The 71,655-nt window shown below is 46.7% G+C and overlaps 2 protein-coding genes across 2 annotated transcripts; both read left to right on the forward strand.

Annotated features, from left to right (window-relative positions):
• The first annotated feature begins 2,240 nt into the window (after nt 1-2,240).
• Nucleotides 2,241-27,124, forward strand: LOC149359102 (gastric triacylglycerol lipase-like). The gene is made up of 9 exons (XM_089567612.1): nt 2,241-2,285; nt 4,439-4,646; nt 8,164-8,275; nt 8,969-9,119; nt 11,335-11,427; nt 12,618-12,776; nt 14,242-14,313; nt 24,980-25,048; nt 26,852-27,124. Exons 1-9 carry the CDS (start codon nt 2,241-2,243, stop codon nt 27,122-27,124), a joined length of 1,182 nt encoding a protein of 393 aa, XP_089423738.1.
• Nucleotides 27,125-30,505: 3,381 nt separating this feature from the next.
• LOC149359103 (gastric triacylglycerol lipase-like) lies at nt 30,506-46,778 on the forward strand. Its single transcript, XM_089567613.1, has 10 exons — nt 30,506-30,750; nt 33,135-33,177; nt 34,123-34,330; nt 35,518-35,629; nt 36,421-36,571; nt 40,119-40,211; nt 42,502-42,657; nt 43,934-44,005; nt 44,253-44,321; nt 46,482-46,778. Exons 1-10 carry the CDS (start codon nt 30,506-30,508, stop codon nt 46,776-46,778), a joined length of 1,446 nt encoding a protein of 481 aa, XP_089423739.1.
• Nucleotides 46,779-71,655: the final 24,877 nt, after the last annotated feature.

The raw sequence follows: 71,655 nt of genomic DNA on the forward strand, positions 1-71,655 counted from the left end.
GTTTGGTTCACATCACTGTTTCTATTTGCATGTGGTAGCATTGGAAGCTCCACGGGGCCTAAACGCGTCGCTGGTCTCAAAAATTCGCCCCATGGCTGCAGGAAAGTGACGCCACCAAATCAAATCACCTTTATTTTCAACATTTTTACAATGTTGACGGTCTCCCAGGCAAAAAGCTGTAGTAACAGCTTGACGAGGCCTGGAAGCCGGCGGCAGACAGCAGTGACAGCGCTACAAAAAAAAATTACACACAAGATATCGATTGCTATTACACACGGTCAAACACATTTTATCACGGTCACATTTTATCACAGATTTACAAAAATAAGAGGTGAAGTAAATTAATCAAAAAAAGATATTGAGATGTTATACAAAAGCCAGGGTTAACATGCACATAAAACGGCAAAAAAAAGCGATAATTGCACATATGAGAGGTTAAACTACCATGTGTATGTTTTTATTGAGCAAGTTACCATTTTACGCCAGAAACAGCAAACACGGGTCACTCCAGAAACATTGAACGCAAAATCCTACGGGTTATTCGAGCGTTATTAAAACTAGATAGACTGATCTGATTTAGTAACACTGGCACTGTATAGCTTAATGACTGGAGTTCGGTGGTGTGGAATCAACCATTCCCATTGGCTGAAAGGAAGTTACGACACCAGATTGAAAGTGACACCCAGTAGAAACAACAGCTGCTAATGCTACTACACTGCCAACACGTGATGGAATTAGGTGCCTCTGAGTTTTTTCTTGTACTCAATGTGCGACGTGAGCAAACGTGCTTGGATCAGGCTAGGTCGTTTTTCAACTCTAAGGCTCCGGCGAAGAATCATTGGCACTTGCAAATGGAAGGCTTTTCCCAAAACTGCCCCTTTTGCTCTTCTACATACTGAGAATGCACGAGCAGTGGACAAAGTGCCTGGAGAAATCAGCAAACATTGTGTCGCAGACAGCTCATGCAAGGGCAGCACGATAAAAGCCGCAGCTGTACGGGGCCTAGTAAACGAATATCACACACACGCGCAGCACTCCTTGTCCCTTACGGAGCTATAAATGCCTATGTGAAGTCGCAGTGTATCTATAAATCATCTTTTACTGTTTCCGAATATACCCGCACTTACCCAAAGCATATATTTCTGGAGCAAGCGATAAAAAACGTCAAGATCTCTTCGCCATCTACTAACCCCACGCTTTCCCCCCTCACGAAGTATCAGATTCTTTGACGACTAAGAGGGTTAGCTCAGTCTCTTGAAATTTATATAGCACCTCTGAAGTGAAAAAACAAGATATTTTGTGCTTCGAAGTAGCTTTGTTTCACCAAAAAGCACAGAAGGCATGAAAACGACTGGAAAGAAGCCCTCACAGATGGCCGGCACAATTCATTTTTTTTTTACGACTAGAAACGGACTGGAATGCCCTTTCCCACCATATCTCGCTATAAAATGCCCACCAACATTTGCAACCATTGTGAATGCATGCACTCCGTAAGCCCATCCTTTATAATCTCCCCATTAGGGGTCTTCAAGGAAAATAAAGTGATGTTCTGTGATCATCAACATCAGATTAATAACATCTTATGCTGGCCAAAATCCTCTCTCACTAATCTCCAATTACCCTCTCCTACACCAGCTGCGGCCTCCTTGTCTCTGGAGACTTCGTAATCTCATCCGCCCACCTGAATCATCTGACGCCCCCTGCTACATTCGCATTCTCTTGGAATCCACTCGGTTGCTCGAAGAAACCATCGGTCGTCTTCCCTTCGCATTTCATGTCCAGCCCATGCTCATTTCTTCTTGATCACATCTGTATAATCAAATCGCGCTTGTTCCGTGACACAATCTCCTCTCTTCTGGTCGCTTAACGTTACATATATCATAATCGTCTTCATAGCTAGCAGCACTGTCATTATTTTAATTTCAAGCCTTTTGGTTAGCCTAAAAGTTTATGCCCCATATTTGAGTAGTGACAAGATGAAACTTCTCACGCAGAAATGAGCACTCTTGAAGTCAGATTTCAAACGTGACGCGTCTGAATTGCGCAGTGCGCAGTGCAATACGTCCCTTTAACTTCGAGTTCCTCTTATCACGTTCCCATTGCTTTTGTTCACAGGGCGCCTTGAAGGTGGAACGTTTAAAAGCTTCTGGAAAAGACACTAGTTTTTCATGGCCAAACCAGAATTAAGGCCTTGGTACCAGAAAACCCTGCACCAGTACCTGTCACAGGTCCCATGACTCATGCCAATGCTTAACAGGGATGCTGTACTGGGCAAGTTGGAGAGGGTACATGTTTGGAAAAAGCAGCACGGAAGAACAGGACGGAACCAAGGTAGCATGGACAAGCGCTTGTCCGTGTTACCTTTTTTCCGTCCCGTTCTTAACCATTTTTTAACAGTCTTCTTTCGCGCTGGTTTTTTCCAAGCATGCCAATGCTTCCAACGCTACTGTTCAAATATGAAAAGCTGCTTAAGTTTCAGACAAAACAAGGAACACAGCACCTCTGCGGGTGGCAGCCTAATAGTAGGGAAAATAAAACATCATTAAGGCAAGCAGCATTTGTGTCATGTCCTAGGGCATAGACGGAGTTAACTATGGAGCATAAATAGCAAGATGTCCGCACTTCGTTATCGGTAGCAGTTAATTTCCTGCCATTCAGAATCCAGAGAGACAGAGGAGCTCAGTCGTTCACAAAGGCTGGACTCATTTGAGAAACAGGTATAATATGCCGTGCTCAATTGCGCACAACCGCCACAACGAGCACAGCAAATCGTCTCAAACGCTCGGGCCTTTTGTTCGCGAACGCTATTACTGGTCCCACGAAGCTCGACATTCGAAGGTACTCTTTCATGCGACAACAAGGCCTCGGCTAACGAAGGAAGAGGAATTGTCAGCACCTGTCCCAAATGTTGTTTAACCTACGTTGCCTCAGCAGCTGCTTTTCCTTGGCGTGCGTTGTCCCATCTTTTGCGGCACAAAAACAGAAGACCGTCTGGGTCAATTGCAGTGCGGCTGCCTTTGAACTCTGGTTGCTAGACTGGTTTATTGCCGAAATATTTCCAGGAAAGTCTCCTTTGCGATCGCTTCACCGTTAGTCCTATGTGTATATATTCGGAGAAGGGAACAGCCCACAAAAGTGTCTGAACCTGGCTGTGATACCAGACAGCCATCGCCGACAAAGCCTCCTGCTGGTATGCTGAAAGTAAAATTTCTGTGTTTGCTAGTGCAATGTTTAGCATTTATTTCGTCGTCAGGCACTACTTTTCTAGCGGCAGACGAAGACACGAAGAGGAACACGGTAAGATAATATATTCACAACCCATTTCACAACGGCTGGACGTCCTGCGTGAACGCGCTGACTCCTGTTATCGTAGCGAAGAGAAATTGTAAATATATATAGTGTAATAGGCCTTAATGTTCCACTTTTATCGTCGTCTCAGGACGTCTTAGTACACAGTGGATACTTGCCTGTAACATCTTTTCTGATAATCAGCAGCTGCTAAAAAGTGAAATGCCTGTATAGAAAGAGCATAAAACGAGTTACTAAGACATTCGCGACGAATTTCATTCAAATCATATTTTATGCAGCGTCCCTTGTAGCTCATTTCAGCAAAAATATGGTGTTAGGCTAGTCTTTTTTTTAATTCCTGTTTGAAAAAGAGGAGAGCGTGCAATATAACGCGATTTAAGTGGACGAACTTGAATCGCGTTCTACTCTTTTTTTTTTCCGGGTAGTTCACATAGTAATCAATCATAGAAATAATAACGATTATGATTTTCTCTAAGTGTCAGAAGCCTGAGATTTATTAACACAGTATCTTCACAATAAAGTGAAATATTGGAATCGTCATTGCGATAGAAATAACAGTAAAGCACAGTCAAAACGTTATAAATGGAAAGATACTGTGATTGCGGGTTGATTGAACTTAATGGATATGTAACAGCAATATAACGAGGAAAAAGGCAGCGATTAATCAATGGATTAGAATCACAAAATTAACCCTCGGCGGCCGTTCAGCGCCAATCAGGCTTGGATGTTAGACGTAAATGCGCGACTGCAATGCTTAGCGGCAGCGACCACATTTTTATGAATGCAGAATGCATAAACGCTCGCGTACCGAGGTTTCAGTGAGCAATAAGTGAACGGTTTACCGGGGAAGCGATTCGCAAAAAGCTTAATTTCTTTAAAGGCGTTGCTTGTCATCTGAAATGCGCCCTGTGCCTTAGAGCAGGAACACGGCCGACTGTCTGTTATTTTCAAGCTGTCGACGAGACTAAACAGAAACACTTTTTTCAGCGACTCACGTGCCCGCAAACTTTTGACGCCGGCTGTACGTCAAAGAACTTCAGCTGGTGGCGAATATTCTGCACACGAAAATATCACTCCCCACTCAGGCATTTCTCAAATGCATTTCTTTTGTCGCGGAAAATTATTCCAGTCAGAGTTAATAGCAAGCAAGGGGTATCCCGTGGAAGAGCACACGGTAACAACCAAAGACTCCTACGTCATCTGGATCCAAAGAATACCGACGGGACGGGCAGGAGCAGGATCACCGCGCGGACAAGTCAAACCCGTCGTCTTCTTGATGACCGGTCTCCATGGCACCAGTGCGGACTACGTGGCAAATATGCCCGACCAAAGCCCCGGTAAGCCTGCGGCTCCCCTAGTGACGCACCAATTTAAAACACAGATCGATTTAATTCAGTGCGTAGTTTTAAGTTCATAACCGCATATAAAAGCATAATTCCTGTTTCGTGTAGCGAGCAAAATAGAAGGATGAGAGCAAATGGTTGTGCGCCTCCGGAGAGTTAAGGAGTTAGTGCTAAGAAACTGTCCGTGCATTAAAGTGTAAAAACAGAACAGAATTGGGCCTAAAATACGACCGCATATTTTTCGCTCTTTCGTAACCAAAGACTTTTCTGCAGTATTGCAATGTCGACTGTGTTCACGACAGGTCTGATTGTGTCGCTACGAAAAGAGATTGCGCAATAGTACAGAAAACTTTGTTTTTATTACAAGGCCGGGCTCGAAAAGAATACAAGTTTGCTCTGATGACAAAATTCCCCGTTCTGTATTTCGACAGGGCACTAATCCCCGAACCCTGCGCGCTTCGCAGTAACACTAATCTTACTATTGCCAACCTTGCGAGTAAATTTTAACCTCAATGGTTCTCGCAAGGCAAACTTGAAAGTGGTTATGACTGCAGAAAAGTCACAAGAAATCCGCTGTGAGAAGTCGTCGGTATGAATCGCTGTTGCGGTTTCTTTGCACATTTATTTGTGCTCCGCGGAACTTTTCCAAGCCGCGAGATTCCAAGCCGCGAGATGTGACCTTCAGAAAGACAACTGAGCAACGCTGAGGCCGGCTCCTTACGTTTCTCAAAAACTGTATTCTCTGTCGACTTCTCCACCCGTTTCAATCTCAGTGCTGCTGGGAATTTCTGTCCGCCGACCTGAGAAGAAAACATGTTACCTTGAAGTCCACTTTGGTTTCACTATCCTCACCATGTAGAATGAATATTCTATCTTTCGTTAAGTACCTGTGTTAATCTGAAACCATGTTTTGTGTGACATATGCTGTAGCTCACATGCACTGGCGTGGTGCATAAATATGTTAGTATGGTAAACTGTGCTCGGTTGGTCACCACGAGTTAACGACTTCGATTCCGGCTGCAGTAGTCAGATTTCAGTAGCGACAAAAAGCAAGAAAAAGCTCGCGTATCATGATATATTTGCATGCTAATGAACTTCAGGCGCTCGAAATAAATCTGAAGTCTTCCGCTGCGGCATGCCTCATTCTTAAGACTGTTGCTTCCGTACGTAAAAAAAGGAAGGTAACAGTCATTGAAACCCAGGAATGCATGAGGAAATGTTTTTGTCCTTTATTTTCGTTTTTAGTTTCATTAGAAGAAAATTAATGGTCAATCCATTTTTTAGCAGAATGATCAATGAATGAAACTAGAAGAGAGGGCGACCACATGCCGCCGATGGCATCCAAACCCTTGACTTCCGCTAACTGCATACGGTGTTCGACCAATTTGGCTACAACAGCGGCTGTACAACTTTCCGCTTTCTACTGAATTTGTTCCCCTTGAAACCTCACTCTTAGAATGTTCACCCGTGCCACCATCGTCTCTAGCGGCACGCGTGGAACGCTCTGTAAGTGCCACACAGTTACAGGAAGTGGTTTACTTACATTGTGGTTGGGACCAGTCGAAACGTCGGTGAACCCCTATGTCATGTTTTGCAGCGACAATCAGTCTAGCCTAGTGTCAGTCAGTCTAGTCTAAGCGTGCGTCAGGATGCTTTATAAGTATATATAAGCCACTATGAACCGGAAGGAATATGCTTAAAAACTGGACTGACACTCGCTGCAAACCTTAACGCAGGGGTTCACTGACGTTTCGACCGGTACCAGTTGCAACGTAAGTAAACCACGCCCTGCAACTGTGTGGCACTTACAGGCCGTTCCACGTCTGCCGCTAAAGACGACGGTGGCACGGGTGAAGACGCTTAAAAACATAGGAGTGTACTGACGTTTCGACTGGGGAGTAAACACATGCTTTTAAGCGTGTGTCAGTCTGCTTTTTAATCCCAGAACTTCTGGTTCATTTCTTGGCAGCTGATTAATGAATATAAAAATAAATTAAAAAAATCGTCAGGCTTTGATTGGTTGCCTAGCCAAAATTTGGTGTAATAAACGCCATTATGTTTATTCGATTTTTGGGCGGTTCATGCACATATACAGGGCGTCTCAGCGAATACTTTAAAAAATTCTTTAAATAGACATATAGAAAAAAAAAAGAAAACCTCTACAGGAGGAAACTCATCTGGGGAGGCAGCATCGAGGCTCCCTACTCGGAGAAATTACTACAGGCGCTGCGAGTAGGACGCTGCAGTCCGTGCTACACGTCACCAGTGGACGTTGCGTTTGCGCTAGATTTCAAGCGCTCCTCATGCGCTGAGTTCGGTTTGGTGCGGAAAAAGCACGGGATTTTCCCGCGCTGCAAAGCTTTAGAAACTTACCTTTGCTTCTCTCTAAAGACTAATAGGCACCGTCTTCCCCGTGACTACAAACCCGTCATTGGCAATAACTGCGAAGCTTCGTTAATTAATACATTTAATTAGTGAGGTTCAGTAATTCAGAACGTCGTTTACTATTACTGATATCCGCCGCAGCTGAGTTTGCTCCTGTAGAGGGTTGTTTGTTCTTTAAAAATGTACTTTAAGAATTTTTTGAAGTGTTCGCTGAAGCACCCGGAATATACCAGGTGTTTCAGGGAAACACGTCACTAATTAAAAAAATATGTTTTTTGGGGCAAAGAAAAGCTTTTTGCGGCATAGTACTACGAGTGTTGCGGACGTCAAAAACAGGCGAGTTATGTTAACTAGTAAAGTGGCTGACTAAATTCTCATAGCTGACTTTTCAACTATTACCGATGGGTGCCTGACTGCAATTAAATATTTGTATCTGGCCGTTAGTTATAGCCGTACCAGTTTTTAGGATTTCGAAAGCATGATTACCCTCGCCGCTCTGGCTCAACAAATTCACACTACATCCAAGAAGATACAATGGTGGCCCGCCGGTGTCCAAAAATGCCCAGCAATTGGGGCTGCGAAAACCGCTGCCGCGGTGAACGAATTAATGGACAGAATTATGTGGCACTTTTCACTTTGAAAGAACGTTGCGCAAGGCTGAGCCAACTTACTCGTTCAGCTTTCTTTCTTGATCTTTTCCTCAGGACATATAGCCAAACCCAGCTTCTGCAGTCGACCTATTATATTAACATTGCAGCGGTCACTCTACGCCGTATTGCTCAAGGTACAACTTATACATGGAGTATAACAGTTGGTTTTTATCCTCAAATAGCCGCCTATCTTCCCGTATGAAATATTAACGATCTACACGATGTATACAACTTAAATACAAAGTTTCGGAATTTGTTTAGGTTACTATTTCCTGGTCGATTTCGTTAACGTTTCAAGTTAGGGGCCCGCTTCTTCAAACTTCCCCCTGTAATCCTCTACGTTATTGCATACATTTTTACTGATATATTTGTACCAGCCCACATCGGCAAAACCTCCACAGAAATGAAACATCGCGATTGATGTCTCACAAGGTGAGTGCTTTAATAGATTCCTTTTATATGACTCTCTCGTTCAGGCTTCGTCCTAGCAGACCATGGCTTTGACGTCTGGTTAGGCAATGTGCGAGGCACCAAGTACTCTAGCCATCTCCGCCTAAGTAAAAAGGACAAATCATTTTGGGATTTCAGGTAAATAAGAGCAACGACATTTCGAAACTTCTTTTTCTTGAGGAAAATTATAGTGATTCATTCGATTCGCAATGAGAACAAACTAGAGACAAACTACAGGTCAGTCAGTACTTGTGAGCTGCGATGGTTAGTTCCGCATCTTATGCAGCATCCCCAAAACGAAAGGAATAAGTGTTCGTGGTTTCCAGCATGGTAATAAATTTAGACGCCCTCTCTTTCTAATGCAAAAGTTGCGGTGTTTGATTCCACAGTGCGCATTCGATGCATATAACAACTATGTGATTTCTCCAGGAATCAATAAAATTACCCTTCTATGGCTACTTTATATATAAACGAAGGTTCCATAAGAATTCGTGAAAACTGCGAAGATAGATGTATGGACTAACACAAATGTAAGCAGCCTGCTCGACTGTAACTGTACTCTGAAGAACTGCCAACCAAACCGCTAGCTTGTAGGAATCGAAATATGAATCAAATTTTTGCACGAAAATCGCATCACCTTATCCTAGATTTTGTCATTGTTCTACATTATTCAGTGCCCTTCGTGTTTTAAGCAAACTGACAACCAGGATCTTTGACGATATCCCCTAGGCCAGCGAAACTGTGTTTAACTCCGGATACGCTTTGCGTAGCATAGAATGCTCAAGTTTATCTGAGGGTTCTCCGCTGGCACTGGTTTTTTTTTTCATGCAGTTTTGATGAAATGATCGAGAGCGATCTTCCGGCACAAATAGATGCCATCTTGCTCAAAACCCAGCAGAAAGCACTGCTGTATGTTGGATGGTCTCAGGGAACCTTGATAATGTTTGGCTTGCTCGCTTCAAAACCGGAATATAACAAGAAGGTAAGCAGAACGCTGAGCAGTAAAAAGCGGTAAAGGGTTCAAGTTAGATCGCGAAGTTACCATTGGCGGTCGACCTCATGACCGATAGTAAATCTATTCCGGTCAGAGGAGGCAAAACGCAGTCTTGCGCGCAACAGGGCAGACATTCCTTGCGGTAGCATCGGCAGCAGTTACAACTGGGACATCAGCTGAGCGCCTTAACCAATGAGCGAGCCAGAGTACCCTGGTTCGAACCCGACCTCACAGGCCGCGTTTCGATGGAGGCGAAACGCAAAAAGCTGCTGTGCGATGGCAGTGCACGTTAAAGATCCCCAGGTGGTCCGGAGACCTCCTCTGCGGCACCTCTTTCTCTCCTTTTTTCTTTCACTCCCTTCCCTTACGGCGCGGTTCAGGCGTCCACCGAGATATGTGAAACAGTTACTACGTCAGTCCCCCCCTTTGTTGCTACAATCGAAAGTTCTGCGTGCGCGTACGCGTAGCATGCGCTGGAGCATGTTTGATTTGAAGTTTCAAGCTGTTTTTAAGCTTCGAAATTAAAAAGAACTCGTGCAGAGCTACACAATTAATAATAAAAGAATGAAATCAGTGGAAATCTGTACTTCAATCTGAAGCTTCCTGCAACAGAGTCAGCAGCAGGCATGACAGCAGTACTGTGATGTGGCGTCCTCTCGCGGCGCAAAACTGAAGAATTGAACTTTTGTTTTCCCTGAAAGCCGTGAGGTGGTGGTACACTCCATCTTTGCGCGCTCAAACACGCGGTTTCGGGCAATAGTGCTGTCCGAGTCCGAGTGGTCAAATAACGTTGAAAAAAAAAAAACTGCATTTTTCTTCTTAAATCACGAGACGGTAACAAATTCCGACATAGTACTTCCAACCACTGTTGATGCAGAGTTAAGACTCGGCCTCGCAAGGCGGTGCCTCAGCCGTAAAGCAACTCACGAATATTTTCGAAAATTTTGTTTTCACTGTCGCGTTGTACTTTTTTGACCTGCTTGTATTAGTTCCAACGAGTAGTTTTTGAAAATGATGAGAAATTAACTATAAAACAGAAAAAACAAGGAAACCACTGCCGAAACTTGGTACGGACCACAGTTTAACGTCACGAAAGGCCAAGCATGACGCCACGGATACTGTTAATAAAACCTGCTGTGTGACCGTTAATTAGCTAAACTGGTCATGGCGACTACTACGGCTATTATTTGTCTGAAATGACCGAAAGCAAGCTGGCGAGTTTTATCCCAGCAAATCCAGAGCGAGTATGGACAATCGGGCAGCCTGTAACGTCACACACAGAAGGTCGCCCGTAGAAACCGCCCCGACTCAAGCCACGAAACGGGAAAATTTGAAATTTATGTCCCCCGAAACAAAACATTGCCCGGCTGTCAAATTGAGCACAAAGAATCAGAATGTTTCAGAGAACTTACTGTGAAAATTTTAGTGAAACGCGCGAAGGCCTAAGAAAAACCTAGAGTCTTTAAAGGTAGAAAGGTAGCACTGTTGAAACTTTCAGGAATTCTTTGTTTAAAGAGAAAGCCCCGGAATATCAAAAAATTCATCTTCAAAATACATAGTTCTTACACGATCTGTGAAAACGAACGGTTCCTGACATCCATAAGGGACAAATTTTAACTTACAGTCTGCAACTAACATCCGTGTACCATTTCTTTTGGACTGAAGATCCTTTTCCTGTCCACTCTATCTTCTTTTTCTGCCGCGGTGGCTCAGCGGTTATGGTGCTCGGCTCCTCACTCGAAAAACACCGGTTCGATCCCGGCTGCGGCGGTCGTATTTCGAAAGAGGCGAAATGCTAGAGGTCATGTAATGTGCGATGTCAGTGCACGTGAAAGAACCCCAGGTGCTCGCAATTTTCTGGAGCCCTCCACTAAGGCGTCCCTCATAGCCTAAGTCACTCTGCGACGTTAAACCACATAAAACAAACCGTCGAATAGTCAATTTGTGCACCTTCTACCGAAGACATGCAGACTGCCGCAGTCAAAAGCAGTGCTCAGGTATGGGATAAAGCCGGAACTCGAGTTTGTGTCAGCGTGCATTTTTTACCGCTAAAAAAATTGAATGAGTTCATGATGACGATAAATTAGCTGTAGCTGTGACACCGCCTTTGTAAATCGAGTACGCACTCATGACTTCCCAAGGTACACGTCGTTGTAAAGTTACAAACATCAATGAACTTTCTTCTTTCTGCTTCTGTCCCAAGGTTTTGCTCTTCAACGCCCTTGCACCAGTAGCCTTTCTAGGCCACATGACAGCAAAGATCAGGAACGCGTTTCCGTTTGCCGACTCGCTTGAAGTAAGTACTTAATATTTCTGTCAAGTATACACGCGCTTAGCTGACGTTAGAATTGATGGTGTCAGCCCGTTTCATTCACTGCAGTCTTGTTTATGTTACCTCTTAGTGCTTCTACTGGCGTCTCTATGGTCAATATGTGTTGCTTTGGGACTAACCGCACATACCATAGGTCGAGAACCTGATTTCGGAAAATTGATAAAATAAAACTGAGTTCGGAATGTCGCGTAGGTTGCCCACAGGAAGTTCTGAGCCGTCAACATGCCATTAAGCCTGCACAAGCGAATTCGGAAACTTGTCACCGCAGGCAACGCTGTATTTGCATCCAGTGCATATGACCGTGAATGCATGTGGGAGAAGACGCGAGGTGAAACCGTCTTTTCATGCTATAAATGTTTGTAGGGAAACCTAGTCCGCAGCATTAGTGACGTTGTACATTCACAACAGTATTTATCGACACAGTTTGCAATATCTCTGGCCCAAAAATTTCGCCCGTTAAAGTCTCAGAGTTATCTAAACGCTCGAGAAGATTTTACTTTGGCCCTATTTTAGACAGAAAATTGCTAGAAAAAGGGAAAATTCTCCGAATGGAACATCACTGCCTAAGGACACTACAGCTATATACAGTTATCTGCGAATCGAATGACGGACCCCCCCCCCCCCCCCCCCCTCACTTCATTATGAAGGCAACATATGGAGGTTTGGTGGCCTTTCATAAAAATCACTGAGCTGTCCTGGTGGACGGTTTCCCAGGGCTAAGATGATAGCGAAACTCTTTGTAGCATACTAACGAGCGAATAATTCAACAACTGGAGTAGGGAGCAGTTTCTATGTTCAGCCATAGTTGCCTATCAGAGTAAATGCCGTCACTCGTTCGAATTGGTTATTCATACATAAGTGAAGAAATTACAGCGAAACATTTCAGCTTTTCTCCTTTATTTTCAGAAGAAGGAGCCGTAATTGTCAGTTACAGCGGAAGGCTGAAAGTCCCAATCGATGTCTACTCCCACAAAGTGCTCAAGCTGCGTCGGAGCTCCGAACTCTGTCCTGTCGTTTATTTGTCCTCTCGTACAAGTTTAAGAAAAACAAAAGAAAGAAAGAGGAGGTCTGGAGCAGCAGTGCTTTGCGGGGTTAAAGCCAATTCAAGATGAATTTAAAGGATGTAACCGTATTTTCGTTTCAATTTCTTCCAGAAAATGCTGCAGTTTTTACTCAGGGGAGCTGCTTTTGGCAAGAAGAATGTCGCCATCGACGCAATGAAAAAGCTATCGTGCGGACGAATCCGAAGCGGCAACTTGTGCCGCGCAGGCTTCTACTTTCTGAATGGAGGCTTTCCCATAGAAATGAACCAGGTACCTAATGATGGAGTCGTACAGTAATTAGCTGGCCACTTACAAGCATAATTTTCAGTGAACAAATACTACTCCTTTGGTTCCTTCAAGAAAAAAAAAACAAATCAGTGCAGTGTAACCTACAAAAATTACGCTTATTGCTGACATTTGCTATTACGCCCACCTCTGCAAAGCTTGTAGCCTTATAGCACGATAAGCGTCCAAAATATGGGTGTCTCTCTTGCTTGATGATTATTTGTGATCTGGCCAGATTCGCAAGTTTTTTAAGCAACCAAAGATAACGGTTATAAGTCAAATGCATTCTTCATATTGGCAAAAGAAATAACATATTTTATAGAACAAAATCCCTCCTTCTGTAAAGAAATATATTTAAAGTAATTGCCGTAAAGAAATCGCTCATTATTTTATACCAATTCCATGTACTTACAGCAGTAGAAGCCCCATGCTTTTCAAAGTTCGAGAAGAGCCTATGCTGAATGTTTCATTGTTTGCGCATACCGACTGATAACTTGTGATCAGGGTGTTTTCATTTATCGTCTATCAACCGCCGCGGTGGCTCAGTGGTTATGGCGCTCGGCTGCTGACCCGAAAGACGCGGGTTCGATCCCGGCCGCGGCGGTTGAATTTCTTTGGAGGAGAAATTCTAGAGGCCCGTGTACTGTGCGATGTCAGTGCACGTTAAATAACCCCAGGTGGTCGAAATTTCCGGAGCCCTTCAATACGCCGTCTCTCATAGCCAGAGTCGCTTTGGGACGTTAAATCCCATAAACCAAACCAAACATATCTATCTTCTTTCTAGCGCATACAGCTTTGAGAAACCATCGCGCAATATTTCTCGTTTAGAAGTCTCTGCATTGCATTTTTAAGACACCATGTTGCGTAATAGAAACTGTTGCAGTGTAAACACGTGGTTAGTGATTTTCAGCGTAGATCATAACTGATATCTTGAGAAATTACCGTCTCCCTATAGGCGAAAATGAAGAAATTACAAATATTCAACCACCCCAATGAAAATAGAACCAGCAACGTTGTTTCGCACGTGTGCTTTGTACACTGCACCCACTGAGTGGATTAATATTCAGGCGAAGTAAGGAAGGTGCTGAGATGAATGGAATGACATTCACGTGAAATGCCGCAGTCAGCGAATCTAAATTTCTGTGATGTTCTCATGCATATTGTTCAGAGCATGCGTCCGATCATCACAAATTCTGTTTGAGTCTTCATATTATCCGTTAGCAAGGGAATTATTAACAAAGTAACAAAGGAGGTGAAACATCATGTGCAGCTGGATGGATCTTCCTGAGTGAGCAAGTTATCTTGTATTTAGAGCTCAAAAGGAGCAAGGAACCTTCACAGGCCCCGAAATGTCCTAGTTTATTATATTTTTCTTGATTGCCGCATGTATGCACCCCTTTTCGCAAATTCTGTGACCCTAATCAATGAACTTACGTTGCTGCCAACCCAGACGAGGCTACCAGTGTACGTGGCATTCGAGCCAAGTGGAACTTCAGTAAGAAACTGGCACCATTTCGCACAGGTGCGTTTCCTATTTTTTCTTGCCTACTAGCGGCATTTTATTCTCCAAATAAGAGAGCGTGGGCAATCTAAGACTGCATGCACTATAGATACACTGATAAATGCAGCCTAATTCCATAAACTGCCTGCACCAATACTTTGTAAAAACTCGTTCTTTGTTCTCATTATCGCGCAAAATAATAGTTTCATAAGAACCCACGCCTTTGTATTGCGTGATGTTGCTAATTTTGAAGAGCGCGTTTTCATGCTGTTATGGCTAGCATGACGACCGTCCCGGACGACATTCCCGGACCGCTGCTTACTTTAAAATTGTTATAATGCCATCGATCAAACTTCTCTTTTCACGCTTTAGTTTATCATTAAATTTGTTCGCCCCATTAAAGTGTTTTTGTGTTTAATTGGACGCCAGCATCCCTCTTTTTTTTTTGTTTACAGAAAATAGTCCTAAAATTCTTTCACTGCCCTAGACTGATTTCCCATTTGTTTGTGTTTCAGATGATTCTTAACATTCTTTTCTTCTATTGAACGATATTCCGTTCCTGCTTTCACTTCTGATCCTTATTTGTAATTATGTCCCCTCAGCTTGGCTTGGTGCTACAGTATACAAAAAAGTACAAAATAAATGCGCCCACACAGTTAAGACGCAAAAACTGACGAAGGCGACTAGCAAATGCAGCAAATAGAAATGTAATCGGTGAGACATCCTTCCTCAGGCGTTCCACTTAGATTGAGATTTATTAGCTTTTTCGCAATAGTCTTAAGCTACAAGCGAACCGTTAAATGGGCGATTGGATTACAGAGCAAATAAGCGAAAGAGAGGGGGAGAGGAAGAAAAGACACAAAAATGAGCAAACTAAAATTTGTGTAAGGAAGGCTAGAAGATCAACAGAGGAAGCTTAAAGAACGCAACACAAGTCAGTAAATAGGGGAAGAGATGGTAGTTCAGAAGGCAATGAATATATTCTGATGAAAACCAATGCTACGAATATGCTTTTATAGGTCTAAGTATTCCGGCAAGGCAGAGCGAGGTCTTGTCAGGCCGAAAAGTAATTGGGTAAGGCAGCTGTAAAAAAATGACGTTTTAAAACAGGCAGCTGCATCTGCGGAGGACTTCGAATCGAAACGACGGTATTAGTAGCTGAAACCAGACTGATGTAAATGGTTATTTTATTATATATTATTTGCGCTAAGTTATCCCATCAACAGTTAAAAAGCTAAGGGAGAATAGAACGCAAAGCCTGTATAAATTATGAACTCTAAAAATTTGTAAGCAGAAAGCACATGCCAGAAATGGCATAGCGCACTTCGAACGGATCATAGATGGCGGTAGCCGCGCACACGTGCAGGCCAGGGCCTTTGGCTGCTAAACGGTCCCAGTCTTTGCCTGCTTCTAATCTTTGAGCTAGGCTGCGCGCACGGTATTTCTGGCTGCTTTCATGGCTTGTAGAGCGCTCGCCATCAGCAGCTTTTCTTAATTTGCTTGCATGCTCGGCTTCCTTCGCCGTTTTTTGGGGCCGCTACGTTCAGCCTCTCCTGCTTTAGAGCCTTTCTCTATCCTGACTCAAACTGCCCAATTTCACGGCTATGGCGGCATCTCTACTGGCGAGTAGCCTTTTTGTATTTTCGCGTAGTGCGCCCTATGGCATATTAAGATGCAAAAAAAAAAAAGCAGTTCAAAGGAAGGATGATGGAATAAAAAGAGAGATAAAAGGAAAAGAAGGGATTTGACGTAAGCATGCAGCTCTGTTGTGCGTAAACAATCACATAAACTGCGCGAATAGGCATTGTTCTTGATCCCAAGCGGAAGTGATTGACATTAAAGAGATCTGCATAGCGCGATCCGCTTCTGCGGTGAGCCACTGCGCATGTGCAGGTCGCCCAGAGGACGCCAGATGGCGCAAGCATTCCGCGTCGGGACCAATCAGTGCGGGCGCACAGGCGCCGCGTGGTGGCGGGTCACAGTAGCGGCTGCGGTTCGCGCTGAGCTTAAAGGGACACTGAGGAGAAATTGAAGTTGGCTTGTATCGACAGAATACCAGCTGCTGATTACAAAAACGCCACTCATACTGACAACAAAGCTCTTGTAACGTAGAAAAGAGCAAGAACCAAAATACAGGAATCGCCGCCACAGGCCAAACTCGCAAGTACAAGCGTCATGACGTCATATAACAAAACAGTGATGCTGGAACCAATGGTTCTAGCAACGCTAGGACACGAGAAGCACAAATCACTGAGGCGCAGCCAATGCATGCGCAAATAGTTGCTCCCTCATCTTGCAGATGAGGGAGCAACTCCAACAGCAGGACCAACTCCTAGTACCTCCAGGCAAACCTCCACACGGGGACGATGCCTCCGGCTCACTGCACATCGAAAACTCCTCAGAATCACCCACGACAGATAGTGAGGTTCAAGAGGAGCCAGAGGTGCGAAGGAAACCGCAAGGCGAGCTCAACACACTTACACCGACCACAGAAAGGCCTGGGGTTGCGGATGCTAGCGTCCAAACGAATGGCATAGTGGCGGGCAATGAGCACGACCAGGCCTCGCCCAGCGGGGGCACCTCATATCGAGCAGAGAGAGCCGGCAAACCGGCGAAGAAGGATAAAAGAGCCCAGAAATCCGGCCAGCGGGGCGACAGCGAGAGACATCTCCGGAGAGAGGACGCCGACTCGGTTCGGGAACCCAACGAGAGGCATGGTCTACCCGACTCCCCACGAGAAGTGTGGGTCGTTGGTGATGGAAATGCACCACGAATAGCCAGGGCACTACGACGGCAACTGGGAAAGGGTATGAGGGTGGAATGCGTCTATGGCCGCCATGCGACTGTAGCCGATGTGCACCGGAGGCTCACTCAACTCCACAGTGAGCCCGGACACAACCTGCAGCTGCTAATCTTGCACGCAGGTGTGGCGGATGTGATTCAAGGTGCCCAGCCGGAAGCGGTCGTCAAATCAATGAGGCAGCTTTTCGCCCCCTATGCCCAGAAGATGGCAATATGTTCCGTCCCCGAAGTGAGAACACGGGGAAAAGAGCCACGGGCGAAGGCAATGCTCCTCAACACACAGCTGGGGAAGCTGTGCGCCTCGGGGAATGCAGTGTTCGTCGACTTCTCCAAGCTCTTGGAGGTCGACGAACAGATGGCGCAGGATGGCGTACACTACCTGGCTGCCACAGCTCGCCAAGCGGCGAAAGAAGTGGCACTCGCGGCTCGACCTTTTTTAGGGTGGAGGCGGGAGCCTCGGCGCGGACGACCCAACCGACTGCCTCCGAAAACACCGGCCGCAGAGACCCCCCGTGGACAAGCGGAACTGGCCGGAAGGAAACCGAACGCAGCCGACGCGGTCGGGGAAGCGAAACCAGCCCCAGCAGAGCAAGAAGCGTGGGCGAGCTCCGGAACAAGGACAGGCCTCATACAGGCGCCTTCACCATGGGCCCAACCGATGTACTGGGAGCAGCTGCGCCCCGGGCCGCAGCTGCCGCCGCCGGCGGCCCCATGGCACCTGGGCACGATGCGGAGCAACGTGATGACACCACACGGTGGCCCAGCCCCTCTCCAGGCGACGCCGCACTTCCCGCGATTGGCTCAACCGGGGGGAGCGCCCGGAGACCTTTGCCAGATGGTTGGCGACCTCGTCCGACACCACATCTTGCAACAGTTGCCGCGGCAGGCGCAGTAAGGGGCGAGCAGCAGCGTCGCCGCCCAGCACCTCGGTGCAAGAAGCAAAGAAGCTTCAGAGTCGGTTTTCTGAACCTTCACGGCGCTCGACGAGAACAAAAGTGGGCGGAACTGTACAGCGCGCTTCGCACAGAGGAAATATCCGTATACGCGGTGGCCGAAACCCACCTCCGCGACCTCGAGGAGCCTCCCATCGACCCGAGCTGGTGTTGGGCGGGCAAGAACAGATTGGGTGAAAGCCGGAAAGGTGGAGGTGTGGGAGTGATGTGGCGCCGTGAGTTGGAGTGGCAGGCGCAAGAGTGCAGTGATCGTGTGGGGCATGACGATGGATGCAGTGACCACTTATGGGTGGTAGGTGATCTCCTCGGGGTCCCCACAGCGCTATGCGTGGTATACTTTTCCGTCCGCAGCAGTCGTCCAGACAATAACCATGGTTTAGTGGAGTGCGTGTGCAGAGACGCCCGCCTGGTTGCAATTGACAGGGAGGTGATCATCCTTGGGGACTTCAACGGCCACCTCTCCGAGCTTGACGGATACACTGACGCTAACGGTGACCTCCTCATCCGGCTGGCGGAACAGCTCCAGCTCAACATCGCCAATTTGGACCCGAGATGCGACGGCCAGTATACGTGGTGCGCCAGAAACAGTGCAACATGTATTGACTATGCGCTGCTATCCCCTCGTTTACTGAGCCTTCTGCAGCACCTCGACATTGATGAAGAGGGCCTGGTTAGCATGGGCAGCGACCATAATCGCCTGCGTCTGGACTTCAGCCGTAAACAACGTCGGAAGACTCGACCGCGACGGTCGAAAGCTCTCTACCTGCCGGTAAGACAGATGGAGGTCGTCGCCAAGGAATTTGAAGAGAGCCAGAGGCGGATCGGAGCCGCTACATACGACGACTACATGGAAGCCCTGCGTTCGATAATGCGCTCACACATGGCCCACAAGGGACATGGGCAAGCCTACAAGAAGCCATGGTGGGACAGGCAGGTGGCAGAGGCATGGCAAGCGCGCAGGGACGCGAACCGCGCCCACCGCAGGGCGGTGAAAGATAAGGACCCTGAGGCAGCAGCAGCGACATGGGACAGGTACCTGCAGCGCAAACATGAAATGCAGTCATTGGTGCAGGCAAAGCTGGCGGCCGCAAATATCAAGCAAATGCAAGAACTGCGGGCAGAGGGCAAGTCGGCAGCTCAGAGATTCTGGCGGTATGTCAACTCACTGGACAGGAAAAAGGAGGGGCCAATAGAAATGGTGGATAGTGCTACAGGACTGCCCATCACCGACCTGCAACAGCACGTCACTGACTACTTGTCAACCCTGTATCGGCCACCAGCCCACACGCCTGAGCACAAGCTTGAGAAGACATCGTCCTCAGCTCCACCCCAGGACCAACCGGACATCACATGGGAGGTCGCACTGCCAGGCATGAATCGGGCACTGGGCCGCATCAGCGCTTGCACAGCCACGGGACCCGATGGAATACCAGCTCGCCTACTAAAGCTACTCGGTCCAAACTCGAGGGAACAGCTTGCCGATTTGTTTACCACCATTATCAACGGCGGAGACATACCCGAGGACTGGCACAATGGCAGGGTGGTGCTCCTGCTGAAGCACGGCGGCAATGCTGCCCATATCGGCGACTACCGGGCACTCACGGTCACCAGCGTGGTGTACCGAGTTTTCATGCAAGTGTTGAAAGCCTGGATCAGCGGATGGGCTGAATCAGTACACGTCTTAACGGAGCTGCAGAATGGGTTTCGTCCGGGCAGGAGGCTAGAAGACAACCTCTTCGTACTCACTAGCTGTATAGACATCGCCAGGAAGGAGGGCAGGAGTCTCATTTGCTGCTTTCTGGATGTCGAAAAGGCATATGACAACGTTCCGCACGAGGCTCTCTTCCACCGCCTTGGTACTCTGGGGGTGGCACCTCCACTCCTCGATACGATAAAGAGGTTGTACCAGGAAAATGCAGTCACTGCCTTATTTGGCGATGTGCAATCGGAGCGGGTCTGCGTGCGCAAAGGGCTTCGGCAGGGATGCCCATTGTCTCCCCTCCTCTACCTGCTGTATGTGTGCGGACTAGAAAAGGCACTTCTGCAGACAAACCTGGGATTCGGCCTTAAGTACAGCACCAGAGGAATTGACAACTCCAGCCGACTGCCGGGTCTTGCCTTTGCTGATGACATAGTAATTATGGGAGAAACACCACAGGATGTGCAGAAAATGCTGGACGTTTGTGCCGTGGAGCTGCGAAGCCTTGGACTCAAGTTCAACCAACGAAAATGCATGGTTGTTCAGCTGGCGGGCGAGGCGACTGATCGGCTGTTGCTGACGTTGAACGAAGAGCCCTTGACAGTCGACACATCGTACAAATACCTGGGCATAAATTTGTGCGCTGACACTGACATGTTCAGGCTGCACGAGGCCAGGGTCCGTCAGTCTGCACTCCGAGCGCAATGCATCCTCAGACGTCGGTGCCTGTGGGGGTGCCATCAGTACACTATGGTCCGCGACCTCTGGAAGCTCGCGCACGTACCAGGACTCACGTTCGCCAACGCGGTGGTCTGCCTCCCATCAGCCACCAGGAATTGGCTAGAGCGCAGACAAACAGAGGTCGGCCGCACTGCAGTCGGTTGTCATGGACGGGTGGCCAATGCAGCCATCCAAGGCGACCTTGGATGGTCTAGTTTTGAGGCAAGGGAGGCATGCAGCAAGCTAGAGTACCGCGGTCGACTCCAGTTCATGAGCCGCGACCGATGGGCTAGGCGGGTCTTTGAATACCTCGCTGCGACATGCCTACGCACTACATGGGTGAAGCGCCTCCACTGGATAGAAGGCAAGTATGGCCTTTTCCAGACACCCATAAATGCCGAATCAGCAACGGCGTGGAAACATGAGGCAAGGAGACGGGTCCAAGAACTGGAGAATAAGCAGTGGCTGCAGGCACTCGCGGAAAAACCGACACTGGCTGTGTACCGCGAGTGCAAGAACAGCATCGGACCCGAAAAGATCTTTGACAACGGCCTGGGTAGCACACTGCTGTTTGAGGCCCGGGCCGGAGCGCTGCGGACACTGGTGTACCGCCGTCGCTTCGATGCAACATCAGAAGCACAGGCAGCACTATGCCGAGCGTGTGGCGATGCGGAGGAGACCATCGAACACCTGGTGATGTCGTGCCAGAGACTCCATCCGATGCCGACAGAGGGCACCACATTCCCTCAGGCGCTCGGCTTTCACGATCCTGCGGTGGACGACGAGGGAGACAACTCTAAGCACAAGAGCGAGGGTGTGCTGCGAACCAAGCGTCGACTGACTCTTTGGTGGCGCACTGTGTCTAACCGCGCGAAACCGCAGTCGGATGTGAACGCGGTCGATGAGCGAACTCCTTGCTTTGAACTTTGCGTTTTTTTTTTCTTCTCCTTCTTGTGCGCTTTCATCTCGTTTTTTTTTTTGTTTTTTGGTCTGGGTGCTCACTTCAGTGGTGCCCGCCCGTTACAAAGGGTACGGCCTCAAGTATCTATCTATCTATCTATCTACGCGCTCGCCTGAAGCATCGGGACCAATCAGCGCCTGCTCGCCGGCGTTAGGCGGGCTCCCGGTATTCCGCTAGCGGTATCAAGGTACACGGTATGCTAAAGGTGTCTATTTGCGAGAACTTCGTTGACGACTTCGAGAACGAGATCCATCGTAACGCTCGCAAAACGCCGGTGCAAACGTAAGCGAAGCGACTGTAGCGACGGCCGCAATAGCCGATAGATGCCTTCAACGTGCGGCCGGCGGTAGCTTTCTTTTCGGCTGCTGCTAGGCCGCACTGCTGGCAGCCAGAAATCACGGAGTCTGCACACGTCATGTTTCACGTCACTTAGTCCTCTGTCGTCATAGCCGAATCCCAAGTTTGAATCACAGCGGCGGGAAAAACCTTTTCAGCTTCGAATCCAAATTTCTTAGAAATAAATGCATTTTTCGCTGCCGGCCAAGTGGCAACAAAGCCATGACATGCCGAACTATCGGATTTTGCTATAAAAATATATTAATAGTGCTCTCCTCAGTGTCCCTTTAATCTCTCTTTTATGCGAGCACAGGATGGCCTCACGGAGAATCCGGGCACGCAATGCTGAAGTCTGAGGGCATCTCCATAGGAAGTGTCGCGAGCCAGTCTCGAGGCATGCAGATGCCACACACCGAACGCACCGGTCAGGGGTATGGAGGCTAGGTAGTTTGGGGGACCCTATCGCACTGAACTATAGGGTCCCTCTATTTTAGAAATCTCTAATTTCGCTGCACCACTGGTGGCGAAGTGTCGGAACAAGGGCCCCTCCGACGCTCAGCCTCCTCGCAGAGATCCCTTTCCATCGAGAAAGATTGCGGGAAAGGGGGCACGTGAACGGAGGAATGAGGCCGAGGTGCCCAAAAGAAGAGGAGGATGTGAGATGGCTAAGGAGTGGATCTGTATGGAGAGATCTATTGGTAGTATCATGGAAACGACTTGTACAATGTTCAAATCGCAATGAGCCTGCACCGAGTCAATGTGTATGCGTACAGGTAGAAGCGAGAGGCAGCAAGGAGTAATTAGGCAGCCTCGGGAGTACCGCGGACTTTATTAAGGTTGTTGAGCGCCTCTTGGGAGCCTGTGATAAGGTTGACTCGGTTATACGAAGTGTTTCCAACCAGAGTTGGGACGGCGCCTACAAGCGCTTGTAATTCTAATTGAGAAGAGTATACTCGATAGGGCAAGCTTTGTGCTGTTTAGATGAGTGTGAGCTGGGCTAACAGGTGTAGAGCCTCCAGAAATAGATAACGCTGCATAAGTGTATACAGTGGTCTGCAACTAGTTAAAGCTTTGAAAAATTTTGCTGCCTCAACCAGAGACTAGTTTGCGGTGAAATTGCGCATATAACTTTCTTACAGCGGTACCTGTTGCTTTGTCGTAAGTTTGACAGCGTTACCAACCTGGTTAGGCCGCGCGTGATGCAAACCCATAATCGTCGGCACCGAGATCGACGACAGGCAACCGCCATCGCCGAGTTGCCGCAGAAGAGCGGCGGGGGCACCGGTGCCCGCGCAGCTTGCAATGCTAACCTCGGAGACTTTCGCTTTGTGGCGTTTTTCCCTAGCGACAACAGACCACCACTGCTTTTTGGCGGAAACTTGGCGTTGACGTCTTTCAACTGTTTTCCGGTTTTGCATCATGCGGGGCAAGACCACGCAAGTATCGTTGTCAAACTTTGTAAAAGACAGAAGTTGCCTCAAAACGCAAAGAAGCCTCTGGTTGAGGTGTGGGAATTTTTCAAAGGTGCAACAATAAAGTTGCGGAATACAGCAGAACACGACCGTCCTGTAAGCGACAAGGAGTTGCTACAGACGGTGAGGACGACGGTGTTTTCTTGAAGCGAATAGTCTTATTGATGGTGACTAGACAGTATTCCCGAATAGGTAGGAAGCATTTTTAAAGTGGAACGGTGGGATGCTTCAGGAGTTATGTTCGCCCAGCGTTGGTATACTGATTTTATGAAGACAATAATTTGAGCATGTTCTGAAATCAAGAGACAGCAGTTGCCTGAAGGAGTCCAATGACGAACCGCGTGACCTCGCGATTAAAGGGGCACCGCGATGATTTCTTCAGTACCCGTTAATATCATTAAATAGATTCATCATGCTTTCCAGAGACCAGAGCAAAAAGAATTATTGAAATCGGAGCATGCAAACGAAAGTTATTCCACTCTGAAAATTCGAAATGAAATGCTCAGACGAAAACGCATTTCACTCACCCATTACACTCACCCAGTACCGAGATTGGGCGCTACCAATCAGAACCGCGCCTAGCGCACACGCAGCGGAAGCGTGCATGCAGTTGTTGCTTTGTCGGGGCTGTAGACAGCCGCGCATTTTGACGGCGTCTTCCCCCCGTGTACGCGACGCCGTTGTCAGGGCAGGGGGACTAACGACAAAGGAAGCTCCCCGAAGTTTCTTTTTTAGTCGGACTGGAAGGCTGTCAGCGGTAGCCCCCTCCCCCCCAAACTCGATTCCCGTCTCCTGTCCGGCCTTTCTCTTCACAATTTCGGGCAAGGTGTGTCTACTGGCTTTTTTTTCGCTGCCGTCTTGGTATGGTCACGGCCGGTCTCGACGCGCGCGCTTTCTGGTCTGAGCCAACGTTTTTTGAACAGCGCTGGCCGCCACGAAGGTTTGAAGCGGAATTGAAAGTGTCGCCCCTAGCTGAATTCTTGTTAGTTTTCGTTCGCTTTCCCTGCTTCTTTCCAGTTTTTTTTGTGGCATGCGAAAAGCTTTCAGTACTCAGACACATAATATTTTGGATCAATTTCGTAAGTATAAATGAACAATATGCAAACTGGACGCCCAACCAATGAGAAAGGCAGCGCCCTATCTGGATGCCACCTCATTTCCGCTGCCGCAAATGGCCGCCGCGTTGCGACACCATCGGCTCGAAACAAGCATTTCTAGCGAAGATTAAAATATCAAATATTCACAATATCCCTTACTCTGCATACAAATAATAAAGAACCCATGCATTATGTACGTCGCAGGGTACCTTTAAGCGCTTCAGGGGTCGGCCATTCTCGTTGGATGAGGCGGTGATATTCGCCCTGATAAGGGAGGCGAGGTTGGAAGTCAGCCCCGCGAAATGCCGAGTTGTTTTCAAGCAGGCTCCGCCGGAGTTGTGAGCTATATACCTGCGAGAGGAAGGCATGACACAACTTAGAAACACGTACGACATGTACATGACTGTCTTCTTCGCGCAAGTACGTACCGTATCAGAAAAGAACCAACTCGCCCAAACTAAAGTATTAAGGGAACTTGTAGAAGGACTCAGAAGCGAGAACAGGGAAGAGATACGTATCGCGTGCTCGAACAAACTGGCACTGGTTAGAACAAAAATTAAGTAGCCAAGACAGCATTTAGTTCTGAGTTCATGTTGAGAACTTCCGTTCTCTGTATGCTCAAATTTTCTTCTTCATTTTTTTCGCAGATAGCAAAGGCCAACCGGTTTCAGAAATACGACTGGGGACGCGAAAAAAACATTGCAATCTACGGAACGGTAAGTTACGTGCACTATAATTCACGCCTGAAAGCGTCACAGCTAAAGATTATAGCCAGTTTGAAGCTGGTGTTCAACACTTCAACATTTGCTCTTTGGTCATGAAAACACGGCTATGTTAATTATTGAGTACAAACTCACTGAGGCTCTGTGACGCGCCTTGTGTGCAGTAGAAAATAGTTCGATTTTTCTACTCATGGGAACATATCCCACAGAGTGCTTGTAGGTGACAAGCGAAGCTTTGCTCTTTGCGCCCCTGATCTCCAGTACGCCTAGAGATAATTTATTCGATTTACTCTATTGACCTTTCACTTCACAAACATGGCACAGATACTGAAAACCATGGTCTATGGACCAAATACCATCCTTGGGCTTAAAATGGCAAATTGTTCATTGGAATTTCTTTGACTTGAGAACTAGGAAGTTAGCCGGTCATCATCAGTTCTCCCTATATTTAGCTTCTGCAAGCACCTCAAAAAGGGTTAGAGGATGAATTAAAACTAAATCACGGAAATAAATCTGAGATAGTCACCCTTATTACCTTATTTCGCATTCATGACCGGGAAACGTACGTAAGTCCTGCAACGTGACTTGACAGCTGATGCTTGCAGACACTGACACGTGCGCTTACACAGTATGGTTGATGCTTTGGTGCAAATCTGAGGAAGCCATTTCTGTGATCCGTTTATCTGAAAAAAAAAGAAACTAGAATTTTTATTGCGCATTACTCAGCAACCTGAAAAAACTGAAAAACTGAAAAAACTGAAAAACGGAGACACTTAGCTTGACTGCTTTTATTCTGCTTCAGCTGACAGCGCCCATTACTTACTTGCCCCATTATGAAAGAAGCCGGCGGCATGTTTTTGTATGTTAGTATGTGTGCGTACTACTCGCATATGGTACAGAAAATACCAGCGTTGGCACGAAAAATAGGGCGCCGTCATCAAGTAGCCGTAGGACGCACACTGCAAGCCATTTCAAACAATCATATACATGTCATTTCGTCTATATGTACCCACACTGGCAAACCTGAATATGGAGCCAGTTTTCCTGACTACATTCTTACCAAACTTGTGAGCAACCTTTTGTCATGCAGTGTTCCGGTTTGTGTCATGCGATTTCACGTTGCCTATAGCTTACATGTGTTAGTCAAGTTCAAGGCTAGTTTGCGACAAGGATTCGAACCGACCACATATGCACCTTCAATATGCCTTCCCAGACTTCCTCTCTCCCTAAAGGCGGCCAGCGTGCTGTGCGATGTAAGTGCACGTTAAAGAACCCCAGGTGGTCGAAATTTCCGGACCCCTTCACTACGGCGTCCCTCTTAGCCTGAGCCACTTTGGGACGTTGAACCCCAATAAACCTAAACCCTTAAGACACGGTTGAGGTGTCCACCGAGGTGTGACACAGTTACTGCGCCATTTTCATTCCCCCAAAACCAATTTTCGTATTAAAGTTGTGACGCACCTGTTCGTCCTACACCGTTGCGGGTGGCGTCATATGATTTCTCGCTCCATATAGCATACGTTTCTTAGTAAGGTTGAAGGCTAGCTCACGGCAGGTATTCGAATTGAGTGTCCGAGTGTTTCACTCTGACCGTTGCGGATTCAGCATTAGTAGAGTCAGCGTACGGAGGCACGTCTTCGTTTAATTTCTCAGTGCGCAACCTGCGTCTAAGTCGAACGCTCACGATGACACACTAATGCTGTTGCCTTCATAGCTCGTCTTACATAGCTTACATAGCTCGTCTTAACAGACTTAAGTGCCCTCTGAATTTATTTATTTATTTGCCGTCCTCTACAGCCATTGCCACCCCAGTACGACCTAAGCAAAGTAACAGCACCGGTGGCTTTGTACTGGAGCGACGGAGATGTGCTGGCCACTCCACGTGACGTGGCACACGTCGCGAGGAGCCTGCCCAACGTGGTGCTCAACTACAAGGTGCCCGTTCACGGCTTCACGCACGTAGACTTCGGCTGGACCATAAAAGGCAAAGACCACGTCTACAAGAAAATGCTGGAGATGATTATCCGGTACTCTCAGTTACAACCGAAAGCATACATCGAGGACTACTGAAGAGAATAAAACTGCACCTGACCTGAACAATCGAAACAACTTCCTGTTTTCTTACTGCCGCCTTTCTCGGTTAACGTAGCCACAGAAACTCTTTGCTTAACGCATGAAATAGCACAACTTCATGCATTGATGAAATGGAGCCACATGAGAGAGAAGTTAGCGGCAGCAAGGACTGACAACCTTTTTCCTTTTGCTGTTTGCAAACAAGCGCAAAAATATTTGTCGAAGCAGCAATAAAACGCCCTTTAAAAAATCCTCGAGTGCCGATAACTCGATAAAAGCCGATAAAAGTATTTCTCCTGGGCACATATCCGCTCAAGCTTCCGAATTCTGCATTGAAACGCAGTGTCTGTACAGAGATTAACAAACAAAAATCTGTAGCTCCTTATTTGTAGAGCGATAAATACTAGCTAGCTGTTTAATAATGGTTGCGTAATGTGGTAACGTTAATATATTAGAGCGCCCCTTAGAAAAATACATAAAATGAAATGTTTCAGTTCGCGCCACTGAAGTATAACGGTTGAGACGAAGTGATGATAAACAAAGTCATCCCAAGAGGACAATTGGTCTTTTGACACCCGAATGTGGAATAAAAAAAATTGGTAGGATTTTAACGTAGTTAAACCCAGTAGATGTACGAAAGCAGGTGTTCATTCTTCAATTGGAGGGACACTTAAGCTCCGCCTGAAGGGTATGACGTGATATATTTAGTGCATGGGTTAATGTCCACATATGCAGAATTAGTTATTCTACACTTCGAGTCCTCCTATACCACTACCAGTGCAGTGGCACAGCGGTTAAGCGATGCGCCACTGCACTGGCAGGCGGGTGTTTCTTTCACAGCCACCGGCAAGGACTAGGCAACCCATGCTGCTCTTCCCGAGCAACCTCTCGCGCAGCTGCCCTGACGCTCCTCCAAAATTACCCGAGCTTACCGGAATTGCTTGCCGAGCTTACCCGACTGATCTCGGTGTGCTTCGAGATTAGTCGCCTCGAAAGTGCCTCGATTAGTGCAAAATGGCGAAATTTCGCCCTTTTGCAATCAGGTCTTTGACAGTATGCAACAATTGAAAAAAAAAAAGTTAGGTAGCGGTTCAACACTGCCGAACCGAGTTTCACGTAGTGAAAGCTACATAAGCATGATTAAAAATGATTTATCTTTGGTTGATCTTTTATTGTTTCTTAATTCTCCCCACCACTTCACAGCCGCTTATTCGTGTTCATTGACTGGCTTAATGAAGACAAAGACTGATCGATGGTCAGGCCCATGCCAAAGACTAAGAACCAGACGCCGTTACCACAGCTTTACGAAGGGAACATTGATGGTTGCACACGTAGAAGGACTCATAAGAGCAAACACGATAGTTTGCATTAGCACACACGGCACAGACACAGCCAAATGGGCTATCGGTAAAGTGCCGGGGAAACTGTACCGTAGCGATGGCACTGCCACTCAAACGAATCGCGTGAATCGTCTTTCTGTCCGCAACGATGTCCATCGGCGACTCAGAGTTGGTGGTGGTTGCTGAGACAGAATGTGTAAGGTCAAAGGTCAAAGATAGAGGTTAAAAGTGGTCTACTAAGTGGACCACATAGGGTTAGATATATGCGTATAGCAACACTAGCCACGACTTATATCAAGGTCGTTTCAAGGTCATTCGGAGGCTCACGGCGAAATGCGTCCCAGCTATAGTAGTTCAGCTTTCACTACAACAATGAGGTGACGCTGTGCGCGAACACGAGTAGTGTAGCTTCCGCTACAATAGTGGGTGACGTTGTGCACGAACACGAGTAGTGTAGCTTCCGCTACATTAGTGAGGTGACGTTGTGCACGAACACGAGTAGTGTAGCTTCTGCTACAATCGTGAGGGACGTTGTGCACGAACACGAGTAGTGTAGCTTCCGCTACAATAGTGAGATGACGTTGTGTACGAACATGAGCACCATCTCTATTCATACGGAGGCCAAGAGTGCTGCTGCGAGAAAGGCCTATTGACTTATCGGAGTGACTAGCGGCTGAGAATGCGGCGATATATACACGACGCTTTGCGAAACGTGTGTGTGGGTGAGTTGCGTGCTACGCGCGAAGGATGCACGCAGTTTTTAACGCGATAGTGTCAAGGGTCCCGTTCAGTGGAAAAATCCGCGTCGTCCCGTCGGCACCGTGGAACAGCGAAACAAATGTGGCCTTGCACTTGCATCTGTTGTCGCCGCATGTCTCAAATGATTATAAAGTAAATGATTTCCGCCTAAACAAAAGTTTTAAGACTTTTAGAGGGAATTCGGACTTGCGCCCCTCGGGTTGCCAGCCAGACATGCACGCAGGCACTTTTTTTCCCCTTTTTTTTTTCTTTATTCTGAGCGAGAGCGCGGTTTCCTAATTGCTTCTCTGCTCCGCTTGGACTCGCGTCCTTTAACGGAGTCCAACGTTCTGGGGCCTTGGACACAACCCTCCAGACAACGGAAAGCGGTGAAAGCGCTCCTGAATTTCTTAAGGGACTCGGGCTTGCATTCTCGCCTATAATCTTTAAGTTTTCAGTGCGCGCCTTCTGTCTCTGTGACATAGTGGTCGCTGGACACTTAGAAAACTCATCTCCTTGCTGTTCTTTTTCCTTTTTTCCCCTTTGTTCCCCTCCCCAAGTGTAGGGTAGCCAACTGGGCTTCGCCTGGTTAACCTCCCTGACTTTCCGTCCTTTTCTCTCTCTCTCTCTTTTCTTTATTGCCTTCAAAAGCGTGGGAATACAGTGCCATAAAAGTCAGATGGTTATTTTTGGGCACGCTTGCATGGATCGGATACAAGCTGAGATTCATGTGCATGTCGTGTGGTCTTTCAAAGCAAGTAGTATCGTACGACTCTATTCTAATCAGTATGTGTGTAAATAGGGTGGTTATAATTACAGAAGTAACGATTAAAGGAGTAGAAGAGTGCATGCTGCTGTTTCCTATCCTCTTTGATTGACGCGGCATTGCGGCACTGGCATACGGCGTCCGTCGGAAAACCCCCGCGATCTGATGCACGTCGCTGCCCAGCAGTATAATGTCCTCCAAAAGAACAGCGTCCGTGTCGGCGAAGTGATACGCAAAGAGGACCGCGGGCTGATGAAGGGGCCCATTAACGCTATCGTGCCATACCCTTAAAACGGAGCTTAAGTGTTCACCGAATTTTTCATTTCGTTGCTGCAAGTATACGGTCTCATGCCACCTGGCAGCGAAACGGTGCTCTGAAGCGACAAGCAACCAGTCGTCGCCGCGGCGCCGTGCTCTCGCCGGGCGACGTCAGTTTGTAATTCTATCGCCGGCCTCGGCGAAAAGAGACCTCATACCTGCGGTGGTGTGGAGAAAAGAAGAGCGCCCTTGTTCCTCCGCCTAATCCCCAACACCATGATGTGCCCGGCCTCGCTAAAGCAATTTGACCCTACGTTCTACGGGGAGTGCCCGCACTATGGGGAAAGGTCCTTGGACCTCAACCACATGGTGTGGGCGTGCCTCTGCAACCCTGACTTTACCCTCAACCCAAACCCCACCCGGGAGGACTGGGAGGCGAGCCTACTCGCCTGCTCCGACCTGAAAGCCCAAAAGGCGATGGTCGAAAGAGCAATGGCGGCAGCGGAAGCCACTGGGGTCCCGTACTAGGGACATCATAGGGTCTGTGAGGGGAAGGGCACAAAGCCTGACTCCAGAGCAACCTCCATATAACCCTCCCTTTTCAGAGGAAATAAACGTTTTTACCACCATCGCTCACACGGCGGCGGAAAGTATCGAGTTTAAAAGCGTTGTCATGATCATGGCGCGGTTACGTTGTACCCTGCTTCGCTGTTTCGATGGCCGATACCAGTGAACGTGGCTCCATAAGGGGACTTCGAGTTTTTCTCTTCGAAGGCCCAAAACTGCCTCTTGCTCATCGAGTAGATGACTCGCTGCAGGAGGGATACATGAGCACGCTTGCTGCCCATTTGACTACAGGAAGTTCTCTGCTGGATACAGCCCTCCCAGCGCGCATGCATGTGGGATGAACTGACCCCAGCGGACACCGCTGTACTGTCTGTGTGATGCATTTGCACTGCTGCTTGCACAGGTGGCGAAAACTTCTGCCTCAAGAACCAGGTTTCGGTTCCCCGCTCTGTCTCCTCAGTAGAATTCGAACGGGACAAGTCAATGTAGAAGGGGACACGAAAGCGTTCCGGAAACGACAGAGACAACGCCTTCAGCTAAACTGCTCCTTATGTATCCATGAATGAAAAAGCCCTCAGTTCATTGTAGCTTACGTGCGCTTACAGCGCATATTTTTGCCCGCGTAGTGCAAGTCAACTCGCTAGGCAATAATTAGTGCGGTCACAGGTTGGCTGCTATCTTTCGTGCTTCATTGAAGTTAGTACTAATGTCGGGTTACCCCAGGAACTGAATTAGGGAGGGTGTTTAAAATTCTAGGAGGGGTGGGGGGTGTTGTTGAGGGTAGAGAGAAGCAGTAGTCATTTTTAATTATTTATTTGTGTCGTTGACGTGTCGCGTAGGACTAGCAACACTCCACCACTGATGACAAAGATTGTGAACAAATACTTCACTTCCCTCTATACTCAAGGACCGAAGTCGTATCTATTAGCAAAAAAAAAAAACTGCAGAACAAGGACTGCATAAGATGTGCCTAGAACCTACGCGGCAGTTCACACTACTAGCATTAAACCTTATATAAAAATATAGCTGTTAAACACCGCTTGCGCAACACAGACGTAGAAACGTGCGGAAATTCAAGTGGAATGCGTGATTTCTTCCACCACAGTTAAGAGAGACATCGACGACGTGTCCCTTTGCGTACATACCGTTATTCCGATAGTATTAAACAAAACTCCTCATCTTGTGTAGAGAATCAAATTAGTTGCGAATTAGGGGAGTGCCTTACGAAAAACAACGGGGTTTGCTCCCCCCTTTGGGGAGTGTAGGAAAATCACTGGCGCTAATGCGTCATGAGCACAAGAGCGGTTTGATTTTCGTAAGCATGCGTGCGGGTACGCACATTCTTCTAGGAAAATTTGGCTGATGGTCATACGTTATTGACTTCGTTTTCATCTACAAACAACTTGTTAATTAAATTCGAAACAGATTCCAGCGATCGAAAGTATATATCAATACATCTTGCCTGCGTACCTGTTTCGCTCTGTTAATGAATAGCGCGAGACAAATAGCCACTCTTCTGTTCTTCGAGTGATTGGCTACCGCTTGAGGACTCTATGGCGTGTAAACAGACGTCATAGCAAAGGTTGCATACAGAGCGAGGAACGCAAAATCAATGCCATGCCATGTATAATTACAGCAGAAGGAAAAGAAACAATACCACTATGGTAGGTACAGCCAAATAGCGGGTCTCAGGAGCCAAAAGTGTGGAGAGAGGCTTCCAGCACAATAAACACGATATGTACATTTCCCTGCCAGGCTCAATAAATTCGTTACCATCCGCAATTCTCCCACATCAGACAACTGAGGCATTTCACAAGGGCAAGAGTAACTGGAACAAACGCCACAATATCGCGCTCAGTTGCGCACAATCGCCATAACGAGCTTAGCAAGACAACTGAGACGCGCTGCGGCTTACTACGCCAACACTCATAATAGTCGCACGTGGCTCAATAATAGAATGCACCCTTTCATATGACAAGTCCTGGTCTAACGAAGGGAGAATAATCGTAAGCACCTGGTGCAAGCTCTATGTTTAGTGTACGTTACCGCGGCAGCTGCTGTTATATATGGCGTCAGCTCACTTGCGGCGCCATAACAAATAAGATCAATTCGCCGAAGTGCAGTACCGCTCCCGTCTAAACTCCACGTACAATACTGGTTTAGTATCTAACTATTCCTGCCCAAAGTATCCGCCGCGGTCGTTCCACTAGCTACTCTACAGCTTCGGGAACGAATATAGCCGACAATAACTACTTCGACTTGCCTTTAGGAGCATCATGATAAGTTCTAAATCTTTCTGTTCACTCCCGCTATGTTTAACTTTGATTTCACTCTCAAGCTATGCCTTCCTAATCTTTGACCAAGAAGCCACAAGAAACACGGTAAGCGGGAACATCGGTTTTCCTTTAGCACGAGTGCCCTGATTGCTCTTATCGTTGCAAGCTATGCTTTGCAAGTATGATCTGTTTTATGACGTTAGCGGCCGGAGCTGAAATTTTCCTGGCTTTATAAATACGATTCATTAAAACCAGATACTCCCATATAGTAGTTTTTCTCCTTAAACAACGCTGCGTCGGGAAAAATTTCATAGGGTTCGAAATGCATAAATGCCCCCGTTATGCACGTGTAGAAATCCAAGCTGGTACGATATTTAAATCCAAAGACCTGGTTCTGAGCATGCCTGAAAAAAAAAAGCCCATATAGTTTTGAGGTGTAAAAGCAATACTATTATTCGCCCTTAATGCGATCAACCTCGGGCTTATGTGCGCCCAAAGCGGCATTGTCTTCATCCCGCAAAGATTAAATCATGGCGTCGTCAATATTATCGTAAAGAGGAATAGACCAGACTCGTGAATGTCTTGTGTGTCCTTTCTTTCTGTCCCTTGTTCGTTTTTCGCGCTAACTTCTTCAGAAAATGCATCACCAACTAGCTCGGCAGCTTGCTCTCCTTTACCAGACTCAAAGGTGTATAAAAGCTGTGATACGCTGGGCGGCGCGGTAGTTGAAACCAGTGAAAACGCAAAAACAATGCAGCGACCAACAGGCGTCATTTATTAAAATGATTTGGAACTTGAAGACGATCAGTAGAGACATAGGAAATGCGTGCGATTGTCCAGCAGCTGTGACGCTTCACTGGTGACTACGAGGTGGCAAGCTGAATATGCGTCCGTATACCGATCACACTTCCATGGATGGGTAATACATGGATGCTGAGGCTCTGATATTCTTGTGCAAGTCAAGTGAACTAAGATGTTCGACAGCTTTCATCATAGCTCAGGTGTTTCTTAAACCGCGAATTTCTTTTAAGCAAGACAAAATCGTTTCAGTCCAAGTTAATTGCGAGCATGGGATATCCCGTGGAAGAGTACGCGGTCACGACCAAAGACTCCTATGACATCGTGATCCAAAGAATACCTTGTGGGCGGGCAGAGGCTGGACTACCGTACGGACAAGGAAAGCCAGTCGCCTTCCTGATGAGTGGCCTCCAAGGCAGCAGCGCGGATTATGTGGCGAATATGCCTGACCAAAGCCCGGGTAAGTAAGCATGCAGGCTATTCCCCTCATTGGAACACATCTTTATCACGCGTCATTATTTTACTTAGAGTATAGTTTTAAATGTATCGCTTCACCTGACTGCAGGGTATTTTTTTTTCCTTGGAGATGGGGCTAGGCAACATTAAAATGTGAACGCTCTCTCACGTATGGACACTTAACAATCAGCTAGGGCTAAAAAGCTACCCGAGCACTAACCCTTGAATGCCACTTTGTACTAATACTACCCATGTTCTCAGCAAATTAGTGAGTTAACTTGAAGTCGAATAATTGCGTCCAGATTAACATTAGTAGAGTCAAACCTTTAAGGAGGACACAAGGACTCTCCCCGATACCGTACTCCAGAAAGCGCCTCAGCAGTTGGGTTTGCTGTTCTAAATGAAAAGGGCTCATGCTAATCCTGATGCTAAATCGAAAGCGGCCGGACTGGGTGAGGAAACAAACGTGGGTTAATGACATCCCAATCGAAATCAAGAAGAAGAAATGGGCTTGGGCAGGGCATGTAATGCGAAGCCAAGATAACCGGTGGTCCTTAAGGGTAACGGAGTGGATTCCAAGACAAGGCAAGCGTAGCAGGGGGCGGCAGAAAGTTAGGTGGGCGGATGTGATTAAGAAGTTTGCGGGGGTACGGTGGCTGCAAATGGCAAAGGACAGGGTTAATTGAAGAGACATGGGAGAGCCCTTTGCCCTGCAGTGGGCGTAGTGAGGCTGATGATAATGATGAAGCGATTTTGACAGTTTAGTTTCGAGTCAAAAGTTTCCAGTCAGAGCCTAAGATACACGAACATACGCTTCAAAAAAGAAATTATGGGGCCATTTTCGAGGCTTACGTCCCGATTGTTAATAGAATGCACTGGATCTGATGGCGAGAAAAAATGTTAATGCATTTTTCTCAGAAATAATGAGGCTTCTACTGAGGGGCAGTCATTCACATATCCAGAAATAATCACGCAATCAATTTTTGCTGAAAACGAATATTGGATGGAGTTGTTCAGCTTTGAGAACCGCAGGTGGTCGAAAATTATCCGGCGGCACCCTTTCTGCCGTCCCTCATAACCTATGTGCAGCTTCTGGATGTTAAACTCCACTTGCCATTTCCTTTTATGAATCTGACATTTCCTGCATTAATGACGGTCTCTTCATCTCTCTTGTGCAAATCCCGCTTGCAGGCTTCATCCTTGCAGATCATGGCTTTGACGTCTGGCTTGGCAACGTGCGAGGCACAAGGTACTCAACCCACCTTCACCTGAGTAAGAAGGAGAAATCGTATTGGGATTTCAAGTAAGCGGGGAAGAAAAGGTGTTATTCTCACGGATGCTCCTGTTTTCATCTCGTATGCAGTATCCAGAACAAAATGCGTTTGCGGCAGACAAATGGGTCGTCTAAAAATGCTTCTGAACTGCGGTTATGAAATAACCGCAATGTGGAGCTCACATCGTTACAAAGAGAATGCGCTTTCCAGCTACTTAGCAAGTTTGCAAGCCAGTTTTCCTTGCTTTGCAATGCTAATTGTGTGAGGTAAACCATTATAATACGCACCAACGTGCCTGGAAGATATATCATTCACTTTAGAAAAATCAGATAATATGAAATCTTTGATGGCTGCTTGACGTAGAATTGAAGATATCCGCTGGGTGCCAGTCCGCGAGATTTGCTAGACCAATGTTAAGTAAACCATCTCAAAAACACCCGTCCCGCCTACGCGATAGCGAGTACGATGGTAAGTCGAATACAACAATCACAGACGTGCAGTGCAAATACAGTCAAGCCTAGCGATTAAAAGGCTTTTAAACAGACTGCATGACTCGAATTGTAGTGCGGAAAGATCAAAAGCCAAGATTAAAAACTACACCTGGGAAAATTTGTTTTATTTTTTAAAAAAGAAATACAAGCTGTGAGTTATGATTTTTCTTCATGTTTCGCACCATTTGGTGCTACTAACTTTTAGGCAGCTATACATCAATTTCCTTCAGTAATGATGCGTAAAAGGCACCCAACGCGATGTGTGAAATGTAGGCTATTTATACGCGCATGACAACCTGTTTTGACAGGTTGCGTTTTTGTTTACGCAGCTTCGACGAAGTGATCGAGCTGGATCTCCCGGCGCAGATAGACGCCATCTTGTTCAAAACCCAACAACCAGCACTGATGTACGTTGGATGGTCCCAAGGAACCTTGATAATGTTCGGCTTGCTCGCGTCAAAACCCGAATACAATAGCAAGGTAAACAAATTTCAGGCCAAAGCGGCCAAAACTGCGAAAGGCGCGAATTGAGGGATTACTTACCAATGGCGACGTATATCATGACTAGGGCCCGGAAATTTAGGCACTAAATAACCCCGAAATAGTCAGGCATCTAGGCTCTAAAAAATATTGAAATAGGCGCTATAAAGCGAAAATAGGCGCTTTGAATAATACTCTTTATTCACAACTACAAGATTTGTAAGTCAAGCACGGAGCTACGGAGTCCTCAACTGAAGCAATAAAGCGCATTCTCAGGTTTTCGAACTTGAAGGGCCTTCGATTTTCGCTAAGCATAGCTTTGTACTTTAAAAGGTTTCCTTGACATCACATGAACTTAGTGGCGCGAACCTAAAACATGAGAGTTGATAAAGGCTTAGGCCTTCAGGTGATGTGGCCGCTTCATCTCCGCGAAGAAAGTATTTGATTTGGGAAATTGTTACTAGGCATCCATTTTTTTTCTGCCAATTGTTGCATCTTCGTAGAAGCAGTAGCGCCCTTTCCTTCCAGTCGCCGAAGCGCTGCTGGTACTTCTGCCACTACCTTTAACGATCCATCTATTGCGAGTCCAGCCTTTTCCAGCTTTGTCATCCTTTTCGTCAATGTTGAGAAGTTTGCACTAATGTATTTCAGGTCTCTTTCCAAACCAGTCTCTTGCTACACTTCGAGATAAACACTTCGTTACACTACGTTCAAGTTACAATTCGAGAAAAACGTTCGGCGAGACCCGCGCGTTCTCTGCGTGCATCGGCACGCGGCTTTCACCGCACTTAGACAGATGTCTCAAAATTTAAAAACGGTACCGAGGACTGAAGTGCCGGATTTAGGCATTTATAGGCAAATAGTTCTGTTAAAAAGGTAGTATTTCCTAAAAAATGACAACAAGGCAGACAAGTGCAAAAATCCCCCGTTTAGGCATTCATAGTTTGGTTTGGTTTATTGGGGTTTAACGTCCCGAAGCAACTCAGGCTATGAGGGACGCCGTAGTGAAGGGCTCCGGAAATTTCGACCACCTGGGGCTCTTTAACTTGCACTGACATCGCACAGCACACGGGCCTCTAGAATTTCGCCTCCATCGAAATTCAGCCCCCGCGGCCGGGATCGAACCCGCGTCTTTCGGGTCAGCAGGCGAGCGCCGTAACCACTGAGCCACCGCAGCGGGGCGTTTAGGCATTTATAGGCATGTTTAGGCAAATGTCTAAATTTCCAGGCCCTAATCATGACTGAGAATGGGTGGACCCATTTGAGAACCTCAGCGTTACTATGGTTACGAGGTCATTACTTACAAACTAACTCAACTTGCGATTGTTTTAAAATGGCACATACTCGCCAGAAGAGGAATTAGCTGCAAAAGCCACGGAAGGCACTTCAGCCGAAGCATCAGCACTGTTCCCGATGCGAGGTGTCTAGCTATAGGAATAAAAGCAGCATGGGCGAGCTTATGCTCTACAAGTGCTTCCAACTGCTACTCCATGCATGATGAGCGTACGGAGAATCGCCTGCGTACAGAAACGTATTTAAGGCATACAAGTAAAGCTGCAGATGGGCCTAGTTGGTTCATATTTAACTTCATTACTGCAACTTTATTAGCGCACGACTCATGGAAACGGACAATACTGGACGCAAAATCGCCCTGTCTCTGTGTGTGGTTCTTGCGTCCAGCATTGTTCGCTCCCGCCAGAAGTGCACAAATGAAGCTAAATTGTTGTTGTTGTTGTTAGCCTTTGAAAGGATGGCACATACCCACACTGGGGGATCGGCCAAGAATCGGGAGGTAAAGGTTGCTATTTACCTGTACATAGTAAAGGCAAAAAGAAAAGCACACGGGAGAGCAACAAATTTCAGGAGAAAGCGGCCAAAACTGCGAAAGGCGCGAATTGAGGGAATTGAGGGAGCTAAATTAAGGATACAAACGGGGATTTCGTCTTGATCTCTTTTGAATTACTGAAACGAGACGGTTTAATAGCATTTATAACAACAATCTCATCCGGGCACGTTGAAGACACGCTAGAAAACGGCTGTTGACATGCGCATGAGATGCGCATTTAATACAAAAAAACTGCTTTCAAACGCTAAGTTTTTACTTGGAAGAGTTGATACAACTGATATTCCCATTATATTTCTATCTTTACATGTTAAAGAGGTGAAGGCTGCGGAACAGAAAGAAGCATTGGCCATGAAATAAATAAAAGATGGTAACACAAATGGTTCTTAATTTTTTTTTTTAAGTTTTTCCTTACTTGTAGTTTCAGGAAATCGATTTACGGCAAAGTGGTCAATATCAGCCGGGTACAAATATTTAAGAATGCACATCTGTGAGCCACTCTGACTGCTATTCTGCAAGTTGTCCTATGGACAACTTGCAGAATAAAGAGCGCCCTCTACAATTTTCCAACCAAGAACCCTCGTACGCAGACGGCAATCTCTCATTCTTCTTCGAAAAGGGAGAGGAGAGCCGTCCCTTTATCTGTATGGGAGGGAAATTGTTGAAAGGACACAATAGAGCCGAGGCGCGAACGACAGGTGCGGGTCGAGACAGGCAGTCGTCAAGGGAATGCATCATTGTAACCTTTGCACAGCTTCCCTTCACACTCTACCTCGAAAGCTGGCAATGTCCGGCGGGGCTTCAGGTTCACGCAGATTTGTGGGGCAGCCCCGCACACCTTTTCGAAGAAGGACACAGTGCAGGGCTGCTGACTCGTCTCCCCTCGCGCTAAACCCTTCATGGAAGCATTGCAGGTAGCAGAAACGTGTCTGTGAACGAGGGTTCTTGGTTGGAAAACATCTTCCTGTAAGTCAGCTTTCCCGCAATTTTGCAAGTTGTCCATTTGGAGGTTTTAGTGCTGCCTTGCTATCCAAGTGAGTCAAGCACGAGAGCATGGGCGAAGGAAGCGCTAGAGAGAAAGAAGCATGTGCTATAGCTAGGGTTTTATGTCCGAAGGTCTCTTTTTATCCTTTTTGTAAGAAATATTTCCCTTAAACCCCTTTATAAGAAGGCTCTCAAAAATCGAGCTTTTCTTTCTTGCAAGACGGGCATACCAAGAAAACTTGAGATTGAAAGGCGGCCTTTGAGTTTGCAACACCGCTAAAAAAACCCGCCCTGACTTCTCACCTTTGCAGATTTAGGACAGTTGATATAGTAAGGTTAACGTCGTTCTCCGTCAGTGAAGCTTGAAAACTCGTAGTTCGGGCTTCTTTCCTCGTAGCTGCATGCATTACATGCCGGGGCAAGTATGTTTCATCAGCCGCTTAAAAGCCGCCAAGAGCGGCTTCTTGGTAGCAGATCTCGTATTTAGAGAGGCGAGCTTAACAATTAAATAGGAGTTCGCACCCAGGCCTAGGATGCGGATTTCAGTAGGCGTTTGATTTAATTGGGAAAATCTCCATCAGTCAATCTTTCATTCCTTCTCGAAACTGTTGGAACAATGTAATTTCTGATCAATCAACTCACATTTTTGAGTGTGGGCTTATTTTAATGCCATGAGCTTGCCCAAAACACGATATCTCTGTTTTCTTCCCGTCTCCCAAGGTATTACTATTCAACGCCCTTGCACCGGTGACTTCTCTGGGGCAGATGAAATCGATTATCAGGCACCTGATTCCCTCTGCCAACCCGCTGGAAGTAAGTCTTACCTCTGTGCCAAATATGTGCATGGCTCGCAGCCTTTCTAATTTGGGGTCAGAGCACATTCCGTTTACTGTGGCCTGGTTTACTTCAATCTCTACGTCTAAAACACTAAGGTTATATTTGTCTACGATTCTACAACCAGGCCAGCCGATCCTCTTCAATATAGTTCCAAATAATGCAGGTGTTTAACAACTTTTGATAAACGAACCCATCCTTTGGAGTTTACAAAATAATACTGAAGTGAGAGCACCGCATTTCTTATGCCCGAATGATAAATCTTAAGGTGCAGTGAGTCTTTGTTCAATAAAATACTCAATTGCGAGATTTCGCAATCATCTGATAGAGAAGTTCTTCATCTTTCAAAAAATGCATTATATTTGGGTATTCGCGATGTCCAAAATGATTTTTGATCCTTTTTCGTCGTTATATCGACCGGGAAAGTAGGTGTTTCAATGACTTTATTACCATTTTTCTCAAAACAACATTTTTTAAGGTTTGTGTACCTCTTTCTCGGTCACCATAGGGCGTTAAACAAAAAAAAATTCAAAGGTATGAATAAATGCCATTTACATAAGTGGTACCAGAATAAACAGTCTAAATTAGTTGTATTTTTCTCACTAAAAAGGACAACTTTTTTGGTGACAATATTATTTCATCGCCCCCCCCCCCAAAAAAAAACAAACAAAAAACAGTAAGTCTACTTCTTGCTCGGGGCGAAAAATTTTGGCGCCATTTGTGTAAAACATAGGTTGATACTCTACTAAAAGATTTAAACACTCTGCAGATAATATATTTTAAGAAACAGGTACATTATTACAAAAATAAAGCAAAAATCAAAATACCATAGAAAATTTCAATCTAGTTTTGAGCTGTAATGCAAGCTGCGTCTATCTTTAAGATTCGTTGTAAATTTTACAGCAATAGCTCTCATTACAACTGTTGCGCAGCCAACTATTGAAAACCATTTTTTAATCTCACCTCCCCTTAAAGAAAATGCGCCTCAAGTCGCATGTCAACTCAGAGTCAAGCTACCATGTACAAAGTAAGAGTTCTGCTAGCAGCTTGTAGATCGGTATATAGTCAGTTGGCTTGACTCCTGAGACGAGCACACATGTTCAGTAGGTTTTATGGGGTTTAAAACGGGGGAGATATATCCGTTCTCCCCTTTTAAGCGCGGCTGACACAGTTCAAAGCCGCGCGGACCCCACCCCGTGGTCGCGTACGCTACCGAGCGCACGCCGACCACGGCGGGCCGTGCTGTGCGGGAACAAAGGAACGACACACTGGCTGACACAAACAAGGCATTTATTGCTATAACAACAATAACGCCAGCTAGCAACAAAATACACTGAGGAATCGAGGAAGTCCGACTCACCAGCACGGCTACGAGCGAACGTTCGCCCACGGTAGGGCAAAGGGATAAACTCCGAGGCCGAGCGGGACGGGCTCGGGGGGAGCAAGTTCCGACCAAGAGGCGCCCGTCGACGAAGAGCGAAGCTGCGATCGATACGTCCGGTCGCTTCCCGATCCCAGGGAGAAGAGAGCTAGCCTTCCCCCGCGCGCGAGCGGCAAAACACCCATCCGTGGCGCTGCTGTCGCTGCGACGCGAGCGCCCTCCCCTGTTAGCTAGAGTAACCAAACTAAAGGGAGTGCTTTGCGGAGGAGCTAACTACAGTAGGGGGTGCAATGCGGGAAAGTGAACGCAGGGGACGAAGGCATCCCCACAGTTTATGAAAAGCTTTTAAATGATTTGTTTATTATGGCGGTGGATTACTGTTCGTTGTTGCGTACTGTAGTGTATTATGTTTGGAGGTGTATTGTGTTGGGCTTTAATTTGCTTATTATCATTGTGGTGCAAACTTTACATGTGGGCCAAGTAAAACAAAGTGTGTACGTGGGGCAGTGCTGAGGGGGGGGGGGGGGGCATAAAGAAAGCAGTGTGGAAGGTTTCTTGATTTGCACGGCGTGGCATTGCTATGAAATGAAAGATCGTAAACCTGTAAAGTGCATTGTTACCAGCACGAATAACGGCGAACTCTAAAGAGCTCGAATTTGAGCGGCCGCACTGAAATTAGTTTTCACGCACACAATATGTGTGGACACGAAATGCGAATAAATTGTGCTTCAGGCCCCACAGTAAATACTAAGAAACGAGCGGTCATCATTCGCCTGCCCCTCTCATGAAGTTTAGCTCTTGCTGCGCTATAAATTTTTACATTACGTCCTGCTACCTTGCCCTGACTGCCACTTTGGTAAACGGCTTGTTCATTTCCCTTTGTTTCAGAAAATTGGCCAGCTTTTGCTCAAAGGAAATTTCTTGGGAAACAGGGACATCGCAATGGAAGCTGTTAAGAAAATAACCTGCGGGCGAATTCCAAGCAAGTTGTGCCGCGCTGCATTTTATGCCACAAATGGAGCATTTCCAACAGAAATCAATCAGGTAGCTCATGTTGCATCCAGAGTGCACGGAGTAGTAATTCACAATGTGCCTTCACCGAGCAGAGTGGCTAGGACGGCGGTAACAAGCAGCTAAAAACAAACCACAAATGGATTTTTCGACTGAAGGCTGTCCGCTTATTGTTAACTTGCAATACTATCCACCACACCGAGTTCTTATCATGTTTATGATAGGTGTCAAAATCTCCGTGAGTTTCCTCATCTTTCCTTATTCTGTCAGTGATAAGTCCACCCCTTCAGGTACTTTTTAGAAACAACTGCAGCCCATTATCGCAAAAATAATGCATGCGGTCCAGCGTCTCATATGCCTTCTTCATGGTGATAGCAAAATAACATATTTTTCATCCACATCTTCCTCTGTTCTAGGTAAACATAAAGAGAAATAATTCTCTACTTCCCCGTTTCTTGCGAAGGTGTAGTTTTCTTTTCTCCCTTATACGTTTACTGCAGTATATTATAGTATACATTCAGCTCTAGAGTTCAAGACATTAATGATGTCTGGATGCGCACAGACCTGTTTTATTGTGTGTATTCGCATGCCATTTGAGGACGTATAGAATGAGTACCTATTATCAAAGTTTAGCATCTACAATTATTACGAATTTATGCGCATCCTTAATTTAATTTTAAGATATACTATTTGCTTTCGGTTGCGCGAGGAATTGCAAAATTATGCGTCTGCTGTTAGCGCAATCAGCACCTGAGCTCAATCACACTGCCTCCTTGCAGCATATACCGTACGTAACCGAACATAATATTTTAGAAACTTGTAATGAGCTAAACTGAAGCCAACAGAGCAGTCATGATGGTTAGGTGTGTGTTAACGGCGTTTTCCTGAGAAACATTACCCGAGAACTATTTGCATTTTTATGGACATCGGACTCGCCAGGTGATTTTCTCTTTAGCCATGTAGGCGCAGGTGTCTTTCAGGAAAAACACGACACAGAACGTCGTTATAAATGCCTACTAGAGAATGATCGCATGCGGCGAACATCAATGTCTGCGCATATAAAGAAAACACAAAGCTTATCGATAAAGCTCTTTGTGGCTTATGCCACAAAGGTGTAGAGGAAAAAAAGGTGTAGAGGGAATTCCCCACTTGTCGTACTATGGAATGTAATGGAGAGTGCATTATGAGAAAGTCTATGTGGTACTAATCAAGCAAAGCGTACACCTTACACCGATACAGCATACACCTTAGAGACACTGGGCGTTTTCCTGTTGCTTCAATGCGTGTGCTTGAATCACTATCGAGGCAGACAAGGATACCAGTATACCTGGCAAATGAGCCGTCTGAAACGTCGCTGAGAAATATACATAGCTTCGCACAGGTATGTTCCGTTCGGTTCGCGTGAAACATAGTGTTCTTATCAAATGTGCATTTTTGTCCATGACAGAAAAAAAAAACGGATATCACTGTAATAGCCAGTAAAGCACTAAAATGGACGAAAGAAGCGAGTAATAAATGCAACGGAAGGAGATCCTAATGCATGACAGCATTTCTCGGGCACTGCAGTTAGCTACGAGCTTAAATTAGCAGCCCTTATTGTATCTGCACACAAATTTTTTTGGTTGCAGATAACGAAGTCCAACCGCTTTCAGAAATACGACTGGGAACGCATCAAGAACCTTGCCCTCTACGGAAAGGTAGGTGTGTGTCTACGAAACCGCGATTCGCTTGCGCAAGCGTCATCAGTATCGCTTGGCACCAGTTGAAACCAGCCGCTCAATGCAGCAGCAGCTCAGAATTGGGAAGCACGGCCTTAAGAGCATAGCTATCAATGTCTGCTGTAACAGCTGCTTACGGGGCGTCTTCTGCCAGTTACGAGCAGCTCTTCCTTTGACTGCGGATGAGGAAAATCACGGGGGGAGAGGAGGGGCGCCGCGTGTTGTCATCACCGTCTTCGTGGGGGGCGCGCGCTCATCCGTGATCTCGTGACAACCACCGCCACGCACCCCGAGACTCTCACTTCGTGCAACATTAGTCTTAGTCGGGTTGAGGCGCAGTCGAAAGACTCCTACGGACGCTTCGAAATGTCTCTCGGGCCCGGCACATAGCAGGGCGGGGGAGCCCGCGAACATTCGGAGGGTTGAACACGGGGAGGACGATTGCGACGCTGTTCGCAAATGCGACGCCTGAAAATATCCGTACATTTGTGCCCGCACACTTCAGAGACGAAGATTTATAACGTTTACTCCATGCGACAAAACGCGGGCAACTCAAAGATAGCAGCATCGCGTATTCGCGCTAGTGTTGTTTCGCACTCGATTCGCATGACATCACACTTCGACTCGCAAGTCTCCCGGTTCTGCCGAAGCTGCGGAGAGTGCGAGTGTTCGTAGAGGTTATATCACGTTAGCAGAAAGACTATACAGAAAGACGCGCTACCAGTCTCTCTGTTGGGGGTGGCCAGGACCGTACCGTGAAGGAGGGAAGGCAAGTGAAAAGGGACAGTAAATTAAAAAAAAAAAGTGAGGAGAGATTCTAGAGGCCGTGTACTGTGCGATGTCAGTGCACGTTAAAGAACCCCAGGTGGTCGAAATTTCCGGAGCCCTCCACTACGGCGTCCCTCATAGCCTTAGTCGTTTTGGGACGTTAAACCCCATAAAACCAAAAAAAAAAAACAACTAACATTTACGCTAGCTGTCGTTGTGTTACGTGGTTTACGCAGCATCCACAATCTTAGTAAATGTTCTTAATTATAACAGTTATGTTTCAAAAAGTATGCAAGCCCTGCAATGATATTTAGCAAGTCAGTAACAATTGGATCTTCCCACTCTTGGAAGAGGATACGGTGCATAACTTCTCGGTGATCAAGGAAGCAATGTAATTGGCACCAAAATCACTATCCGGTCATCAGTTCATTAGGAAATAATTACTATATTTTTTCTAACTGACGCAAACACCTAGGATGCAATGAATTCAGTTGCCTCCCTCATATATCTTTCTTCACGTAATGTGAACTGTCAACGACGATCATGTCGTGCTGAGAACTGGTAAATTGATCATTCATAAGGTACTCTCCATAAATGTACTACTGCAATCGAGTCATCTAGGGCTAGATCAGAGGACAAAGCTGCACTGACGTTAATAAATTCGGAAATTTTACCTATTATAGCCGTCTATTTGCCCACTGCGTCCAAAAACTGAAACATATTCACGCTGACAAAACTCAAAACGTAATGGATGCCATTTCCTGCTACATTCTTCGGCACCCGCCTACAAATTCAGCAGCTTTTAAGTTTTGCCGCAGTTGCAACTAAAAGATTTCGAATTCCCGTTTATTGGCGAAAAATAAAAACATTTTTGATCACATGTTGCGTAAGGATTCGATGCTAATAATGAAAAGAAAAAAAGCTAACCTGTACCGAACTTTGTAACGATTCTTTTTGGTAATCAATTGTTTTGCTTTTGCCATTGGTCGCGTCCTCCATTCTCTTTTTTTTATGCCAGGAGTGACGTTGCAAGTAGGCACTACCAATGGTAGAATGGAAAAGGGGCCAATCGAGAAAATATCCTAAATATACACGCGCTGAACATGAAAAATAAAAACTCAGAAGGCGTTACGTCATGATGCAGCATTCCGCAAGTCAAGCTTTCTTGAAGACGTTCTCTCCTTCTATCTCTCTCCGGGCCAGCCTTTTCCGGCCGACAGTATTCTTTATGACTGGGACTGAGAACTGACACGCGAAACTCCCTCTCGAGTTCTTCCTACATGCTCCTAAATTTCCTGTTTCTATTGTGTTCCTCCGGACCGCACCGCTGAAGAAAATGTGTGTTTTCTTTTTATTTGCCCGCCCCTACAGCCTTGGCCACCGCAGTACGACCTAAGCAGAATAACCGCCCCGGTGGCTCTGTACTGGGGTGACGGTGACGTGCTGTCCACACCACGTGACGTCGCCGTCCTTGCGAGGAGCCTGCCGAACGTGGTACTCAACTACAAGGTGCCCGTTCCCGGCTTCACGCATGCGGACTTTGGTTGGAGCATCGCCGCGAAAGACCACCTCTACAAGAAAATGTTGGAGATGATGATCCGGTATGCTCAGACAGAGCCCGAAGTCCAATACAACCAGCTGCTTGGCGGCACGATGGTCCAGCTTTAAGAAAGAAGCTGTACAAAAAAGACAGGCGAGACAGTGAACGGACACTTTCTATTGGGTTCACCGTACCAACGATCCCGCTCACTGTCTCGTTCATGTCTTTTTGTGCAATTTCTTGATTAAAGGCAACTGAAAACATTTATTGAATAAATATTTCGGAATGTTTATTTTCATTGAATAAAAGAACACCTGATTTATTTATTTTTTTTAAATAAATCCTTGCTCCATCGAGTGTGTTTTAGGAAACTTTTTATTTATTTATGTCTTTATTTATTCTTTTATTTATTTATTTATTTTTAATTCCTTGCAGGGCCCAGAAGGACATTGAGTAAGAACAAAAACAACATATGCACGACAGAAACTAATTAATAGAACATGAGATGCAAGGCGAAAAGTGTGAACAGTCACATATGAAACAAAAATAGATGTAGTTGACAAAATAGCGGATCTATCGACTCAATTTTAGAGTGCGAGGATAAATGCAATCCCGACAACGCAAGACTTAATTAAAATTTGGTTGTCAGCTTTCAACTTCGCCTAAGTAAAAATGGACGCGACCTAGAAATCTGGGCAGCGCCCACTTTCTCAGTCTTTTCTTGCTGTTCCTTCTAGGTGTCGAAGTTCTAAAACAGGAAAAATAAAAAAAAAGAACACACAAGCCTTCATTCAAACCGCACCGCGCTTGGCAACCGCGGTTGGCAACAGTGGTATGTTCCGCCTCTGAGAGGTTGGAGCAAAGGATCTCGGAAGCAGCGCGGGCGAGAAGTCGGGTTCTGACTGAGCTTTCTAGCTGGCGCCACGTGTACCGCAGAAATCGCACTGAGCAACAACGCCTGGCAACAGCTGGTTGCCGCGACCTCGAATGCGGCTTCTTCCCACGACTGACAGCATCGCAGTAAAGCCAGGCCTAAAGGAGGCCGGTCCTGGCGGGTGTTGTCCTGCGGCTATAAGTCATCGGTCGGAAAAGGTTGTTTGCCTAATATAATGAACACGCATCATAGGCGCAAAGTTGGAACCAAGTTAGCTGGGATATTTTAGTCGAATGAAGTGTAACTCAATATTCGAATACTTTTACGCGACCGATGAGCTTCCGCGACCAGAATAGAATCAGCCTGTCCGATCAACACGCATATAAATGGCATGCATCCTGTCACGTGTGCAATGAAATTTCTTGTCATGTAATAATTTGCTAAGAAAGAATCCTTGAAATCCTTGAGGTACCAATAGGCGTTACAGCATTGTAATCAAAACTAACTGTAATAATGCCTCTGTTATCACATGCAGGAAGCAGAAATACATTCTAAACGCAGATGGAGCTACATTTACTCCCGAATTCTAAAAGGGTAACATCCCGGTTAAAACTAGTTTCACCAGTTTTCGGGCAAGTGCGTGCGGTACATTGGGTTGACAGAGAAAATGTCAGAAAATGTCAGACATCATCTCTACCTCTCAAGTGGTTACTTTTTATTCTTGAATTTTCATTCTGGACCCTCAGGGGAGGGCGTAATAGGATGCCTCCCTGTTACGAGAACAAAATGAGAACTAATCTTAGAGTGTTAATATCTCGTAAAAGCGTTAAAGGTGTTGTTGGCAAGACTTCTTTTCATTGGTTTTTTTTTTTTTCATTTCGCTAGCTACAAGCGCACTGCAAAGAGGAATAAAATTGTCAGCAAAGAGTGAGTAGTGCGGAGACAGAAAATAACATACCGACAGCGACTGTTATTTGAGACTTATGCCTTGACGTAACAGAAATGCATGGAAGAAACACAGTCTTACTAGTGACACTCCCGAGCTCTTCAGTCCGCATCACTCCAACTTCGGTCAGGGGAAAAAAAAAAATGGATCTGAAAAGCTTTTTTTCCTGAAGGCACAGATAGCTTCAGAGGACCGCACTAATAAGGACTGTTGTTAAAAATAATCGATAAGCAGAGGTAAACTGCCATAATCGGTGTTTTACCTCGAATTCGGCAGGTCGCGGAGTTCGAGAAATGAATTGTCAGAAGCAGTAGGTTACCTTACTTTCTATATCCTTTGCCAAGAAAGCACGAGGTCACCAATATGCCTGTTCTGAAAAAGTATTTCGCATTTGGGCTCTCAGTGTACAAGCATCACCATCACGGCAGAATATAAGCTGTGGAAAGAGACAAAACCGAGGATGAAACAGGTATTCAACCACTGCAGCGCATATAAAAATTTATACCTCTCAGAGTGTACACACACTCATGGCTATCCGAAGCAACTGCACGGAGAAAAAGCGGAGTACAAAAAAACAACCAACGAACTTTTAAAACGGCCATCACAGCAAAACATACGCTGCGGTTCTTTGTTCTTAATTAGCTCTTCCATCTTTTTACGTAGACGCTGCGTTCTATGAATTAATGTATCAAGCTATGAGTCAAAGCCTGCTTTCGTATTTGTCGCGGCGTGCGGTGTCCTTTAAAAAAAAAAAAACTTAGACGCGCACAAACCCACCCTAATCGTAGTACTCTTGATTCGCATCTAAATCGAGTGCTGCTCCCTCTGCGCGTCGGCATATGACAGAGCGCCGCGCACTCTACTCCGCGCAGGCCCTCCGCTACCCTCCTCCCATGGCGACAGCGATCATCATTAGGCCCAACTTGTCACAAAGTTGTCGCCCAGAGTAATTTGCCGAGCTCCGGAGCAGGCGACCCGGCAGAGGGCGAAGCGCAGATCCTACCAAGCCTGCGGCGGTGCAGTACGGCTAGAGAACGTGCGCAAGTCGCTGTATTATTTCCATGACACTGGTCGTCAGCAGTGAGAGTAAATATAATACTGCAGTGCAAGGGGTGCAGGAATATTTCTTGCGAGTAAACCAATGTCAGCGTCATTGGCAGTGTGTCGGGTTTCGTCCTAACTAGAAACAACATCATTTGCTTGCTGACCGGACGGATTAAAATGTTTTATAGGTAAGCCTGGGCAGAAACAGCCCCGCGAATGTATACCCTCCGTAGGGGACGTGACCTTGGTCGGCATGGGTCATACGAAAACCTCGGAGTTTTATCTAGGGGGTGAAAGCGGAAATGCACTCAAGCAGGAGGCAAACGAGTAGCATAGATCCTTAAATTATAGATGGTATGTTTTCTAAAGGTAATCGAATGTGCATAGTGTAGTTTCACAGCTGAATCGAATTCTAATAGTGTTGCTGAAAACTGATTCGAAAACGAATCGAATATTTTTACTACCATTCGATACTTGTGCCAATTAATACTCGTACGAAACGAAAACTCGTGCGAAGCAGCAAAGCGCTAGCGGCTTCGTTGCGGTACGGCGCTGTAACTTATAGAGTAATAGCTGTGGATTTCAAAAGACGGAACATTAATCTTCACTAAGACGTAAGCAGTACGAAGTTAATATATTATCTATGTGACCTTCATTCTATATGCACAGGAAGAGTATCTTTTGCTACTGATAACGAGAGTGAACTATCAAACGCCAAATTTCAGTAGATGAGAGGGGTAGCCATGACCTCCGAGATAGGGCGTCTAGCTTAAGTCCTGCTGTGTTGCCCAATCTTGGAGGCCATTTAGGAGTATAACTAGAGCTACGACTCGAATGGACTGCGTCACGGCGTTCAGCCCTCCATCCTGCGTGGGCCGATAATAGCAGCGTGCTATGCGGCTTCGGAGTAGCTGTTTTTGAAAGATTGGTCGAAGAAAACTACAGCATGCCTTATTCAAACTTCATGCAAATTACTAAAAGTATTCGAAAGCATGAAAACGTATCTTTTTCGTTTCATACAAGAACGGAAAGCTGGGCGAGTTGGTTTTTGCTATCCATAGTAAAAACAGAGAGAGGGCGGAACGAACATGACAACACGAGTGCTAGTGTGGTGTTCGTTACACCTTCGTGTTTCTCGTGCTGATTTTTTTCTAAGGTTTTAGATAATTTTTAACATGTACAATTTGCTTCATTCCACGAATATAATCTAAGTTTATTCATTTTGGCACTAATAAATTGCAAATACTAGCACGCCACTACTTAGTATTCAAAACAGAGATACGCTACATGAATTAATGCTTATTTCATCCCACTCGCCACAGGTTCTTGTAGTCTCAAGTATTAATCGGTGCATCGATGAGCCCTTTCACACACAGTACAGCAATTTTCGGTTAAGACACGGTATGTATTGCTGAGAAAGTTCGTTGCGTTGCTATCTACGGAAAATCGTCCATGCTAGCGGCTTTCTGAAGGACGAAATTTAAAAAAAGAAAAATAATGCGAGCCTGTTCGGCTTCTTCCGCTGTGACTGATATGCCTGTGTACTCAACTTGACCTTCGTGGATGTTCGACCGCGACTGACCGGATTTCCGGCTCACTGTTCTTTAATTCGATCTTCTGTCTTTCTTTCACTCCCCTTTCATTCAGGAGCCAAAACAGGGCATGGAGCGGTGAGCCAAATATCGCTGAGATCAGCGAGCTAAGTGCAGGCACGCCGGAGATGACCTGCTACTTTCGTTTTCTTATTTTTTCAGGGGGCAGCGAGAGGAGCGCCCGTACAACGCCGCTGCGCCGCGTGCACAGTTTGTGCGATCGATCACTGCGGCCGTAGTGGCGCAGCTCTCGTGGCCTCGAAAGCAGTGGCACGTACCATGAAGGGATTTGTTTTTCCGGCCGACCTAGTACTTTTCCGATACGTGTACATCGTTTGCCTGAATACAGGAGTGAAGCCTACAAAGCCACATTAAGGGTACGGGAACAGAATATCAACACTTCATTTCATTTTTTTTTTTTTTTTTGAAGGAAAGACGTGAAAACAAGCAGCTTATTTTTTTCAGGCCGTGTTATATGTCGTTATTATGGCACGAAAAGCGATGAGTAATAAATATTCATTGCCTCGTTTATTTTAAATTATACATCTTTAAGACAGGCCCCCAGCCGGCGCCGTACTCCTACAACCGGTGATATGGTGGCGAGGTCTACTTAACAGACTCAAAGTTTGAAAACCAACAAAACCTACGCAGCAATGTTATGTCCCAGAGCTCTCTCCGTAGGGCGTGTATGGCCTTAAGAAGGGTTTGCCTTTAGTTCTCTTCTCCAATATATGTTACCAATTAAACAAAAATGCCTTTGAGACCTCTTCAACAGAAATATGGCCCGCAGGGGACACAAAATAATAACATTTCAGTGTGGAGAAAGTTGGACGCCGTGAACTTAAGAGTTATCCAGATCGGGACTAAGGTTTTTCCGAGATAAAATTACCTAGCACATTCATAGGCCCGAAAACAAGACATCATGTTCTCTACTTAATCTCTCTATATGTATGGATGAAAGCAATGTGATCACTTTCCGTCTAGAGATCGCAAAAATTTCAGACCTCATGCGCGATCTACGTACACTGTGAAAAATTCTCTGTGCATAATTTATAATCACAACTGAGCAGTGTAACCACACTGCGAATTTTCCTTCCATAATATACCCCTGCATAATGTCCATCAATCTGACCAGGCGGGTTAGTGGCCATGGCTGCTAGCTACTATGTCCATAGTCGTCGGATGTAATCACCGCCGTGGCGGCTCTATTCCATAACTATTATTATCATCATCATCATCATCAGCCTGAATACGCCCACTGCAGGGCAAATACCTCTCTCGTGCCTGTCTGACGGAGGCTAAATGCAAAAATTCAACCGTGTGCTGTGTGATATCAGTGCACGTCAACGAATCCTAGGGGGTGAAATTAGTGTCGGAATCAGTGCAGAAATCACGCGGAATTTTTGGGACCCAACCTACTGTAACACGCAGTACCGCAAAGCCTATAAAAAGACTCATACTGCGCGCGAGAAAATTAAAAAAAAAAAACTAACCCATTGATCATCTACTTGCAGGAATGAAGTTTGGGCGAGGGAACTCCTGATCAATTATTCGTCTCGGACTAACAGACTAGAGGTCACCCATGCTTGCAAGCACAACGCCTACGGCGTGTACTTCCTAGCTGAGCTGTCGACGTATTGCTCATCTCTCCCTTCTTGGATGAGAAAAAAACCTATGTAAAACAGCAAGGCAAGAACCATATCCGCATTGACCAGCATAAGTAAACCACACCCTTTTTGCGGCTCGCGCACTGCACGACCGGGACGTTTGTTTATCGCCTTCGCGACGCAGCGAGTCGCCGTAGAGGGTCCGAAGGGAAGCGCAAAGCCTCTTGCGGCACCTTTGACTCCTGGGGCCATAAATTAGCCGCCCGTGCCTGGCACGATCCGGCCGTCCACTCGAGGCAACTATATATACTGCACGCCTCTCGATAACCGCGCACGCGTCGACGTCGGGGTGAGCGTGTATGTGGGCAGCGGTATCCTGGAAACCCACGCTGCCGACAGTGAGTCAGGTTCGCATTGTGGCTCAATATTGTTTTTTGTCCACCTAGCAACAGCATCCCTCTCTCCATCTTTACTTGAATGCGCAAATTACCAGTCAGGAATCTTTACTCCGTTGTATCACATCTGTTTAGAACATAAAGGCACTGTCCTGGTCGTTTGCAATGGTCTTCCTTACTGTTATTTTCTTTTAACTTCTATACTGCGCAACTGCCGCCTGAGAAAAAAGTCGCGTGCTCGATCCTGACAGCATTTCTAGAGCTGAAATACAAAAACACTCTAGCGTATGATACATCGATGTACTTTAAAGAACCTCAGAAGATCAAAATTAACCCAGACCCTTCACTGCGGAGGGCCTCATAATCACGTACTGCTCTGGATTGGCACGTATAATGTCAGTAAATATTGCATGCTCTTATGCAAAGCAATTTTCAAATTCTGTCGTTACGACATGGATGCAAGAAATGAAGGAATCTTTAATGGAGAGCGAAGCTGGTCCTTGATGTAGGGCGTCTTCATTTGAGAAAGGTATTGTAGACGCGAAATCAGAGTGAACAAAAAAAAATAACACTCTAATTTTAATATTTCTCAGCATCATAGAGAGCAGAAGTTACAACAAGTGCCACGACTTATAAACCGAGTGATATGATGACTTCAGCCATGCTACAGCCTTAGTGGCGTTCTGAGCTCTGTACAACGGTAGTCGTATTTTCCGCCGTTAGGCACATAAATAATGACGACATTGTTTCACCCTAAAAAATCATTCTATTATCACCGTGCCTGGGTTCTGGCACGCAATGAATCTTGACTCGCACGAAAGGCATCCCTTTCAAGTGCAATCCACCGTTGCTCGCAGGCGATGTTCATCTGTACAAAGTAATCGCCATGCAGCGGGACGCCGGCTTGAAAGTGCAAGGGAAATTCCGACAAGAACCTCCGCCCGCGCATCACAGGTCGCTAGGTTCAGCATCCAATGCTGCGCGCTTGGAGGACGCGGCGAAAGCGCGCGCACTTATTGAGAAATTCTCGTTGTGCGATAGCAAAGAACGCGCCTTGTCCCTCTTCCAGAGCCCGAAGGAAGGAGGAAAAGCAGTTTCCTAACGCGCCCAGTGCTCCTTGGGCTCTCTTCTCCGTCCTTTCTTCGTCTTGCAGCTCTTTAATTGCGACAAATGGGTCCGGCATTGTTCGCTTGTAACGCGACTCTGGCACAGCATTTATCACCCGGCGGGAAACAAAAGGGACTCCCTCCGGGGGTGACGATGGCGCCATCGGACACAGCCAGGGACACGCTTCCGGAGCTGCTGCGGCATCCGCATCGTTGCACAACAAACAGCTTTGCTGCCGCTGTTTTTACACCTGCGACCGTTTCTCTCATCATCGTCGTTTTGCGGCTACACTTCTTGGTCTTTTTTATATATTTGTTTCCATGTACTAGCATTTTTCATCCACCGCTTCTCATCCAGCCTGTAAGGGCCTGTCTGCAAATTAGAATCAAGCGTGAAAATTTTGGGTGGTCTCCCAAGAGGCATCATGCGGAAGCGTACACTGGGAGGGTCTACAGGGCGTTCTGTCACAGGTGCATGTGTTCCTGGTCTTAAAGGGACCGTGAAATGATGTCGATGGGCATATTCTAGTGTAACAGAACTGTAGAGGTAGTCTTTGGGGGTATTCGAGGAGTCAAATTTGAAAGCTGTCTGTGGACCTTATAATTTAGAAATAATTTCAAAAAATCGCTGCTCGCAATAGCTCGCCACTGTTTAGGGCAACACCTCACCACCACGTCCCTCCCCCTCTCAATGACGTCATCGGGGTGAGGGACGCGGCGGTGAGGTGGCGCCGAATCGTCTGCGAGCTATTGCGATCAGCCATTTTTCAAAACTATCTCTAAATTATAAGGTCCAAGCAGAGCCTTCAAATTTTCAGCCGCCGCGGAGGCTCAGTGGTTATGGCGCTCGGCTGCTGACCCGAAAGACGCGGGTTCGATCCCAGCCGCGGCAGTCGAATTTCGATGGAGGCGAAATTCTTGAGGCCCGTGTACTGTGCGAAGTCACGCTAAAGAACCCCTAAAGAAAGAAAGGGCTTAACGTCCGGAAAGAATGGGTTTAACGTCCGAAAGCGACTCAGGCTATGAGAGACGCCGTTGTGAAGGACTCAGGAAGATTCGATCACCTGGGCTTGGTTTTGTAACATGCACTGAAATCGCACAGTACACGGAATTCTAGAATTTCGCCTCCATCGAAATTCGACAACCGCCGTCTGTATCGAACCCACGTCTTTCGGGTCAGCAGCCGAGCACCATATGGTCGAAATTTCCGGAGCCTTTCACTACGGTGTCCCACATAGCCTGAGTCGCTTTGGGACGTTAACCCCGCAAACTAAACTAGAGCTTTCAAATTTGACTCGAATACCTGCAAAGACCACCTCTATATATCTGTTGCACTAGAATATACCCACTGAAATCGCTTCAGAGTCGGTTTAAGTTTAGTTATAGCGCAAAGGCTTTTTGAAAACATATTTCTGCACAGTCTATTTCAAACAACCATCTTTTTTATACTTTGAGCATAGTGCAAAGAAATCTTCATAATATGCCTCAGGCAAATGGATTCTTCGCCGCCGAGGTAAACAGAGAGTTCCGGTGGCAGAAGGAAGCAAAAAATAAAATGTTCACTTCTTAACTTGTGCCAAGCCATTTCGATCGTAGTTTGAAGACGATGGTGCACTGTTTAAGTTATGGTGATGGTCTGGTTTCCTGTAAATTTCTAGTCCCTTCTTTTAACTGTTTGTTCAAGTAAACAAAAAATAGTCGATAATCGAAATCGTCCTCGCACGACGCCACCATTCCGGAGTACCTGGAAATGGCGTTCGGGAGAACAGTGCATCGCGCGTGTACGAACTCTCCACGCGGAGGCGCTGTCAATTGTCCTATTTCTACGTCCTCTGAGGGGCGAACACTACACGGCGCGCCAAACGAAGCGACCGTTAGGAACGCCGGGCGCCCTTCGTTTTGTTCCGCGGCGCTATCAATTCTTTATTTATTATTCAAGACAGCAAGAGCGCCTTCCGCGCCAAATGGAACACGCAGAGAAGCTTTCGGTTCCCTCCTCGTCCTTTTTTTTTCTCGCTCTCTCGATCGAATGTGCAGGTGGCTTCGTAGGCGTTTTCAACGAAGAAAAATGCTTCGCGTCCGACGACGCCTCGCCCGCTCGTTCTGGGGGCCCCTGGTATATATGTATTCATGAAATGCATGAGTAGCACCACCACTCGACCCCGGCAACTCGGAAAGTCGCGCCGAATAAGCGCGTCCCGAAATTTAGCTTCTCCCACCCCGCACCGCTTGAGAACACGCTCTTCTTTTTCTCCTTGCTTCACTAAAGTGGGTCGAGTGCAAGCGAAGCGCCGTAGTCGTTCAAGAACCAGGGCGTATTTCTCTTCGCTGAATTCTTGCTTCAGGCCGGAAGAGGACACCTGTGCGGGAAAGAAATTGAGATGTCGAGAGTTAAGGGGGCTTCCGGATGCTTCCTGACATTTTTTTTTTATACGGCGCAGTTTCAATTAGTGGAGCAAAAAATGAGTAAAGAAAAAAATTAGCGAAATATGCGTGAATCGGTGCGGTTCACAATCAGCTTTATTATGGGCGAGTTGGTGCTTTGGATCAAGCCTTTAGAACCATTACATTATTGTATCATTGCAAAACCACCCTGACACAAGGCAATTTGCTCGCCTATTGCTATCATTATGATTACCTCCGCCACCATCATCCTTAATAATCAATAATTAACAGAAATCTGACAGACATACTTTTGTTGGGAAAACAGGCGAACTAAGCAAGCAACATGAGGCATAGCATCTATCAGCTCAGCTCATCTTCATTTAGCCAAACCACGCGATTCCTAGAACAGCGGAGAGCATTCTTTCTAATTACCTCTTCCCGCGACCAAATAAACTCAAAAAGCCTCTTTCACCAGCCATGCGCAATAGATGATTTAAAATGTCGATTAAAACAGCTTCGACCGCATCACGATACATGCAGTCCTCGCGCCCTTATGCGACATTCTTGAGCGCCAGCAGTGTCTGTGTTGTTATTTCTGTTTGGTTTTTGTTCTTGCTGTCAAAACAAACTTCCTAATCTGCTCACGGTGCGCCCCATTAATTGGGTTAAATAACATGCGGCAAGAACAACCTGAAATTCAAGAAACAACAAGCAATTAGTGCGCCCAAAACTCTTTTATTTTTTGTGTACAGAACATGTTGTACCTTACAGTAAAGGTTCTCCGATAACTGCCATTTGTTGATCACCGACGGCGTGCAGTCTCGTTTTCAATGCTGCACGTCTTTCGCGCGCCACGGTTCTGCTTCCACCACTTTCAGCCACTGGCACAAGTGCATGAACCCAGTGACATTGCAGCCTGGCGATGCTCGATTGGCCGGTAGATTCAGTGCCGAATATTTATTGCTTCTTGGGGCCATCATGTTGTTTTGGAAGGGGGCGGGTGTGTAACGGAAGCTAGGAAACGCTTTTCGGTCTCCACGCTGGCGTGAAGCACGCGTTTTTCGACTGCGAGGACGAATTTATGACGCCTCCTCGGTTTTCTCGAACCGACTTCAGCTATCATAGTCATGCGTTATATGTGAGAATTAGTACCATTGCTCATTTACGACTTTGACGGCACCAGCTTCATTCGTAATAACCGAGCTTTCGTTATAACTGCGGCCGTTATAAATGGGCTTGACTGTACTCGCTCACTCTTCCCATCTGACAAAAACGCAGGAAGAAAAAAATTCTCAGTGCTTTCTGTTGCTTCAACGATTTCTGGCTTCTTTCATAAACAATGCTCACTACCACTTATGTCCGCATGCATCGAAGATGACTGCCAGATTCTTCGGGCCCTGCTTTTCAGGTCGCATATTGAGTACATTTCTTTTGGACGCAATCGGGTTTAAGCTCGGTCAACACTATCTAGATATAGGAATGAGTATTTTAAGCCACTTGTTTGTTATAACCGGCAATGAAATAATTTGTTTCGTTGGTTGAACCGACACTCAGAAGTTCTATAGGCTGCGAGGGTACTCTAGAACTTTTTCCTCAAAAGAAAAGAACAAACGCTCCAAATCTCTGGTAATGGGATAGACGAGCAGAAACAGCAGCATCCGGAGGTATTCATTTCGTGGACCCTAGATTAAAACTACCTGGTTGCACTTGCACGAAAGGAAAAACATTTAAAGTCGGAGGTGGACACGGCGAGGAAAATAAACTGCATCACAATAAAAATCGTGTCCAGTTGGAAAACAAGTTACCTAGTTTCTCACGCAAAAACCAGCGGAAGTGACTTTGCTAATGCAGCCAGTTTCGGCACCGCACACGACCTTCTCCTCATTAGCGTAATGAGTCGAACATGCACAGGCGCCTTCGCTGCTGCACGACATTACTGCGACACAGTTGCAATTGATGAAATCTTTCATAGTGCTACGACTGCAAAACAAAAAAATTAGAATTAAAGAATTCGTCCCCTGCGTTAGTAAACTGGGTCGCACCACTACGGCGGGCTTTAGTGCTGGTGGCTGGTAAATCTTTCCATTATTTTCTCTTGTTCTGCAGAACAACAGCAGGCCATGTCAGCCGTGAAGCTGCAGCCGTGCGTGTTCGGGCAGACGCGCCATGCGAATTTCTTCCTTTGTAAGCAGCCGCCGATGACGCCCTTTTAAAGAAAAGGGGACAAGGGTGTGATGGAGGCCCAACACAGAAAAAATAGGAGCCGAAAATGATAGAAGTACTGGAATATACAGTAAAAGTCAGGTTCAATACGAAAGGAAGGAAGTCTTCTACAGAACTTTTCACTGCGCGTCACAAAGTTTCGTCCTCGCGGCCGAGGACTACAGGCAGACTGTCGAACAAGGCACCTATTGATGGAGCACGATAGGTTCTTCCCTAAAATGCACGCTTTATGCTTGACAGCTCTCGCTGCCGTGCGTCTTTGCCCACTCTCGTGTGTTGTTGGCAAGTACTATTGTGCTTTACGTCTGCCACATGGAGCGATAAAATGCTCACTGAAGGGTAGAGGCTATATACATGGTTGCCTTCAACGTGGAGAGCGTGAGAGGACGGCTTGCAAAAGTTTCACATCAATTGCTCAGCTGCAATAACATGTGAGTGGACATGAGAGCACAAAAATGTGAACGGCCAGAGAAATCACGAGACGTGGTACCCGCAACACAAGCAAGGAAATAATTTCGCACGTGCATGCCTTTTAGCAGCGATGTCGGCGCTACGAACTAGCGGTGTGTATAGCTTGGGTGCGTGCCCGAGATCTATAGCGTCAGCACCAAGAGAGCAGAGATTCGGTTCGAATTTAGCCAACATGCAACACAAGTTACTGGCGGTGACTGAGAGGAAAAGACACAAGGGTGGAAGAGCGGGCTAGTTGGTAGTTCATCTTGAGGAAAAACACAGCGCACTCCTAAGACACGGACAAAGAAAGGCAAGACGATTCAGCGCTGTATCGTCTTGCCTTCCTTTGTCCGTGTCTTAGGAGTGCGCTGTGTTTTTCCTCAGGAAAAGACACGCCTCCTTTTCTGCCTTTTGTCATTTTCTTCTCTTGTGCCCGTCTGCTTGTGTTAATGCGGTGCTTCACCCGATATGGATCGCAGGCACGCATCTTCGATTGCAATGATGTTGACTCAGCAGGCCCAAGGGAGAAACGGGTGAGTAAAAGAATAAAAAAAAATGGCTTAAAGTTCAAAGTAAAGATAGACACTAGATAATCAGCTATCTTTTCACATATATTAACGTCCATACGAGGAGGCAGATACGGTCGCATTCCAGCACCTGTTGAGGGCAAAATGTTGCTTTTCCTTCATTCACGAATTTAATTGCTTTTTCATCCTCCTGGCACAATCAAGTTTGTTACAAAAGAAGGAAAGAAGTAATGAAGGGAACAAAAAAAGGAAGACACAAGACAAGAAAAAATAAAAAAGGAAGAAAGTAAAATGGAAAGAAGAGGGAAAAGAAGACGAAACAAAAACGGGAAAGTAAAAACGAAAAAGTGCGAGCAGATAGCTAGAAAATAGAGTGCTGTGCACTGGCAGTCGAGAGAAAAGTGTGAAACAGAAGGGAGCGCCTACCCACTAACACCCATTTCCTGAAGAAATAAGCACACCAACTTTTGATTTAGTTTCACACAGTACGTGCCTCTATTGATTGTTCGAAAATTTCTCGAATGTTTCAGCTCCGTCTGGGCTCTAAGACAGCGGCGAAATGAAAGGCTCCAGCGCGCACAGGAATTTGCATACGAAATACGCACAATCACAAATGGTGCAAATTAATCCCAGGAGTGTTTCGCCTTGCTTTTAATTTTTAGAGTGTATTTTCGTTGTCTGATTAGCGTTCGTCTCAGAGTGCGCGCGTAAGGACCGCGATTTGTAAGAAGGCGTGAGCAGGTGCCCTCCGCCTCCTTCTTTTCCACACGAGAAGAGCTTTGCTGACTCTCATGCGGCAAAGAAAAAACATAATTTCATCTCCTGGCTCAGTCACTTGAGGCACAGCCCCGATAATCTTGCGGTTAGCAGGCTCCCTACCGCTGCCAGTTTCGGAGAATTCAGAGACGTCTGACATAGCGAGACCAGAAGGCAAATTCTGTCCTTTCTCTCCGAGCACGTGTCGGGTCCTCTGCTGTCGAACCAATGCGCTCTTGTGCCACGCTTCTTGGCGGCTTGCTTACTGCATTGCCGCCGAACTGTGCAGATGTCTCTTTTCCTCTAATTCGGCCCATTGAACCCCTGTGTCTGCCTCTCCCCAAACGCAGCTCCATCTCTACACTCCCCCCCCCCCCCCCCCGCCTCCTCTCGATCGTGGCACAATACGAAGCAGAGTAGCGGTACGCTGTCCTTTGGTGATATTGTTACGAGGTGGCAAGCCAAGGAAAAGGGCGACATGATGACAGATGATAATATGGTTTAATGGCTGCGGGCCTAGCGCGAGCGCTCCGTCCCGCGCCACTGCCCTCTTCTTCATCTTTGTAACATGACCCGGGTCCTCCGAGCGATCGTCCCGATCGATTGCGTAAATTCTTGTAGATGAGGTGGCGATGACCATGATCACAAAGACAGAAGACGATGAAAGGCTTGCCACCAAGATGAACGAGATGATCTGGTGAACGGTTGTCCCCGGAGCATCATGTCCAGCGGTCGGTCGCCACAGCCGAAGGTCAGGGATTAAGGACTCGCCGCACAGCTTGGGCGGAGGTGCCGTCTTGATTCGGGTCGTCGTCGGGTCATGCTGCGTCTGGTCCTGGTCGTCGTGTCTTGTGGTCGGGGCTGGGGACGGGGCGGGGGAAAGCGGCTGGTCGGTTCTGGTCTTGTCGGGCTCGGGTTGAGCCGGCGGCGTAGTCCAGGTCCCCGCGGCCAACGACGAAGGCGAGCAGAAGGCGGCGATGCTCCAGGGACCAGGATGACGACGAGTACCCCGCACCTCCACCAAATGTTACGAGGTGGCAAGCCAAGGAAAGGGGCGACATGATGACAGATGATAATATGGTTTAATGGCTGCTGTTGTGACCGTACTTCTGACCACGTGGGCCCGATCAAGCATCTACCGTGAACAATCAACGAGGCCGACAACCTCGCGACGGCGGTAGGAAGTGGGATGCTTGGAATGCCCCTCCGAGCCTCAGCGGATTAGTGTAGCAGGAATGTCAAGCGCCATTGTCAGCAGTAACCCCAGCGAAATTCCTTGAGCGGAGGTGACCACTATAGCGGCGAAGGCCGGAGACGCGCCGGAGGTATTGTCCGAGCGACCACAGTGGAGGCGACGTGCCGGCGCCGGTCACGCTGGCGGTTAATTGAAGAATTCTGTGTCCCCGACTCGCGTTCTGGGCAATCGGCGGGGAAGCAAGTTCATTCACCTGCTGGAAGACTTCGGGAGATTCCTTTCCCGCAGGGCTGGATGAGTCAGCATCTCCCCCTCTCATCGACCCAGCTGCGAGAGAGTGGAAAAGCCCGCACCTGCCCAGCCGTGGGTGGTAACAAGAACGTCCCCTTCGGTCCATCCGATTGGACAGTGCTCGTCGAACATTATTCCCCAGCCAGGGATCTGGGGAAACCGAACGATATTTAACTCGGCCGTGAGTGTGGCCGAGAGAAGCCTGCTAGCTACAGTCGACTACGGTTGACGAAGACGTTCCCCTTCCACTGAGAGCCATTCTCAGTCCCGCTCTATGTAAATAATGTAAATAAATGTATAAAGCGTTTTTCCTTCACTTCCCCTACTCCCCGTCTCCGGCCCACGTTCCTTCCTCCTTCGGCACAGCGGCGGTGCTCTTGGACCCGATGCCTGGTGGGACACGCTACTAGTACGGCAAAATATATCACTGCGGGCCTAGCGCGAGCGCTCCGTCTCGCGCCACTGCCCTCTTCTTCATCTTCGTAACAATAAAGATGGCCTCCATTTCATTGATCTTAAATCATTACAGGGCCGCGGCCAGCTGCCAAGTGCATTCTGACTCATGACTCTCTCTCTCTCTCTCTCTCTGTTTCCTGCTTTCTTTTGTCACTTTTTTTCTCTCTCTCCATGCTTATCTCATTTTTGGACACCTTTGCTTTTTCATACTCGCTGGAGACAAAGAAAGCTGAAAATCCAAACGACACTCATAGGATCTGTATCACCGCGACATTAAAGGCCTGAAATGGCATAGGAAAGTTTTAACACACGAGGATGAGCCATCAACGTGAAGCTTTTGTTACCGCATAATCAGAGGAGTAAAAGCTTCCTTCATATTCATTTCTGAGATATTCTGCCAGGCAATCTATTAAGCAACAAACTATTTGGTGGCATGGCACATAGGAAGTGGATGCATTTTGCCAACCCTGGAAAGAACGGTGGACGATGTTTTCGAATCTCGTGAAGACAATAGCAACCATTTACCTTCTTGATAGCTGGCAGTATAATACCGCGTTCTAGGGTTAAAGTGGAGGGGCTGATTGGTCTTGTGTTTTGATATAAAAGCTTTGTTGACTGCCATTTTTTGGATAGGTTTTGCTTCTCTGGTAGCATTGCTTTAAGAGAAGTACAAAGAAAACACTTTATTTTGGAGCACATATGAACGAGCAGAAGCCAGCCAGGTATGGCAGTGGAGAATTGAGGAGTAAAGTAGACAAGACAGTGTGACAGATTGGCATAGAGCTCACAGCAGTTGGGGTTGGTGGGAGCGGGGCGGGGTGGAATCATAATAAAAAAAAAGAAAGAAACTCTTGCTGTTGCAACCAATGTGTTTCTCTGAACTTTACCAAGGGTATGAGCCTGGGGCATAGATAGGGGTGTGGGGATGAGAGAGTGGCGAGTTCCGGCTTGGGAGATGGCTTTCATGTTCAAGAGGCCCTCGCTCGACCCACAACAATGGGCTGGACCAGTGGATCACTGCAGCCAGTTGAAGAGTCTTGTGGGCAAGGTGATTACACAACTAATTTCCAACAATCCTTGAATGCCCAGTGATCAACCTTGATGTGACTGTGTAAGGTTTAGTTCCGAAAGTGCCATATCGAGGTTAGAGTGTATATAAGGGGTCATGGTTCGCTTTCGAAACGCGCGGAGAAAATAACGTTGACGGAGAACCCGTGGCCGAACATTTGCTCGCCGCTTTGCCTCTTAACGTTTTGGTGTTGGGCGCGTCAAGCCTTCGTTCGTGACTGCACTGCTAGTTATTGAGCTCACGCCTTGGCGAAGTCTGCTCTGGGACGTGTCGAGACTGTAAATGTGGCATGACCAAGAGTACCGGGCATATTCCTCGCAGGCTTAGTGTACACCCCTTCGCAAAAATGGACAAACCACTCGAATTCACAGAACTGTGTGCGGGCTATTTCTCACAGTGCAGCGAATGCTTTCAAGATATGCATCGGTTGCCTGACCAAATATGCTAGCCTGTCTGCCACACACTTCTGCCAGGCACACGTTTATAGGCAGAAAAAACACAGTCGCCGTCATTCGCGAGGTCTGTCCACTTTCGCGCACGGCTGTACGCGGCGAAACACTAAGGCGTAAAGACGTAGGGTAAAGGGCTGTGGCAGCCTTCGATATTTTGTGCACCTCAGGGAGGCTGAGAGGACGGGGAGAGTAGCCTAGACGCTACGCCAAAGTTGCTGTCACGTTAGTGCTTTCTACGTACGTAATGAAACTAGTGCATAAAGTTTTGTTTAGTGACAATACTTTGTCTGTATGCATGACAACAGTACATGCCACAGCCAGCATGCATTATTGAAGTTATGTAATGCAGGCGCAGCAAGGATTGAACTGCAAATTTTCAGCTCACTTGGGTCTGTCTCTGGCAAGATCGCACTTTCTTGTCATTTCGGCTGAACAAATGAAAAGTAATGTGATCCTAGATTGAAATTATGCACTGTTTTTACTATAGCTGTCATGCATTTTTATCCTTTTTAGGTATTTATTTCCAAACCTGAATGCATTCCACACATTCTGCATCCTCGCTTACTTTGATCGCTTTGGGGCTTTCAGTATTTTTTTTTAGTTAATCAATAAAATGAATGTCCGTTGCCTAGGAACGGTGACAAACACTCGTTCTTTAATGCCTTATTTCAATAAAAGAGGTAACAAGAGCTGAATGGCATGACCGCAAGAACGGTTCCTTTGCATGCCTCTTGTGCTTCTGGCGCTCGGTCTGAAATGTGAAAGTTCATCGTGCGAGGTCACCTGGGCTTCGCAAACCTGCTTACCCTACAGCAGGAGCGCACATAATCAAATCAAGCTAGCGAAGCAATCCGTCCGTGTCTTTAAGCTTGATCGATCTGAGCGCAGCGTGACTGCACGAGAACGTCGACCCCGCTGTTATTGCGCAACTATGATCGTGCAACGACCGTTGATTTTGTTCTATAAGGTTATTCCTGCATGCTATGCAGCCCGACTGCAAACATTATTGCCAGACTGCCTGCGTAACTGCAAGAATGCGTCTCGGGAGCGCGGTTTAACGAGGGCATATTTCGTAGTAATGGTGTAGCGTTTTCTTGCTATGTCAGTGCCATAGAATTAAACAACACACTTTATCAGGCGCGCCGAGAGCCAGGCCAATCGGCAGGAAAAAGCAGCACATTTCGCCAGAATTGCCCTATATGTTTTTGCGTAGTAAATAGTGAATAATACCTCTATTTTATTGAAAGCGCTGAAGCGCAAACTTTTTCCACTCTCGTATTCTCAATGATCGCCCAAATTCTAATTCCTAGCGCACTGGACCAAATAATAGATAAAAATTGGCCGTGGTTTAGCTCTGGTTAACCCTAGTTGAATTGCCCTATACTTTTTTGCGCAGTCAATAGTGAATAATACATCTATTTTATTGAAAGCGCTGAAGCGCAAACTTTTTGCACTCCAGGATTCTCAATGATCGCCCAAATTCTAATTCCTGGCGTACTGCACCAAATAATAGATAAAAATTGGCCGTGGTTTAGCTCTGGTTAACCCTAGTTGAATTGCAAAAGCAATTGAGCGCGTTGTCTCTTCCTCAGCTTCTTGCTTCCGTTGTTGCCTCTCTTTCGCGCTCTCCATAACGTCTAGAATCCACTGAGGCGAAGCGCATATATATATATATATATATATATATATATATATATATATATACCCCCCGTGAGGCGACCCCTCCTCTCCCTCTACCCCAGCGGAGCACATCTGGTAGAGCGAGTGGCGACGGCAGCGGCGTCTACGGCGGCGCCATCTGTTGGAGCGTGGCTGCGGCGTTGCTAGGCAACGGCGGCTCAAGGTCGTTCATGGGCCACGGCATACGGCTGAAGTGCGACCACGCGACGAGTCGAGCTGGCTGGCGTAGTGTTGCTTTCGCAACAAAAAACAATGTCTTAAAAATTGAGGAACTTATTAAGGGCAGTCACATCTTTAAGACTCTTTAAACATGACTTAAAATTTCCGTCTACTTGAGCACACAGAGCAAATAGAAAGCACGAACTTGTACTCCTGAAGCTGGATTATTTATTCAGACTAAATTTGTACATTTATTGCCTCTAAGGTAACTTTCGGCAACAATATGAGCGCTGATCTTACACGAAATATAATTACATTATTAACTGCAGCCTCAAGTGGCCCAAGCATTAGCCATAATTGTTCGCTGTACGAAGTTTCGGATTGACAGCAACACTTTGCCTAGAGAGTACTAAGCGATGCGAGCGAAACTGCGTGCATACATTTGTGAGTTCGTTAGATTGCTCGTGGGTGCTGTAATGAGCGGCAAAACAAAACTTATCACTTTTCTCAAATCAATTATTGCAACAGTTTCTTGCAGCAAATCATTTTTCTGTTCCTTCAATGCACTTTACATTTTTCTCCCCGCATGGGAATTTATTTAAAACGTCAGAACAAGTCCTGTTATTGAAACGACATTCAAATTCAACAATATATGGAAGTACTGATTAGTTCCGGAAGGTCGACAGCATTTTTAAAAGCTTACTTAGCTCCTGTGACAGAACTCCCAGCCAGAATTCCGGACGCTGGAGTGGAGCAAAATGCAGGCTCTGGTGTACTGTTACTGGACACATTGACAGAACGCCTACTTCGCTGAGTCCTGCCGCTGTCAGTTACGCTACCTTGAAAATAAAAGAAAAACATAAAAATAAACATGTGCGCCGACAGTTTCATTGAGCACTGGCACGATCTGCGAAAACCTCTTCATGTTTCTACTTAAATTTTCCCTCTGTGCAGAAAGAGCGGAACCAGCAAAGAGAGTATGTGCGCTCGACGCGTTCTACTGACAGTCTAGCTGTGTGCGGTGGTTACTGCATGGAGCTTCGCTACTCGACGCGATGACGCTGGCGTTCAAGCCTTCAAGGTTCAGGCTTGTCTTCTCGTTTCCTAGGCGGGCTTCCATGCTCATCACTGCTTTGAGGGGAGCACCACTGTGCTTGAGATGAGCTTAGTTTACTCGTTGAGTGACTGCGCATTGGCTGGGCTGTGTGCTTTTTGCGCAGCTTGCGGCGACACGGCAGGCTCTGATCAATACGCCTTGTCACTCCGCGAAGCTACCAAGAGTAAATAAACAGCGTTTCTACCCTCGGCGGGTAAGCGATGCACGCTCCGTCACGCTTACTCGAGGAGCTGTCTCCTTGCTTGCTCACTCTAACGGGACAAGGAGATCAGGAAAAGAAAAGAACTCTAATGCTGATCATAAAAGCACGAACTAGTTGAACAGAGATGTAATAAGGGAGCCATTTTCGTGTTTTCACAAGCCCTTTTAGGCACGTTAAAATAGTCTTCTGTAGCAAATGCAAGATGCACTTCGAACACAAGGCAACCACAGTGTGTGCGCAAAAGTCAATTTCAATTCGATTACATTCTGGGAGCTCTGAGTAGCAGAAAGCGCTCTTGGAGGCTGGATACGGGAATTGTATTCACATCCTGTCCCCGTCCATGCCCATATGTGGCTATAAAGGAGTCCCTCCATTGCTCACCGATATTTGTTCTGGCCAGAAGTTCGGTAGTCAGAACCCTTACCTGGGCACCGCAAAAAAAGAAGAAAAAAAAACTCAGGTTGAGACTTTGTGCATTCTGGAGGGCAAATTATGGCATTCCAGCTGTCCGATAGTACACCAATACTCCGATTGTGTGCATTTTCTCAACCGTTACAAGCATATTGCAACCGCACATAGCTGAGCGCAAGGATGAGAGAATCGACCACAGGGCGATCGGGACAAGTTCTCGTACGCGCCCTGTCAGCTTCTGCATAATAGAAGGCAACTGTCCCTCCTATGGCCGGCGGCAGAGTAGCCTGTTTCCTAATGAATTACAGCCAAAGCTGCAGTGAGTTGATGAGCTCATATGCCGGCCGTGACATGCGAACGGATGTGCTAGTGTCACCCGCTTCGAGAATGTTCTGAAGCACGCCTTGTGTCGTGTCTCTTGCGCGCATACTGTTTGCATTAATCGACTCTTTTATTATTCTAACATCAGCGCGCTTCACATCCATTTTTAAGCTGATGGAGTGTAAAATTAGCTGTGATTTGCGATCTTAATCAACAATCAGGATATCACAGACGTAGACCATCTATTCGAGGCAGATGCAATTGAGCCGCATACATTGAATAACTCAAGATATCATATTGCCACGACACGGAGATTGTTTTCGCCATGAGGTTCATAAGGCAACGCATTCCAAGGAATCTGCAGGCAACTGCACTAGAGCGTGGGCATCACAAAGGTTTGCACAAATTTGCCAACACCCATTCGCTATTCCGGCTTGTTGCCCAAAGTGCTTTGCTGCTGAGGAAGAAGTCGCAGTTTCGGCACCTGGTAGCACTGACCCGCAAGTTGACAGAGGTAAAACATAAAACATAAGAAAAGCCCGCGTAACAAAAGTCTGTACGCGTTCGCAAATCAAATTATAGAAACCTTTCCAAAACTCTCCGCTGCGGCGCTCCTCTTAGCTGTCATTATCATCATATAGGCGTGAAAAATTCAATACCGTACATCGATAAAAAAAGAAACAAAAAATTCAAAGGGGCTTAACGTAGTTAAAGAGAGTAGACATGCGAAAGCAGGTGTTCATTCTTCAATTGAAGGGGGCTCTTAAACTCCGCCTTAGGGGTGTGGCATGATATCTTTAGTGGGTTAATGCCCATGTATGCTGAGTTGGTAATTCCTACTTAAGATTCATAGATAGCGGCGAGTCCTCATATACCACTATCAGCGCAGTGGCGCAGCGGTTAAGCGATGCGCCACTACACTGGTAGATGGCTGTTCCTATCCCAGCCACCCGTCGGGATTTTGCGACCCATGTTGCTCTTCCCGAGCACCCTCTCGCGCAGATGGCACGACTCTCGTCCGAACTTACCCGAGCTTACCCGAGTTACTGCCCGAGCTTACCCGAGTAGCTACCCGGGTTGCTAGGCAACGGCGACTCAAGGTCGTTTGGTAGCCGCACCGCCACAAGCATACGCGACGCGCCCAGCTGGGCTCCAGTAGTGTTGCTTTCGCAACAAAAAACTCGCTCAAACAATTAGGAGGCAAGTTGTCAGCAACTCTGCCTGCGTTTTCTCCACTGTTTCTGCGCGATTTCAGGCCAGAGTAATTGTCAGAGTAATCGAGAGCAGACTGCCACGCCTTTGGGGTTCAGGCAAAGAAAACAGCGCCCCACAATATCAGTCTCTCTGTGTGGGGCTTCGTGCTATCGGTGTTGCGGACAGCCGAGACATGCTTGTAAACACCCCCGCGACAAGAGGCGCTGATGTTTATTCGCGTGCATCGCTTCGACGTTCGGTATCACTGCCCCGCAGACGTGCCCAAAGTCACGGACGCAGCTCGTCCCGAGACGGAAATTCACGTTGTGCTCCTCCTTTTGGAGACGCCAAGCTCTGCGACTGGCCGAGGAATGGCGGATGTCAAGAGCCTCCCGCTTTGTTTCCAGTGTTGGCTATATTTGTTCTGGACAACCTCACAAGGTGGAAATGAAATGGCGACTTCCACGAAGCACGTAGTCTGCGCTGTCAGCAAGAGAGCGAGGTCTAGGACGGCAGCGCTTTCAGCCGAGAAACCGATGATTAATGTGGGTTTTGGTTTTTTGCTCATCTCTCAAATTTTTACTGATACCTGTTCAAGCAAAAATTAAGCTACGCTTCGGATTTTGTGAGATCGCGTTCCAGCGCGATATATCGGCAAAGTGATGAAATTCCGCCACAAGCATATAAGAGGACCGCAAATTAAGAATATTCTGCAGAGCCTTCATGTAATTCCTGTCTTGGCTGGCTTATTGCCGCTGCAAATAGCATCACCATGGGTTTATTGCCTGGTCGGTCGTCATGTTTAAATTTAGGGAAAATTAGCGATATTTCCAGCCAGCAGTAGGACGCTTGTTTCAATGGATCGCGCGTGCTCGCAGTTAGGTGGCAGTTAGCTATAGCATCCTTGCTTTGCACGATGCTCCTTTGTGGAAAGTACAGTTGATTTTGAAGCTAGGAGCTCTCAGGTTGATATGAACTAGTTTTGTATCGAGGTTAACATTTTGAAGCTGCATGTTGGCTATGAGAGACGCCATAACCAAGGGTTCCGGATTAATTGTGCCCTCCAGGGGTTTTTTATCATGTACTGACGTCAATGAGAGAACGGGAATTTTCGCATTTTGCCTTAATCGGAGCGCGGTACGCTACAGCTGGGATTCAGACACCGAAATTTGGACTTTGGACCGAATTTGGACTAAATTATGATTTGAACTAAGCGTAAGAAACCAATATGCGTTACATTGTTTGCGCAAGTCAGCCCTTATTTGAAAGGAACTCTGGCGCAAGCTGGCGTAACACGAGAGAGAAGACGTGACAGGGATCCTGTCTTGTTAGTGTCTGTCCCTCGGCTCATAACAAGATGGTACAAACAACTTTACGGCCTCTCCACGAAATGCCGCAAAGTATGGTATCGTGTTCGTACGCCAACGAGCACAGCACGTACAAAAAAGAGGAGTTCTTCCTCCCCATTTTTGTCTGACGCCGTCCGATAGAAGGTATCTCTCTCGACAACGTGGCGCGGCGCCTTGCTCTGGAAAGAAACAATGTCTCACGCCACGGCCTATAGATGACGCGGCACACACTCGATAACGGCCGTCGCGACGCCGCTTCGCTGTCTCGCGAATCCCATTTCCTCCAGTTTCGTGGAAAATAATCTTCTGCACCGATTGCGTCACAAGCGCCGCCGCTCGTTAAAGGAAACAAAAAGGCGGCTCTGTAAGCGGCATAGCGCGTAAAAGAGGGTTTTTGCCAGGAATACGCGATGTACAACCATTATGTAGAAGCATTTGGTCAAAAGAAAAAAAAGTTCTCATTTGCTGTGTACGTTTTTGGAAATGGGTACACCCCTATCAGCTGCACAGGCATGCCTACATGCACTTCCAAGTAAACATACTGCCGACTTAGAACTATAGCTACATATATATAGATAAACCACGCGCAGTGGTTGGCCGCATAAAATTTCCCGGTTCATTATTCACCCGCTATGGCCCGCCGCTGCGTCACAAGGAGCTTAAGAGCGACCTGTTCGAGCTCCCGGGAGATGATAGCAGCGCTATACGGAACAGGCGTTATTTACGTTCAGCGCGGCGAGGATGGTGAAGCAATTTAAGGCAAATTTAGTCGTGTGTAGGCACAACTGCGCCCTTAAAACGTTTACAGTGTGAGAGGCTTTATAGCGAAGTGGGGCTGTATTCTCCCGCTTTGAACCAAAACATGATATTCCGGCTCCTTTCTCATGAAAACGATGGTGACAGTCTAAGCATGCATGAAACAGGGATGAGTACATAGTTGCGCCTAAAAAATACCGTGATAATAACAGTGACCTTTCTTTCTGGAATTTTTAAGTGCACCACATTGGATTCAACAAAATGATGTCACACTTCATAACAGTCCACAAAAGAAAGCTCCATGACGCAGCAAAAGAGCGAAATATTTTTCTTACGCTTTCTTTTGGCGAGGGATGTCAATAAGACTGAGTGATTTAAGTAAGAGAAATCATTATGAGGACGCAAACGCGCTAAAAGAGAGAATATGAGCAAACAGTAGCTCCCA

This window comes from Amblyomma mixtum, chromosome 2 (genome assembly GCF_055824585.1).
Source record: "Amblyomma mixtum isolate Tamu chromosome 2, ASM5582458v1, whole genome shotgun sequence".
Lineage (NCBI taxonomy): Eukaryota > Metazoa > Arthropoda > Arachnida > Ixodida > Ixodidae > Amblyomma > Amblyomma mixtum.

What these genes read in the sequence shown, in the direction of transcription:
- LOC149359102 (XM_089567612.1), top strand. Translation starts at nt 2,241, where the DNA reads ATGCCAATGCTTAACAGGGATGCTGTACTGGGCAAGTTGGAGAGG. An exon ending in TATGCCCGACCAAAGCCCCG is followed by an intron (nt 4,647 to 8,163) that starts GTAAGCCTGCGG and finishes TCTCTCGTTCAG; the next exon opens with GCTTCGTCCTAGCAGACCAT. An exon ending in ACTGGCACCATTTCGCACAG is followed by an intron (nt 14,314 to 24,979) that starts GTGCGTTTCCTA and finishes TTTTTTTCGCAG; the next exon opens with ATAGCAAAGGCCAACCGGTT.
- LOC149359103 (XM_089567613.1), top strand. Translation starts at nt 30,506, where the DNA reads ATGATGTGCCCGGCCTCGCTAAAGCAATTTGACCCTACGTTCTACGGG. An exon ending in AACCCGAATACAATAGCAAG is followed by an intron (nt 36,572 to 40,118) that starts GTAAACAAATTT and finishes CCGTCTCCCAAG; the next exon opens with GTATTACTATTCAACGCCCT. An exon ending in CCTCTGCCAACCCGCTGGAA is followed by an intron (nt 40,212 to 42,501) that starts GTAAGTCTTACC and finishes CCTTTGTTTCAG; the next exon opens with AAAATTGGCCAGCTTTTGCT.